Source organism: Sorex araneus, chromosome 1, assembly GCF_027595985.1.
Source record: "Sorex araneus isolate mSorAra2 chromosome 1, mSorAra2.pri, whole genome shotgun sequence".
In the NCBI taxonomy this organism is placed as follows: Eukaryota; Metazoa; Chordata; class Mammalia; order Eulipotyphla; family Soricidae; genus Sorex; species Sorex araneus.
In genome coordinates, this window is record NC_073302.1 from 51758550 (window position 1) to 51830638 (window position 72089).

The window sequence follows — 72089 nt, forward strand, 5'->3', positions numbered from 1 at the left end:
ATGCCAACGTGAGTTGCATCTCTGGCACCACATGTTGTTCCCCAAGCATCACCAGGGATCACTACTGAACACAGATTCAAAAATAGTCCTTGAGTGCCTCTGGGTGAAGCCCAGACCTACATGCATATAATTATGTTAATCAACTAATATAATAGCACCATAACACTGCCGTCCTGTTGTTCATCGATTTGCTCTAGCGGGCACCAGTAATGTCTCCATTTGTCTCCATCATGTGTTAGTGTAGCCAGTGGCATCTGCTCCAGGAACACGAAGTGAGACTTGTTGTTACTGTTTTTGTCATACCAAATACCCCACATGTAGCTTCCCAGACTGCCATGTGGGCCGGATACTCTCGGTAGCTTGCCGGGCTCTTCGAGAGGGACAGAGGAATCAAACCTGGGTCAGCCATATGCAAGGCAAATGCCCTACCTGCTATTCTCCAGCCCAACTTATATAATAAAGTTCATCAATATATAATTTATTCTATAAAGTGTATATCAATAATATAGTTATGTTATACAGGGCATCTTTCTCATTTATCTGCCTTCTGTCACCCCAGACTTATATCATGTTTCCTCCTTGCTTAAATTAGACACATCACTAAGACAATCATAATATTGACACAGACTTTCTCCCTTTTCATGGCAGATATTGTTGGGCTGACAGTGATCTCTCTGCTTGGCACAGAAGAAACCTTGGGACTTTTTTCACTCCAAATCAACTGATTTGGAATGAAACCTCTGTCATCTCCAATTTAGAGTGCAGTCTCCCTAAACATGTAGTTTACAGTCTTCACTAGTAATATTGTTTCTGGTCAAAGGTCCTTGGTATGTTTATTCTTTCAGGGGCTTGCTTAGTTCACCCATAAAATGGTCGTTTAATTACCCTATATTGAATTTGCAAGAACAAACTGTATGGAAAGCACTTGGAATGACTATTATTGACAGTTATTATTAAGTTATTATTTTAACTGTTTTTTTTTAAAAAACATTTTACATTTTTTTATGCCTTCAGAGTGTCAAAGAAGTTAAGAGGATGAAGAACCTCTGACTCTGGGCACATCTTATCGACTCCACCATTCTTCCTGCACTAATATATGCCTCAGAGACCTGGGCCCTACGAAAACAGGACAAGAAGGCTATTAGGGTCTCCCAAAGAGGAATCGAAAGAGCTATGCTTGGAGTATCACGTTTCACTCAAGTGAGAGAAGGAATTCTGAGTTTCAACCTCCATCAACGGTTAAGAATCAGGGATGCTATTTCATTTGACAAGGTGTCAAAAATCAGATGGGCCGGACACATAATGGGATTTGGAGACGACCGCTGGACTAGAGCTGTTACCCACTGGATTCCATGGGACGTCAAAAGACCATGTGGCTGCCCACCTATGAGATGGTCAGACCTCTTCGTGAAGACCCTGAACGAATGGTTTGAGGCTCTTCGTGGTCCTGGAGCAAGCAGACACTATTGAGCTACACTAGCATGCGACAGGGATGAATGGAAACGTTACTGGCACCCGCTTGAGCAAATCGATGAGCAATGGATGACAAGTGACAAGTGACAATTATACTGGTTTTAATGGCTCTTATCATTATTTGCTTTCTCCCACAGAGAATTCTGGCCTTCACTAGGGCACAGTAGTGCTTCCTCTAGTGCAGTCCCCCACAGAGGTTAATCTCTGATTCCTGACTCACTTCCTGCGATGTTCCTTTACACCCACCTCTGAAGTTTCCAGTGTTTTCACATTCTAATTTACCCCAGTTAAATAAAATCACAAAACATTGTCTCAGAGAAGGACTTTCCAACAGTGTATTGACATGTTTTGCTACTCATTGATAAACAATTCTCTACAATGTTCTTTCCCTCCTGGAAGGAAAATTATATTCCTAGGAGGGCAATCAGGTCCCCCTCCTTAAGAGGAGGAGGAGGCTGCCACCCCGGCTACTGTGGGGCACCATCATAAACGCCGACTGAACACTTCCTTTGGGCTACTCATTGATCACTTATCTTTACAATAACCATATGTGATATTCTTATCTCCATTGCAGACAATTTGCCAGGTCATGCAACTATTAACTTGGCATATTGGTCTGATATTTTCAGAGAAACAGAAGCAACTATGGTTGGTACAGGTATAGGTATAGTTATAAGTATAGGTGTAGACTGTTCACAATAGTCAGAATCTGGAAACAACCCCAGTGCCCAAGAACAGACAACTGGTTAAAGAAATTTTGGTACATCTACACAATGGAATACTATGCAGCTGTTAGGAAAGATAAAGTTATGAAATTTGCTTATAAGTGGATGGTCATAAAGAGTACCATGCTAAGTGAAATGAGTCAGAAAGAGAGGCACAGACATAGAATGACTGTACTCATTTGTGGAATATAAAATAACATAATATGAGACTGATACCTACGGACAGAAGATACAAGGCCCAGGAGGATTGCCCCATAGCTGGAAGACTGCTTCATGAGCAGAAGGGAGAAGGCAGATGGAATAGAGAAGGGATCACTAAGAAAATGATGGCTGGAGGAACCAGTTGGGATGGGAGATTCATGCTGAAAGTAGATAATGGAATAAACATGATGACTTCTCAGTGTCTGTGTTGCAAGCCATAATGCCCAAAAGTAGAGAGTATGGGGAATATTGTCTGCCATGGAGACAGGGGGAGGGTGGGAAATGGGGATATACCGGGGATATTGGTGGTGGGGAATGTGCACTGGTGTGGAGGGATGGGTGTTTGATCATTGTGTGATTGTAACCCAAACATGAAAGCTTGTAACTATCTCATGGTGATTCAAGAAAATAAAATTTTAAAAAAAGTGACTGCCATAGAAGCAGGTGGTGGCATGGGACAGAAAGGTAACTAGGGACATTGGTGGTGGGAACATACACTGTTGAAGAGACGGGTATTGCCATTGTATGTCTGAAACCCAATCATAAACAACTTTGTAACTGTGTATCTCACAGTGATTCAATAAAAAATAAATAATAAAAGTCAACAATAAAGAATAATTTTTTTAAAAAGAGAATCTTGCACCAGAGAGAGCAGAGAGATAGTACAACCCAGAGTGCAAATTCTGCTTTTGGAAGGCCTTGGATCAAACTCTGGCACTGCATGGACCCCTGAGTTTCCTGAGGGGAGAGGGGTGTGCATCTCCAGTGGTGAGCAAAAAGAGAAAATATCAGTATTGTCTATCATCATCATCATCATAATAATAATAATAAAGAAACTAACACTATCACTATCCCATTGATCGTCGATTTTCTCAAGCAGTCTCAGTAACGTCTTCATTTGTCCTAGCCCTGAGATTTTAGAAACCTCTCTTTACTCATCCTTCCCAACAGTGCCACATTGGAGGCTCTTTCAGGGTCAGGGGAATGAGACCCATCATTATTACTGATTTTGGAATATGAATATGCCACGGGGAGCTTGCCAGGCTTTCCCATGCGGACAGGAAACTCTCGGTAGCTTGCCAGGTTCTCTGAGAGGGAGAACTAGGCTATAAGAGATCGCTTGTAAGAGATCACTTCCAGAAACTTGATTTTATAGTCTCTGGATCTTGGTCGTTGATGGGATTACCGAGGGGCCTCAGTGAAGACAGCCAGGCATGGGGGCAACAGACTCAAGAAACAAAGAAAAGAAGTGGAGAGAAAAATAAAGAAGGATGGGGGTTGAGGAGATGAAAATATACAAGTTATTAGTTTAATTTACTGAAAGAATTTTAACTAACTCTTTCTAGGAAATTTGAAAGTTAACCTTAGAAATCATCAATATGAATTTTTGAACATGCTTATTTAATGCACTCAGCTATTCAACATATATTTTGATGTGCTTTCCAGAAATTTTAGTGAATATGGATATTTAAAATCAAACATAAACTAATATTTTTTGCCAACAGATCCTAACTAGAATAAACTTTAACAAAAGTGACTGGGTCTAGTACAAGGTGACTTTCAGGTAGAAGGTCTGTATTGATAAATAATGATCACAATATAAAAATAAACCCAATATAAAGCAGACAACTCAGTACCTAGACCTGTAAAAGTCACCCTCACTCAACCATTTTGTGATCACTTCCATGTTAGAAAAGGGACTAAGAACCCACCTGGTATATCAAAAAAACGTTTCTGCAATGCTGGAGGGAAGCAGACACTCTGGAGGGGAGTTTGGTGCTGGGACACTCTACATGTGAAACCTTATCATTCACAGTATTGTAAAGAACAGCACCTCAGATAAATAAAGTCTGTTTTGTTTTTTTGCTTTTTGGGTCACACCTGGAGATGCACAGAGGTTTCTTCTGGCTCTGCACTCAGGAATTACTCCTGGCGGTGCTCAGGGGGACCATATGGGATGCTGGCAATCAAACCTGGGTCAGATGCGTGCAAGGCAAACGCCCTACCCGCTGTGCTATTGCTCCAGCCCCAATAAGTATGTTTTAAAAAGGAAAAAAGTGTTTCTCTAGCTCTCTCTTATTAAACTGGAAAATATTCTAATACAGAGTCATTCTTTCGAACCTGAGGTGGTTTTCTTTCTTTTTTATTTTCTGTTGTTGTTGTTGTTGGTTTTGTTTGCCTTAAAGCAATTATTTCTGAGCTTTCAGTTAGGTGCTGAGTATCTGACTCTTTACCTGTGGACCTCTCCATGTATTCCATTGGAGACCCATTGGTAATACCTTTGCCAATGTGGCTCTCTCCATCTGGATAGTATGCCCCAGCTTATCTCTTGTGTCAGCTTGCCAAGGATGTTCAGGATTCTTTACTACCTTCCTCAGACCCAGAGGAATGATTCTCTTCTTCCAGAAGTTTCTATTTTATTGTAATATTTTCAAAGGAGGGTTCTGTTTTCTTTTATGTGTTGTTTCTGTATGGCTAGTGTTAGCAATGTTCTACAAATGGTCAATCTTCAATAAAATGAAGGAGGAATGAAGGAGCTAAATTAACTGCCTAAAGTTGTAGAGGGTACATCTGATGTAAAACAAGGCAATCTGCCTTCTGTATTGGCACATCACCCTTCTGCTTCACTGCTTAACACAACAAAACAACAGATAAGAGAGATAAGACTAACTTCACACATACCACAGTTCTGACTTGATAAGGGAAAAGTAAAAACCTTACAAAACCTCAATGTGTGTAATAACATTAGAAGGACTTTGCTACGCAAGTTTTAGATAAAACATAATGAAATAAAACAAAACCTTGAAAAATGTAGCAAATATCCAACAAGCATTTCACCCAGAGAGTCATCATTAATGAAACAAATGCAAGCAGCTGACCTCAAGGAAGAAAAGGCATTGTCTTAGAATATTGCATAAAGTAGGAACACCTTGTTTAGTTTCCCTTTAACTGATAGTTGGGCTCTCATATGAGATTATTTATATTCATCTTAATCCTAAAATTGAATGTGTAAATTACTATTCACAGATGCTGTGAAAAGTCATAAGCAAAACCCAACAAAGACCATGAGATAGTAGGGGAGTCCTGAAACCACACGCAGGAGCAACGCTCCCACAGAGGTATTAATCTGGAGACATAGAATCTGCTACCATTAGGGATGACCCATACTCTAGTGCTCTCCAAGGCAAAATTGCCAGGGTGAGGGGACTCATCGTGACTTGCTGGAGCTTGCTAGATTGGTCCTTTGTGCTCCTTCTATCCACTATTGCCTGCTCTTGGGACTGCCACTTCCAACGGAGCAAAGGCAACTGGGAGATCTTACATCACTTGGAAAGTCTGGGAAATTTTCTTCTAGGTTGTCTAAAGGGCCGGAGCAACTTCAGATTTCTTCACATTTCAAAAATTCACCAGTTTCCAAATAACAGTGCTGTTCTAGCCATTCAAGAAATGCTGCAACACATGTTCAGCACTTTTGTCCTAAATGTCTCCCAATCTCCTTGGAATGAGAGTCGTTTGGAGATACTTCTCAGTGGAATTTTTCAGCAAATGGAGAAGAATAAGGTGTGTTTGGAGCAGGAAATGAGGCTGGAGAGACAGTCATCTGCCCAAGGGGGGGATATCAGACTTGGACTGAAGAATTATTTCCAAAGGATCCATGGCTTTTTGCAAGACAAAAAATATAGTCACTATGCTTGGGAGGTCGTCTGTGTAGAAATCCTAAGGTGTTTTCTGTTCATTGAACAACTCACCAGAAGATTTCAAGATGAAAATACAGGTCACTAATCTTGCTAATTTGGAACTAAATATTAGTATTTCCATAGATGCCTCTTCAAATTACTGGGACATGTATGAGCATTATTTTATTTATTCTTTTGGTGATTTACAATGGATTTAAATAAAGTTTCTGAATTAATAAGATTTTTTTAACCATTCTAAACTATTAAAATATATTGACTGATTTATGAAAGCAGGCTTTTAGAAATATTAATATTGAAATGACAAATAAATTGCAAATGAGAAACTGTATGTAATGGGAATTATGAAACTGCAATGAGAACAAAGAAAATGTAATGGGGACTGGAAAACTAAAACTAACCCCAAGGTTAATCAGACAAGGGGAGAGTTTTTCCTATGTATGACCCTAATCAGCTGGGATAAGGGCCCACCTGGTTTATGGGAGTGCACTGGAGGCAACACATGAAGGCCACACCAAAGAGATACTGACACAGAATTTTTGGCACCTGCATGTTGGGAAAGATGTTTCCCCGCACCTTTCTCTTTTGTAGATTATAGCTCACTCTTAGAGAATAAAAGAAAACAGGGGATACAAGTCACTATCTCTTTAGACATGGGGTCCTCAGCCCTGAGCATCTAATAAACTCACCATCTTATCCTGAGCTGTCTCTCTCTCTTTTCATCCATGGCTCATACCAGCACAACAAATATTATATTTAATGATATATAAATATTTAAAAATTACATATATGTCCTCATTTTACTTTTGTAATTAATGTCTTCTAAATTTGATCTTATTGTAATTTTGTTTACAGAGCAGTCTTCTCCCTGACCATTAGGCAGAGAAAATAGTTAGCTTAAATTATCTTTACAGGGCCAGAGAAATAGTTCAATGGGTCAGAATACATCTTTGCATGTCTGTGTGTGATCCAGGTTTAATCTTTGGCACCAAGTGATCGCCTTGCACTGCCAAAAATAACCCTTGAATAAAGCTGGGAAAAACACCTAAGCATTGTTGGATGTGTTCTCCCCTGCCACCCCCCCCACAAATTCCAATGAAACAACAAAGAAATAAACATCTTGTCACAATTATCTCATTTTCAAAAGGAAAGACATTATAGCTATTAGTAAATAAAGAAGATTGTGGCAGTGATGAATTATCTGGCAATTTTGGTTCAATGTTTTGAACTCAGTGGAACAGGAATATGCTTTCCATCCTAGCCATCTTCTCAGTTATGATCATACTCATCTTTCATATTAGGGCTTCATACATGATTTCATATGAGAATAAGAGTAAAGGAGAGCACGGGGATACATTTTACAATGGCATATAATGCAAAGCAAGGGTAAGAGAGAAAGGTGGGACAGAAAGTCTGTGACGTAGTTCTACACTGAGTAACAAGGGCACTTAGTAATATAGACAACCCTAGATGATGGTCACTTCCTTCTTAGGTTTCTTGTCCCCCACATATGCCTGTCAGTGATAAATCATAAACCATCATTGTGCATTAATTCTTGAAATCTAAGTGAATCTTAGTGGGTGACACAAATTCAATATCACAAATTATTCAGGATAATATATGCACATTTATACACACATACACACACTCACACACATGAAAAATACACATGAAGAAGGAGCAAAAAATTGATCTTTGCAAGTCAAGGAATTCCAAGGACTAGTCACATCCACCAGAGATAGGAAGAAACAAGACAAAATCCTCCTCTACTGATTTCACCTAGAATATGGTTCTGCTGACACCTGGATTTAGAGTTTCTAATCCCTAGAACTGGGAGAAAATAAATCATATTGTTTGAAACCACCTTGCTCATGGTTCTCTTTCATAGCAGACCCAAAAAATAAACAAAATCAATTGAGTTCCACAGCTCAGATTTGTTACTCTATACTGTCACGGCCTCCCAAAGTCTGTATGACTCAATGACTCTGTCTCCTCAAGATTTTCTTGTTTTCTGGCCACTTGCTGCATGGTGAGAATTGCTGTCTTCCTGTAGTGAGGGGTCAAAGACATCTGCCTTCTCCCCCCCTTCCCCCCCCAACCCCCCCGTGCAAGGGTGGGGTCAAACTGGTGCCTTGCTAAGTGCTCTCTTTTATCTTTCACCATTTCCCACTCCCAGCATCCCATGATGTATTTTGACTGGCTACCTTTTTAGCAGGAGTGATTTGTTTATTTATTTTGGTTTGGGGGCCACACCCAGGGGTGGCAGGGCTCACTACTGGCTCTGAGATCAAGGACCACTCCTAGCAAGGCTTGGGGGACCATAGGGGTACCAGGAATAGAACCCAGGTTGGGTGCATACAAAGCAAACTCCTTACCCATGATACTATCTCTTTGGGCCAGCATGAGTGATTTAAAAGGACCAATTAAAATAGCTGGATTACAGCATACTGCCATTCCCCTTCACTGACACTGTAACAGGTACAATTTAGTCTTGTGCCTTAGTGGGGTCATACTCACACATCTTGAAGATGAAACAAGTACCCTTTTGAAGGCAGTTCTCAAGCCATCAAAACCAAAAATACCAAGTGTATTAAAAAAAATCAAAGCCAAAAAATAAGCCGAGTCAAAAACTCCAACACAATATATTTTTGGGAAGAACAATGTCTTTCCTGTTCGAATTTTTCTGATGCTCACATAAATTTGAACACCTTTGTTTTCTGAGACTGGAGGACTCTCCCCTCAGAAGAGCAAGTGCCAGAATGCCAGGCCACACTTCTGGAAAAGTGTGTGCTTTTTCCAGAAGTCCTCCTCTCATTCCTACTCCAGATAACTTCTACTCAACTCATTCTCTTAAGGGATTTAATCTCTTATTCTCTATAGTGTTCTCCCCAGGGCCTTCAAACATGCATAGTCTCCCATGTGTGGGAAAAAAAATCTTCCCTTAATAGTTAACATTCATGATTTTCTTGGCATAGTTATTTACCACTCTCAAAGACTTATAGTATTTAGGGTTACCTCCCAGAATCCTCAATAATAGGCAACCATTTCAAATAACATTAAGCACAATTTCATGAGTAGCTATGCATTACATGACATCATGCCAGGAGGAGAGGAGGGAGGCAGACCCAAAGCTCATTTTCCTAAAGTTCTGAGGATGATGAAGAGACAGACACAATGTTGAAGTGAGAAAGATCTTCAGAAGAAGGAAGAGGTAGTGCACAGGCAGAGGACAGCAGAGGTCTTGGGCCTGAGGAGTTTGAAGAAGCAGTCGCTAATGCTAGTGAAGAAGAAAACTCAGGGAAATGAGGTCTGAGAAGCATGCCAAGTTGGCTGTGAGCAGAAGGGGAGTGATAAGGCAACAGCTGGAACAAAAGACACAGTCAAGGGAGAAAGGTCTATTAGTCGTGTCTTAACATGCCTTGAGGGTGATAGATTCAATCGTTTTAATATGACAGCTGCCACGGAAAATGTAATGGTGATGGATGGATATCTGAACAGCTTCAGCTGTAATTAAATTAAGTTGGAGGGGAAAACATATCCTCTGGAACACAAGCTGGAATTTTGATTAGTGTGAAAACTAGCCAATGTTCTGTTTGTTTAGTAAATACCAACTTCTAGAGTTCTAAAGCAATTTTAAAAAATTCCGCGTATAAAAAGAAGATGATGTGCATAAAGGCTGCGAGTTTGAACTGTTTCTTTATTTCTTGCTAGCAGTACTAACTCTGGGAAACCTGCTTAAAAGATCTGTATTCCTCTCCATATCTGAAAAATGAAGATAATTGTACTCCCATTGTACTTTGCTGAAGGGGTAAAAGTTAATTCACATAAATTGTTTAGTTTCAAGAATAGCAATAGTTAACCCTTGATCTATTTAACAATAATTTTGACATTTGTCATTAGCAAGGCCCTTGAACTTGCTTTAGTCACAGTGGTCATGAACAGAAAGCAGTTTATTTATTTCATTTTACAGATGTAACAAAACGACTGCCTGCAATTTGCTCTGAAGCCCATACCTAGCCAGAATTAGATAAAAGTTCCCAAAGCCTTACTTGTATATAGGTTAGTGACTATGTAATATGAGCATATCTTTATAACAAGAGGACCATAGTTTCAAGATAGACAGATTATTTTATACTTAAAAAATGAGGTAACAAAGATTTAGGGTAAAGTTCTAGTTATTTCATCTGGACAGCATCACAACATTAGCAGTTTAACAAAAACTAAATCAGATGTGATTACACTACAGCCAAAAAAAAGGTGGGGGGAAGAAATTAAAAAGCAGAGATGTTAAAATGTAGTGAAACACTCAAATTTATATTATTCATAGACAATCCCATGCTTCATGACAAGAACAGCAAAACAATACCAAGATTTGACGCACGAAACAGATCAAGGAAGTCACACTCAGTTTGCCATTTTGGCTGAAGAGCAACAACACGCCTGCTAGTTCATAAAAGTCCAGCCCTTAACCCCTTGTCTGGCACAAAGCTGGTCTGTGATGTGAGCCCGTTTGTTGAATCAAATAGAAAGTTAAAGAATTGAAAATACTCTACTCCAAGTTCCCCTTTGAAAATTGAGAGGAGTATGACATCATTAGAAAACAGAAAATGAACTGGAAAGATCCAATAGCTTAATAATGTCCAACAATGGAGATCACCTTAAACTAGAGATAGGAACAAAAATCAATTAGCTAAGCATTGGAATGCACCAAAGAATTGCAATTTGGGGAGTAGATTTACTTTTGATGTTGTCTGTCTGTATACCAGACTAAAACAGAAATAACTTAGTTTTCCAAAGGTCAACTGAATTAAAAATGGGAGGAGAATTGAAAAGGGACATGAACAAAATTCACAGAGGGAAGTACTAAATGAAATATAGTGGCAGTGCATTTATTCGTTATTCATAACTATCAAGTCCTCCTTATTTTAATATTACTTAGAAGATCGTTCCTGAAAACACAAAATATGACAAGTCTTCTCTAGGTTGCTCTAGGTAAAGCGTTAGGTTTACTTAAAGCTTGGTCTTAAGAGTCAGGAGATCAGGGGTTGGGGAAATAGCCCCAAAGGGTTAGTAAACAAGCTTTGCATGACAGAGGCCCAGGTTTGATCCCCAGTAGCACATGGTTCCTCTGGATACCACTGAGATCCAGCCCTGATCCCAGAGCTGCGAGTAGCCCTAAGCATGTGGGGTGTGACCAAAAGCTGGACTAAATAAAGATCATGTACAATACAAACTTTTACCCATATACTAGGACTCTTGGGTCCTGGAGCTCTTTATTTCTGCTTCTGAAAACAGTTAAAATAAAGATGCCTATCCTTTCATGAAATTGTAAGTATTTGAAGGGGGCAACTAGGACTTTTACTATCAAGTCCACTCTCCCCCAAATAGTCAAGAAGGGTCAAGCTACCACAAGGTATTGCTTAATACTTTTGATAAACAATCCTGTGAGAATGGATATATCAAGCCAATGATGAATGAATATTTAATATCACTTATACCTGATAGCTTTTCTAGGGAATAGGTTTTTACAGAGAATGTTTGTTTCAGATAGAGACTAAATGATTGGGTTATAGAATATTCTAACCAGATCATAAATTACCATCAACAGCTACCTGAATAAGGAAACTGTGGTGTATAGACTCAATGTATTACTACTCTGCCATTAAAAAGAGAAAAGTATGCCATTTGGGACAAACGATATTATTATGCTAAGTGAAATAGTTTCAGTTGGAATTCAATAGAAGTTTTTGTGTAGAAACACTCAGAGCTGTTGAAAGGCTAGAATTGCTGTTTATTTTAAAAGCCGGGGTCTGGGCCAGAGAGTACAGGGGTTGAAATGTTTGCCTTCCATGCAGTGACCCAGGTTTGATCCTTGTCATCACATGGTTAGCACCCCAAGCACAGAGTTGGGAGTAGCTCTTGAGTATCACCCAGTGTGGTGATACTCCCCCCAAATAAAAAAGAATAAAATAAATAAAAAATTGGGGACTGAAGAGAATGTATTTAGTCATTGTCTGCAAGAAAATAAAGCTATGTGGGATGGATGTCTCTATTGAAGGATGGTAGCAAATCGAAAAAAAAGGGCCATAGACCATTGAGGAAACAGAGAGTAAGAGAAAGGGATCCACATAGAGAGAGGATGGGGCTGGGGTGAGAAAAGTAGGACAGTTCCAGAGTTTAGGGAGAAGATGTAAAGTTAGTAAATGCAGTAGACTAGTGAAGGAGATTGAGGATGTTCACAGAGAGGCTGTGTTGAGTGATAATAGTTGGTCACAGAGGCTGTGTTGCGTGATAACGGTTGGTCCACTTCCTCTGGGCAGCCTTTCTGCCTTCTTTCCACATCACTCCAGACCACCTAGGACTTTCTTTCTCTCTTCTTGCTCCGGCTGGACACAGAGCCACAGATTAGCCTCCCGTGTTTGCTAGTAAGACAGTTTCCCCTTAGGATCAAATGATCCCAAAGAAGATTCTTGCAGTATAGTGGCTGGTTGGATGGGGAGTTGGGGAAGAAGGGAACACAGGTCCCTGACAGGGTCTTGGGGAGAGTGTCAGGAAGGAAAGTACACACTGCGAGGTGCAGGTGCAAGGAAACAGGAAGACAGAAAGGAATTGAAAGAACAACCTGAAAAGAGAGAGGGAAGCCAAAGAACGATAAGAAGGAGGAGAGAGAAAATTGCACCAAGACAGGAGCAGAAAGATGAACCATGTTTTAGAGTAGCACAGGGGAGAAATGAAGATGGGAAAAGCCAAAGGTGTTGATGGTGGTACAGGGGACAGAGGGTGACAACCGATGGGGCAACAGTGAAGAGAGACTGGAGACTATGGAGAAGGGGTGAGTCTCTGAGGGAGGGGAGGGTTTGGCAGACATGGCCAAGAAATCTAGAGGTGTGAGAAGCGCTACGAGGTGAGAGGTCTGTGTGGAAAAACCTAAGACCCAATGGGGTAACATAAAAAGCTGATCTCAAAGCTTGAATACTGTCTTTTTTCACTGTCTGACTGAACTAAGGGTGACTTTAGATTTTTTAAATTTCCTTTCAGGTAAAATGGGAGTGCTACTTTCCAACTCTTTAACTTTTTGCCCATTATTATAGTTAGTATGTTTACTATAGTACTAAGGTTTAGGACTTTGATATGCCCAATTTCTGCACCTTTACCATCACCAACAAACTCGATACCCTCCAGCAATGTCCTTAGTCACTTCTATTCACCTCTTTCTCCACATTACGCACTACATACCTCCACATTATGCTGCCCAGTAATGTTTGGTAATCCAGCCCAATGGCTAATTGCTAAAATATGGAGGAGTGCTGGGGGCATGGGAGAGATGGTATGGGAATAGATCGCTTGCCTTCCACTTGGCCGACAGAGGTGGTTCCTTTCCAGTACCACAAATGGTTCCCAGAGCATCATCAGGAGTGATCCTTAGGCACAGCCAGGAGGAATCCCTGAGCACAGACCCATAGAGCCTTAAAACAAAGTTAAATCAATCCCCCTCCCCAAAGAGAATGAAACCATTTGAGCTTACAGAAGCAGCCGGGCGTTTAAAGTCCTCACATATTTGCTCCTGGAGTCTGGCTTGTTCAATTTCCATTTATCTGGGGGTTATTTCCTAGGAGAGAACAGGAAGCAGGCGGGTCACTTGCGTATTGAGACAGGGAGACTAGAGGGCCAGAGGTCAGAGAAAGAGCTTCGAAAAGTGTTCTGCAGAAGGAAGCATGAAGAACATGTAAAAGGATTTGTGAGCACCAGGGAGGTTTCAAGGAGCTCAGGGGCATCTTGGATGATTCTGGGCCCTTACTGAAAAGTCTGGAGAACGCATATGTTCGCCAGCATCCTCTTACCACCCTCAAAGGTAAATGAATAACAGCAGCGGTCCTCACTTTGGAGGTTTATATATCCCCGACTCAGGAAGAAGCCATTCATTGTCATTGTCACAAAGCTCCAGAAACTTTCCTGAATTGGCTGTGAAAGCAGTCCCCAGCCCTGCAGAGCACTCCAGCAGCTGCAGAAACTTTGGGGAAGTGGGTTTCCATGGCCCCAAGTATGACTTTGGGCTCTCTCTCTCTCTGTCTCTCTCTGTCTCTGTCTCTCTCTCTCTGTGTGTCTCTCTCTGTCTCTCTTTCTCTCTGTGTCTCTGTCTCTGTCCCAGTCTCTGTCTCTCTCCCTATCTGTCTCTCGTCTTTCTGTCTCTCTCTTTTAATTTTGGTAAATTGTTGAATGTGGGGGCTGAACGCGGGTTCGATCCTGGGCATCCCATATGGTCCCCTGAAGCCTGGCCACGAGTGATTCCTGAGCGCAGAGCCAGGAGCAAGTGCGGAGCACCGCCGAGTGTTGCCCAACTTCCCCCTCCCCAACCCCAGTCTCACCCCTTCTATCCCCCCCCCCGCCCCAGCCCCCCCAAATTGCTGACTTTGGACTGGCTCCGCCCTTCCGCGCGCGGCCGCAGCCGGGCCGCCCCGCCCGTCTCCCCCGCGGCTGCTCCTTTCCAGACGGCGCTGGAGGGCCTGGCCGCGGCTGCCCATGGGACTCGTGTCACTGTCCGCCTGGCAGCAGCCCAGGTAGGGCGCTCGGCAGAGGCGGGACGGGGAGGGGGCGTGCGGGGAGGGGCGGGAGCTGCCCGGGCACTCCCCTGCAGCCTGTCTGTTCTCTGCACAGTTTTCCCTTAACAGAGGAGCAAGTGGGAGCAGATAGGCTGCGTGGGCCCCACCCCTGCCTTTTGGGCGCCCTCTTCCCTTCCTCCCGTCCCGTCTGGTTACAGGGAGACTTTTAGGAAGCTCGGGTGCGGAAACACCCATCGCACTTGCAGTTTCTAGGATAAGTGTCAGGGAAGCCGCAGTGATACTAGGCAAAGGCCCCCGAGTGAGTGAGAGTTTGGCTAGACACCACCACGCCCAGGGACACTGACGTGGCTTTCATGCAGGAATTCCTCCTCCTGACCTCCTCGATACTGTATCTGCTTGGCAACTTCGTGCTCAGAGGTTTCACATCTCCATTGTGGAGAAAACTGTGTCTTGAAGCAAAACCATCTTGTAACCCTTAGGAGCCCCGGGGGAATGCTGCAAGGGATGCTCCTTTAAGCTCCCTCAAAATGGGTAGCCGTCAATCTTCCCTTATTTTCCCCCTAGTGATCCTTCTCCTCCTGCCCCCTTTTGGGGGGCCTCCCATCTTTTGCTCAGGAGGCCTGGGGCCGTCCCCCAACTTTCTCACTAACTTGGCTGGTGATTCAGCATCTGAGAGCCCAAGGTTACTAGGACACTCTTAGGCACAGGGAGCCTCCAGGGACACACCCCTTGCCACTGCCAGGCCTTGTATGGCTGCACGCAGCGATGCCAGGGGGATTCGGTGCCAGGGATCAAACTGGGATCATCTACATGACTTTATTTAACACTTGTGCTTTCTCTCCACCACTTTTAGTGATCCATTAAAAATGTAGCCAGTTTCTGGCATGAGCTTTCTCATGTGTTTGGTGAAGGAAATAGTTGCTATATGTATTTGCGTTTGAGGGACACACCTGAAGGTGCTCAGGGCTTACTCCTGGATCTGGGCTCAGAGATCACTTCTGGCAGGGTTCAGGGGACCATGTGGGGTGCCAAGGATTGAACCCAGGTCAGCTGCAAGGCAAATGCTCTACCCTCTGTGTTATCTCTCTCTGACCCAGGGGTAACATACTAACCCCTCACGTCATGCACTCAAAAGCCCAATTACAAGGGAAGAGAGATCATTTAAGGACTAAAGTGCATGCCTTTGCATACCTCTGAAGCAGACCCCCATTGCATATGGTCCCATGACAGTCAAGGGTCACTCCTGAGCACAGAAACAGTAATAGCCCCCTGAGCACTACTTGATGTGCCCCAACATCTCCCCTCTCCCACTCCGATTACTGAACAAATTACCCTTTGGGATGATCCCTTCACTGTTTCCCTCTGTAACTAAATCAGTTACCTCTGAAGGTCTACTCTTAGCAACCTGAGCCATTTGAGCACCTGTGACCCACATCCTCCAAATAATCAAGGCAGTTTGCAAAGATGACTTTCAGTCATGGTGAACAGGAAGGTTAGAACTTTGTCAAAATGGAAAGAAATCACTTTTAATCCAAAAAAGGTAAATTTTGAAATAGAACTATAAACATATGCTTTGCTTATTTTGCAGAGTGCATATGCAATGCACCCTTCAAAATCTGCTGGTGGCCCAGAGAGCTAGTATAGTGGGTAGGGCTTTTTCCTTGCATTACCGTAAACCCGGTTAGATCCCTGGCACCTACCCTATATGGTTCCTCAAACCCTACTAGGATCCATATGGAGAAATCCCTGAGCACTGCCAAGTGCGACCCAATGTCTGCCCCTTAAAGAAGAATAATCTGGTGGGTGTTGGGGCATAATCAAATAGAAGACTGTTGTATGGAATAATTTTTCTTACTGCCTGGATGATGCATAGGTTAAAGGGCTTATGTATAATACTGAAGGGATTATTATTTTGGAAGTATTCATGATTATTTTTCTGTATTTGTAGGTATAGGAAGAATGCCTATCTTTTCATTTACTACTTAATCCAGTTCTGTGGCCACTCATGGATATTTACGAATATGACAGTCAGATTCTTTTCATTTGGAATAGGTAAAACTTCAAAATTTTTAACTTTTAATCCTTTTTCTCACCCGGTCATGCTAAATTAACTTTTAAACTTCTGTGAACCTCATCTAATATCCTACACTCTCAAAGTTAATCATATTTTTCAGTAACAAGATTTCTTGCTTATTGCAAAAGCCAAGTGGAGGAAGGGGAAGAAGGGAAAGGAATTTGGCTTCGTCCTGAGTGGACAGTTTGCCTGGCAAACAGACCGTGGCATTGAAGCGGTGCTGTTGCCTTCCTTTTTACGGGGGTCTGGATCAAACCTTAGCAGATTTGGTGTGCTTCGAGGAAGTCTGAGAATTTCAGTGTGACATTAGATTAGCCAAATTCTTCCCATGTGTTTATTCTCCAAGTTGAAGGTAACTGGAGACTATTAATAAGTGAATATCTCACATAATATTCACTATTGCTATTTGGTTCCCTGAAGGAGTCATCTGTCTCTAAGAAAATGCCATGCTTTGTAGATGACTCATCACGTATACCAGAGTTGGCATTGATAGTTTGTCATAAGCTTCCCCCAGTTTCCTAAAAAGTAAATATTTCAAACAGCATTTCAATTTTTTAAAAAGTGAATCACTAAATGACTGTCAAAATAATATTCATGCTCCATCTCTCGTGGATCAGTGTCATCACAGTTTACAACTGTTGGGTGACTTGACAATTTGAGTAAGTGCTGGTTTCAGCTAAAAACAAACATGAAGAAGATAGCTGGGGGGAAGTCATGCTGTGATCATCAATTCAGAATTCTGTATCATAAGGAAATGAGTCTACTCATATTGAGAATGTACTATAGACAGTTGTATGCTGCCTTTTATTACTGAAAATGTACAGATGAGTTCCTGGTTTATTAAGAGTCTCCAGCGTTATGACCTAAGGCTTGAATTCCAACAGAATGTTGGGCTTCTCCTAGCAGAGAAAATAGGTTATAGAAAAATTGCCTTGGTGTTTTTAGAAAACAATCTTCACTCCTATGTCTTGAAAGTAAGCTGTAGCTTGGTGGGCATATTACAGGCCATTCACAGCACCCGTTACATGCAACAAACATGTTTTTGAGCTTTTCCAGCAGGAAAATTGTTCGTAGCAGTGCACTTATTTCTTAATTATTAGCCTGTCATATAATTATAATTGCTAATGTAAAAGGAACATAATTTGTTCATATGGATGGCAGACTGAAAACAACTAAATATGGGGTTTTGAGTTAATGTGTAAATTAAGTAGCTCAACAGTAATCTAATCTAATTACCAGAATACCTGCTATACCTTCTTTCTTCACAGAATTTTATGCTTGATAATGCTCTGTTCAAGGCTGTGGGCAAGAGCAAGACATGCCTCAGATATCACAAATTGTCTGTAAAATGGGAGTGCTGATCATAGCGTCCATCTCACAGAGCTTCAGAGAAGCCTTATGCTTTGTGCTTTTTAGATGATGTGCATGATCCCTAGTAGCCAAGACTTCCTGTAGAAAATGTTTATTTTGGTTGTTGAAGTCCAAGCAGTGTAAGGGATCAAACCTAGAGACTAAAGCCGGTAATGCATGTGCTCTGTTAACTTGCGAGCTGCCCAGAAATGTTCTTGGCATGGTATGATTTCATTAAATTTTTTTTTCTTTTTGTTATTTTTAGACCACACCCTGTAGTGGTCATGAGGTTAGTCCTGGCTCTGTGCACAGGAGTTATCCCTGACAGTGCCCAGGTACCATGTGTGGTGTGAAGGATCAAAGGGATTGGCCACATGCAAGGCAAGCACTTTACCTGCTGTACTTTCACTCTGGCTCTCATTTAACAATTTAAACTAAAAAAAAAATTATCCTAGTCGGAGAAACATTTCTTTGCTTTCCACTTCACCTCTCTGCACTGCAAACTGTAAAATAGTCTCCATCAGAGTTCCAAACTCTAGTGTTAAAAACTAACAAAAATCAAAAAGTACTAATCAAATGTACATTTGCATATAATATAACAAGGCTCATACTTGTTATTTGATCTTCTGTTATCATTAATGTCCTTTCTATACAGCCATGAGAGCTTATTGTTCCCATTTTGTTGTTTTCCTGTCAGTGGAAGAGTTGCAGGCCTAACAGCTTTTAAAATAAGCTCACCTCCAACCTAGATGCTTTTTACACTGTCTATATTCTAACTGGTGCCTTTTATATGGAAATTGCTTAAATATAATCTTTGGGGACTACTCTAACTAAAGCTAAAGCCATAACTTTGTCTAAAACTTAGGAGTCTTCAAGTTTTTAATTCTTTCTGGAGAGAAGCAATTAAAATGTACCACAGTATGAAGTGTTGTATTTGTTTTCATTGTATTTCTCATACTTTTATAAGTCTGTTAGTAAATGTCTTACATGTACAATGAAAAGGAAGACAATATCTCACTCTTTTTCCAAAGTGACGCACAGATTTAGATTGTGATCTAGTTTTTTACTAACGTTATCTATATTTTTCATTCACTGGAAACAGATTCAGTGGTTGACACTTTTTATGCTATTGGATTTGTGATGCGACTTTGCCAATCCATTTCCATGCTGGAGTTGCTGCACATATTTGTTGGCATTGAATCAAACCATCTTCTTCCTAGATTCCTACAGGTAGGCTTTAATCTTATATTATTATTATTATTATTATTATTATTATTATTTGGAGCCATAGCACAGTGGGCAGGGCATTTGCCTTGCACGTGCCGACCTGGGTTCGATTCCTTCATCCCTCTTGGAGAGCCCAGCAAGCTACGGAGAATATCCTGCCCTCACGGCAGAGCCTGGCAAGCTCCCCATGGTGTATTCAATATGCCAAAAACAGTAACAAGTCTCACAATGGAGATGGTACTGGTGCCTGCTTGAGCAAGTTGATGAACGACGGGATGGCAGTGCTACAGTGCTACAGTGCATTATTATCATTACTATAAAATCTGTTTCATATCTTTTTTTATAGCTTGAATTTGTGGGAGCTAAGCAGCCACATCAGTAATTTGTAATCCACATCAGTAAGGAGAATTCCATAAAAACAAGGCACAGAATTTCAAGGCAGTGATCTATATGGATCTGTGCAGGACATTGCAGGTAGCTTCCATGGGGACAAAATTTCATAGCCTCTGTCCACTCTCACAATGCCACCGCTGTGAAGCTGGTTAGCCATGGGTTTGTTTTTTTTGGCTGGGGTTGGACCTCATCATGCTCTTCTCAGGGCTCTGGGCTCAGGTATCACTCCTAGAAGTGTTCAGGGCATCGTATCCGGCATCAGGGATCAAAATAGGGTCAACTGAGTGCAAGGCAAGTGTCTTATCCACTGTACTATATCTATCCCAACTCCACCCCATGTGGTTTGATGTCTGGCTCCTTCTCTATCACTGGTTATTGCATCACTTGCCATCACTGGGCTGTTTCGGGGAAAGAAACCACCCATAATACTCGGCATAGACTGTCAAGGGCCTGGAGGATGGCTTATGAGTTAAAGCTTCTGCTGCTTGCCTGGCAAAGTGCAAGGCTGCAAATTGACTTCCTTATGCTGCCTGCAAGGGAGATGCTAAGAGTTCTGCTGGCTGGGATTCCAGAGATAAAGGGGCCAGCAGATGATTTACTGATTTAGGAAGCACCCAGGGCATCCGGAATAATCACCAGTGCAGCGCTGTGCATGAGCAAAGGAAATCTGACCATGGGGTCCCTGGCAAAGGGAAAGCAAAAAGTTTCCTTTGTTTCTCTCCAAACAGTAGGATGCTCCCCACCCATTTCTCATTCATTTTTCTGACGCTAAATACAGATGGAAAGGAGAGATCTGTCTGTTTATCTACTATAATGTCTCATCATAGACCTGGAAATGCATTGAAATCCAATTCTAACCTCTTACTGATTGTATGAATTTGAATTAATGATAAAATTAAAATCATGGTTTTATTGACATGATTTGGGGCTTTTTACTTTTTTTTTCTGCTTTTTGGGCCACATCCAGTGACTCACAGGGGTTACTCCTGGCGCTGTACTCGGGAATTACCCCTGGCGGTGCTCAGGGGACCATATGGGATGCTGGGAATCGAACCCGGGTCAGTAGCATGCAAGGCAAACGCCTTACCCACTGTGCTATCATCCAGCCCCTTGCCTTTTATTTTTTAAGGATAACTTGGCTAATATTAATTTTTCAAAACAGCATATTTCAAAATTAAGCCATTTACTTATTACCAAGGGAGGCGGAGCGATAGTGCAGCCGGTAAAGTGTTTGTCTTGCACACGGCCAACAGGACTTCAATCCCCGGCATCCATATGTAGTCATATGGTCCCCCAAGCACCGCCAGGAGTAATTCCTGAGTGCAGAGCCAGGAGTAACCCCTGAGCATCGCTGGGTGTGACCCAAAAAGCAATAAATAAATAAATAAATACCAAGGTAGAAAATGCATGTAAGAAACAGTCTACGTAAATTTGGAGGAGAGAAAAAAAATGGAACATTTCGAATATGTCTAAAAAATATGTACATTATTTTATACTTTCCAGAATTATGTAGACTTACCTCCTAAAAGAAATTACTGTATAATTTAGAGATCTGATTTTTGGAGTTGCAAAAATTCCAGAATGGAGACAGAAAGATAGTACATCAGGCAAGAGGCTTTTCTTGCACAGATCTGACCCTGGTTCCCAGCACAGTGTATGGTCTCCCACTGTCTAGGGCTCTCTGCTGGACACAGAGCCAGAGATAACCTCTGGGTACCATAGCGGGTGGCCAACTCCCCTCCCATCCAACAAAAGCATAACAGAAACCCCAGAAATCATTATTAATTAAAATTCTAGTATAGTCTTTTTTTTTATGCTTTTTGGGTCATACCCAGCGATGCTCAGGGATTACTCCTGGCTTTGCACTCAGGAATTACTCTTGGAGGTGCTTGGGGGACCATATGGGATGCCGGGGATCGAACCCGGGTCGGCTGCATGCAAGGCAAACACCCTACCCGCTGTGCTATCGCTCCGGCCCCTCTAGTGTAGTCTTTACCAAAGTGCTTTCTCTGTATATTTGCTTAAAGAAAGTACATTCCCAGGGGAGAGCTGAGTCTTTTTTTTTTCCTAAAAGGAGTGGTGGTAGGCCGAAAAAAAGTTTGGGAACCTCTGCTCTAGAAACATATTATGATAAACTATATATTGGTTTGGTAACTACAAACAATGACAAATATACATTGGAACTTTTAATTCAAATGGAAGGATGTAAAGTTGATAGTTAACAGGGCTCAAAGTCATTAAGGGGGGCTAGAGAGATATTAAAGGGGGTAAGGTGCTAGCCTTGCAGTGAGGCCCATTCCCCACACTGCCAGGAGGCACTCTGAGTACGAAACCAGTAATAGCCCCAGAGAACCCAGGTGTAGTCCAATTTCCCCTGCTAAGATTTTTTTGTTTTTTTCTTTTTCTTTTTGGGTCACACCCAGCGATGCACAGGGGTTACTCCTGGCTCATGCACTCAGAAATCACCCCTGGCGGTGCTCAGGGGACCATATGGGATGCTGGGAATCCAACCCAGGTCGGTAGCGTGCAAGGCAAACGCCCTACCTGCTGTACTGTTGCTCCAGCCCCTCCCCTGCTAACTTTTTTAACTGTTTATTTTCAGCTGAGAAAATAAGTCAGGGGGTGCCACGGGAAGGAACATGACACCATTCCTGTCCTGGGCTGTTTATTAATACTATATCATGCCTCATTATATCTTATGCCTTCCTCTTTATCTCGAGACATTTTTTACCTTCCAGTTCTTGGTTCTTTTCTTTTTTTTTTTTTATCCATAGTCTCTTCTGTGCTTTTCATAGAAATGAATGGTTTTGGGAAAATGTCTCCAACACAGTTTCCAAAGTTTCATTTTCATCTTCCTTCTCTTATTAGAGTTTCGCAGACAATAAGAACTCCTTATTAAGGGATGACTCTGTTTTAAAATAACCAAAAGCCCCTCTCAGGTTGTGTAACAATTCTTGGTTTCCTGTTTCCCCATTTTCAAATAAAGTAAGTGTAGTTGAGAATGTGACTGAGTGACTTGCATGATACTTACAGCAAATTGCGTCCAGTGTCTTGAAAATCAAGGTCTGAATTGTCTGCAGTGGCCTGTAAACCAGGTCTACTCTATTTGGGATGCTTTTTGCATGTTGTTTTTGCGAGATTTCTAATTCACCACCATTTTCTCTTTTAGGGAATTGGTCTTCCATGATAAGTTATTCCTAAAAGCAATTGGAACTGTTAGCTAGTTGAGTGAGTAGAATCATGTATATCAAATGGTGTTAGTGGTGTGCAGGGGAAGGGTGATTGTTTTCTGTTTTGTTCTTCCCGTGCAGCTCAGCACCCAGATCCAGAGAAGTGGGGTAGGGCGGACAGTTGGGTGTTCAGACCAGCTGTGCAGTGCTTACCTGGCGGGTGGTGCTGGCCACCAGAGCCATGGTTGGTGATGCTCGAAGGTTCAGGAGGTTCTGGAGATGGAACTCTGGGCCTCACATAATGCTAGACATAAGCTCTATACTTGGTCTGACTCCTCAGTCCCCATTCTGCATATTTAAAATGTTTTACGCATGCATCTTTGTTTTGATGGTTAGGGAAAAACTATTAGTAAGTTTTGAAATGATGTATAATAATAAAAGGGGAAAAGGGAAAATCCACTGGCAATGAATCTATCATGATTAAAGAGTACATAAATATTTTTTTATTTAAGAACTTTAAATGGTAGGGGCTGGAGCGATAGCAAGCGGGTAGGGTGTTTGCCTTGCACGTGGCCCATCCAGGTTTGATTCCCAGCATCCCATATGGTACCCTGAGCATCGCTAGGAGTAATTCTTGAGTGCATGAGCCAGGAATAACCCCTGTGCAACGCTGGGTGTGACCCAAAATTTAAAAAAAAAGAACTTTAAATGGTAGTTTAAACAAAACTGTAAGTGGTAGGGTCTCATGTATAAAACATGCCTTCCACCAGAGTGTCCACTTTTTCCACCATTATCCTAGTGTTCATCCTCATCCCACCCCTTCCCAGTTTCTCTTGACTTTGGGCATTTCTATTTCTCCTACTGTTTCTTTATATCCCGAATATGAAAGAGATCATTTTGTGTCTGTCCCTCTCCTTCTATCCTTCTAACTTCATGAGCATGATACTCTCCAGATCTATCCATACTGCATGATTTCATCTTTTCTTAAACCCGAGTAGCATTGTGTATATGTACCATAGTTTCTTTATCCAGTCATCTATTCTTGTTAATTGCAATGAAAAAGTGAACTCCTATGTTTATTGCAGCACTATTCATAGTAGAAAAAATCTGGAAACTACCCAAGAGTCCAAGAGAGAAATTTTTTACTTTTTGGATCATACCTGGTGATGCACAGGGCTTACTCCTGGCTTTGCACTCAGGAATTACTCCTGGTGGCACTCAGGGGACCATATGGGATGCTGGGAATCAAACCCGGGTTGGCTGCATGCAAGGCAAACCCCCTACTCTCTGTGCTGTCTCTCCAGCCCCTAAGAGAGAAATTTTTACGTATTAAAACCCACACATACATACACACATGTTAGGGGAAATCACAAAACTATAATAGTTGCTTATAGACATCCATTTGTTTGGTAAATACATTTCGCAAATACAAGTAGGCATACATATCAATTAAAATTTTATAAGGAATATAGTATACTTTTCATATTTTAAATTTATAAAAGTAAAAAAGAATCCCAAAGAAGCTTATAACTACTGTCTTAAAAATATAGGTTAAAAACGAAGATTTCTCCTTTCTAACCCCTTACTCCAAATGGACTTACAGGGGCCTAAGCAATATTACAGCAGGTAGGGCACTTCTTGCAGCTGACCAGGGCTGGATCGCCAGCATCCCATAAAGTCTCCAGACCCCCATCCCACTAGGAGTGATCCCTGGGCACAGAGCCAAGAGTAAGTCCTGAGCATCACTGGGTGTGACCCAAAAAACTAAAAACAGACAGAATGAAAGAAATAAAGAAAGAAAGAAAGAAAGAAAGGAAGGAAGGAAGGAAGGAAGGAAGGAAGGAAGGAAGGAAGGAAGGAAGGAAGGAAGGAAGGAAGGAAGGAAGGAAGGAAAAGCCAAACCAAATGGACCTGCATTTGATTACCTTATTTTTAAAAGAAATGTTGAATTAGAAAATTAGTTTTTTTTAAGTAAATTTCATCAAAGCACTAGTTCTCCCAAGTGGAAACCTCCAAAAGTGGTAAAATTAAAGTGGTAGATTAAAAAAGTCAAACCTTAAATATTTGATGTTGATTTAGAAAATCAAGGAGGCCTTTAAGTTTTTGTTTGTTTGGTTTTATTTTAGGGGCCACACTTGGTGTAACTTTTAAATGAAGGCTTAAAAAATATACTAGAGTCTGGTTATTATATAGTAGGGTAGCCCCCAAAATAACACAAGTGAAAAAAAATCAGAAGAGATTTGGAATCGCATTGTATAGATTATAGATCCAGACCTGAGACAAGTCACTTTCACCCTGTAAAATGCAGTGTCTTTGTAAAAAATTATATAAAAATTACAGCCCTTCTTTGGGTTACTATAGAGAGCAAATAAAATAGTGAATATTAGGTAGTTCGGTTTTTTTAGCAAGGTAAGAATCTATCAACCAAGGATGAAACTCAGGTCAGTTGCTTTGCATGCATGTATGAAGCTCTGGGTTCAATTCTCAGGAACACATACACACACAGAGAGAGAGAGAGAGAGAGAGAGAGAGAGAGAGAGAGACAGAGAGAGAGAGAGAGGAGAGGAATATATCTACTAAAGTTTTCTCATTGTGTTGCCATTGAAGATGCTTAGGTTAGAGTTAAATAGTGCATGATTTTTTTTTTAAAGAAGGAGACTGACACTGAGTGAGGATGGGAGTTCTCACATACCCACATGTGTGTATGGGTGTTGTGATGGGGTGGGGGAGAATGTTGATTGCTGATTTATATATATGCAATTAGAATTCCATGACTAATATACACAGATTATCAAGTGAAAATTTTCAATACAATAGTTTCACTGTATAGTTTTAACTTCTCTTTAAGGCGATTTTTCTCCTCTGTACTCACCAATTAAGAGGCAGTTTGATATGAATAGCTTTAACAACTCTGAGAACCAGGAGAACACACACACACACACACACACACACACACACACACACACACTGGTCTGGTTCTAATTTGGGCAAGTCGCTTAACTTTGCTGGCTTCCAAATTTCTGAAAAAGGGTGGTGTTGGGCTATATTCAGAGGGGTCCTTATTGATCGATCTTAGCAAGCAGTAGTTGTTTTTCCTTCCAGTAGTTAACAATATAATTTAAAACGTGTGTATGCATGCACTCGTATGTGTTTTATTTCCTGAGATTATTTTTTTGCATTACCATGAAACCCAGGTCTCATGAATACAAGGTATGTGCATTATTGTTGGGCTTCCTGAGATTTTTATCAAAAATTAAGACATTTCTAATTAGCAGGCACCGATCAAATGTAAGATGAGGTGATGCCTACTTACTTGGTTGCTGTTAATATCTCATATCTAAAGCCTGCCAGGTGTTATGACAACAAGCTTAGATCATTCAGTAATTATAATTTCAGATACATAAATTCTTACATAATTAAGTTAAATCAAGAAGCTAGTGCATTGTAAGGAAATGCTGAATAAAGAAAAATAGCTATATGGATTGCTTCCATAGAATGACTAAGATTTGAATCACATCTAATTCCCTTAGCCAAACAAGAACCCTGTTGACTCACTGCTCTAATCACAAACATCCTCAGATATCTTATACGTGTGGATTTCTGATCATGTGCCCCATTGTTGGCAAATCTTGTATTTCTCTGCATGTGGTGACTTTCCAGGAATAACAGCTCTGATTCTAATTCATAAATGGTCTCAGTCTTTACTCCTTGATCCACTTTTATTTAATAAGTTTTAAAAGATAAATATAAATCCTTGGTTTTCTTTATCATTAATATGCTCACTCAAAATTCTTGATTCTTGAGTGTAAAGTGCTCTATTAAATGCATGTAAAATAATGCACGTATAAGGAATATTAATAAAATATGGTTTTTATTGTATAATTAAATTTTGATTGGGGAAAGAGAAATGATTTTGGAGGCAATAATTGGAGCTAACCACAAGTGTATGGATTCTCAGTGATTTGTAATTGTTTGCTGGATCCTTTTTATTTTCCTGTAGCTTATGAGGGTTAGGATTATATTATTCCTCCACTAAGTCCTGAACTCATGACCCCCTCCCCAACGAAAGCTGTTTTGGCTTCCCTATGAATGAAATTGGAATTTATTGGTATGGCATTTAAAATCCTTTTCAACCCAGCTCCAAATATATTTTAAATTTAACTCCTATTAATCTCTTCTATGCATCCAACTCAATCCTTCACCCAGGGTTTTCTTTTCTTTGCCAGTGCAACCTGAATTTCCACATGTCTGCTTCTTTACTGAGGCTGCCCTCAGTCTTTTTTTCCAATCCAGTCTACCTGAAAAATGCCTATCCAGACTTTTTTTTTAAGTATTAGGGTCATGCTCAAGGATTTCTCTTAGCTCTGTGCTCAGGGACCACTCTTGGCAGGCTCAGGGTACTATAGGGGGCACTGGGGATTGAACTAGGGTTGGCCATGTGCCAGGCAGGCTCCCTACCTGCTGTACTTTCTCTGCCCCCTACCTATTTTTGAAAGCCTGACTGGTATGTTCTCTGTCTTCATAAATCTCTCAGAATCTTTTCCACTTAGCAGGTATCTCCCTCCTGTGCTTCCACACATATCACTTTCCTGCGAGCATTATTCACACTGTGCTACAGTTTCTGCACCATATTCTCCAATGCTACCCTTTAGAACAAGGCCCATATTTTCATTACATATAGGTAGTGGTAGCATTATAATATATAGTAGACACTCAACAAAAGCTTGCCAGAGTAAGACCATGTGTGCATATATCACAAGAAAGGAAATAATCCTGATTCAGATAAAGCATCATCTCTTTTCATTCATCATACACAGCTTGGAGAATCAGTAAAACCAAAAGGGAGGAAATGCAATTCACCTATAACTCTGCTCCCTCAGAGATAGTATAAACAGTTTAGTATGCATATATCCACTTAAAGCATAGTTTTCAGAGGAACTCTGGTTTTTAAAATTAGAAAATTACCTCAATGCTTAACAGATGATCCTAATTCTTGATTTTTATTTTTTGTTAGCTCACAGAGAGAATAATCATCCTCTTTGTGGTGATCACCAGTCAAGAGGAAGTCCAAGAGAAATATGTGGTGTGTGTATTATTCATCTTTTGGAATCTATTGGATATGGTTAGGTAAGGAAGCAAAATAATCTCTTAAAACAAAGCCAAATTGCTTTCAACAGTGAAAGCAATGGTACTACTAATAGCTGCTTACATTTGGTTACTCTGAATAAGAGAGAAAAACATAACCCCTTTTCAAATATAATCTTGATATGGAAATGTATTTTTAGTGCTTTCCATAATGGGCATATCAAAGATAATGAAAACCTATCGTGGTATTACAAGAGCAAATCAGTGCATTCAGGTTTCCAGCAGAAGACTTGGCATCACACCAATTTGGAATAAACCTCACAGCTGTTTGCTAATGAAAGGCATTCCTTGCAATCACTCATACATGTTATTTTAATAAGCAAAGCGATACTTTTAGTGTATCAGAGTCTGAATTTACAAAGTTTGTTTCTGTGAATGCTAGAATATTTTATATAGACAATTTCATCTCTTTCAGGGGAATATGTAGCTCAATATGCAGACATTTAAAAAAATAAATTCCAATTCCATTGAGCTAAAATGGTTTGTATTCTTTGGTCAACTCCCTGAAAATCATAGTGTCTCAGGTTAAGAATCCTCGCCCTATCTAGATTGTCTTCAGTTTCTTATTCAAAATCTTTGCAATCAGATGAATCTGTGCACACAACTGTGGTGTGAACTAGCCCCCTGGATTTAGTGGTTCATATGGGGGCTGTGTCATGTTATTTCTTCAGCTTTCACACATGAGAATGGGTCCTCCTAACCAAAAAAGTTGGATAGAGCTAGGTAGGCAAAGACTCTGGTATGCCAAGTGAGGTTATGTAAATTCTATGATTATTATATTGTCAATAATCTAGCTGAGTTGAATTATTGCTAAATAATAAGTTGAAAAAATAATAAGTTGAGCTGTAGGCTAAATTAGGAATATCTTGTTGAATGAAAATGCTGTAATTGGGCGAGAGATTGATTATGTAAGAAGGGGGTAAGGCATTTGCCTGGCATACTGTCAACCCTGGTGCTATTCCAAGAATTGCATATGGCACCTGGAGCACCACCAGTTGTGATCCCTGTGAACAAAACCAGGAGTAAGCTCTGAGCATTGTTGAGTGTGTTCCAACCCCGGAACTCCTCCAAAACAAAATTAAACGACATTCTTTGTATGTGTTACTTAATAAACTAATTCTCCCTTCTTTAGTAGCCCATGATTTCTGTCCATAAGACAATGGGGCCTCAGCTAGGACTGTGGATTTCTGCTGTATTGTTCTCCAGTATTCCTGACTTTTTCAGTGTTGATTCTATCTTAAATGAGCTCAGTAGACCCAATGAAAAACAAAATTGTTGCATTAAGAGTAGTGTCATGGTATCAGAAAGACTTCTGAACACAGAAGTAGATGTCAGAATGAACCCTGGCTCAGTTATTTACTTGCCTTAGCATCTTATGAAAATCAATTAATCTCTTTTTTAATTTATTGCTCTATTGGTTTTGGGAGGGGGTCATACTTGGCTGTGCTCCAGGATTACTCCTCACTCTGCACTCACAGATCACTTTTGGAAAGTGCTTGGGGGGGGGGCGCATATATCGTTCCAGGAACAGAACACAGGTTGGCTACATGCAAGGCAAGTGCCTTACCCACTGCGTTCTCTGGTCCTTAATCTCTTTTTAAAATAAAAGTATTGAGATATAATTCACACACCTAAAAACTAGCTTTTTAAAGATATAGCATTGTATTTTAGTGTGTTTAAGGCCAAAGATATGTGCAACCATCAATCTAAGACCACTTTTATCACCCTCATAAGGAACCCAAGTCATTAGCATTTATTCCTATACCCACTACATAATTATAGCCTCCAGCAAACATGAACATAATTTCTACATGGATTTTCCTATTTTGGATATTTAATATAAATGGGATCATATAATCTGTGACTTTCTGTGACTGGCATTATTTATTTATTTCTAATTATTTTTTGGGGGGACCATACCTGGCAATACTTAGGGGTTACCTTGGCTTTGCATTTGGGAATTACTCCTGGAGGTGCCTGGGAGACCATAGGGATCAAACCCAGGTTGGCTGTGTGCAAGGCAGCCACCCTACCTGCTGTACTATCATATTGCCCCTGACTTCTTTCATTTAGCATATTTTTAAGTTCATTCATATTGTCACATGTACCAGTATTTCATCCCTTTTTATGTCTAAGTAATAGTCCATATGCCTGACAATAGGTTAATTCTGCTTTGGGGTCCTGAGAAGAACACCATAAGCATCTATATAGAACTTTTGTATGCTCATATGTTTTCATTTCTTCTAACTGAGTAATTAAACTTTTTTTTTAAAGAAATATTTTATTGAACCACCGTGAAAACAAGAAAAAAATACAAAGCTTTCAGGTTTAAGTCACAGTCAAATACTGATTAAACCACCATCCCTTCACCAGTGCACCCGTTCCACCACCAAGAACCCCAATACACCCCCCCTCCCACCCCACCCCCCATCTAAGTACCTAATGATATTCCCATTATTCTCTATATATATTGAGTACATTTCATATTTCCATACAGAACTCACTATTATTGATTGGAAATTTTCCCCAACAATCAGGCCTGCCGAATAGGCATCATCTAATAATTTCTCTTCATTGGTAAGAGTGAAGACTTTGAGTCCGCGCGGCCGCGCGGTTTTGGGTTTCTAATATTTTAGCTCAGTTCACAGTCAAAATGGATGGCTGCAAGAATCCGCTCTGGTGCCAAAATGGGTTAGGAGACCTCAGGATCACAGTCAATAGGCGCGGAGGCTCTGCTTCTCATGCGGCGGCTCTCGGTTCATCTCTGGGTGGAAGGCGCGCCGGGAACGCCCCCCCTCCCAGGACCACCTACAGGCTACGTCACTAAAGAAAGTCCTACCTCCTGGTGGAGGGGTCTTAGAGGGTGGCTCTCACCGTGTGGCTGCTGCCGCTGCCGCCATTTTCGCTCAGAAAAATGGGGTGGAGAGGGAAAAAAATCCCTCCCCGGGCTGCACAAGGTTGTAGCACAGTTCACAGTCAGAATGCATGGCTCAAGCATCCGCTCTGGTGCCAAAATGGGTTAGGAGACCTCAGGATCACAGTCAATAGGCGCGGAGGCTCTGCTTCTCGTGCCGCGGCTCTCGGTTCATCCTAATTAAACTTTTTAAAAGTCATTTGTTTCCCGCTGTAAAGTGCAAAATACATTTTTCTTTCCAACATACTGTAGAATTAACTTTTAAAAAATCAAGGACTGGGAATTTTTCTTCACCTGATAAAAACATCTATTTTAAAAAATCCTTAGATAACAGGACAAATGTGCCCATTCTTGCTGCTTCTGTTAAATTTAATGTTGAATTGGGAGTTCTAGTCATGGCAGATAGGTAAGAATATTATATAAAAGGTATAAATGTCAGCAAGAGAGCTGTAAAATTATGTTGGCACATAACATCATCTTATGTATAAAAATATACAGAATCTTGGGGGCTGGAGCAATAGCACAGCATGTAGGGCATTTGCCTTGCATATTGCCGACCCAGATTCAATTCCCAGCATCCCATATGGTCCCCTGAGCACCGCCAGGAGTGAATCCTGAACGCAGAGCTAGGAGTAACCCCTGTGTATTGCGGGTGTGACCCAAAAAGCAAAAAAATAAGATAAAATAAAAAAAGAAAGAATCTACTAAAAATATAACCAATAAACAAGTTTGACAGGTTATGAAATATAAGCTTAGCATACAAAATCAACTTATATGTTTATATACTTGAATGATTCATTCAAAAATTAATAAGAAAATTACATATACAGTATCATCCCCCCAAAATATGGGACCTGAGAGATAATACAACTTGTAAGGAAGGACTTGCTTTGACATAGTTAGTCCAAATTCTAGCCCTTCAACACATAATGGTCCCCGCCAGGAGTGATCCTTGATCACAGAACCAGAATTAAGACCTGAGTACCACCAGGTATAGACCAGAAATAAAAATAGAACAATTTTCTTTAACTTTTTTATTTTATAAAGTAGTTCACAATATTTGATCACATTTAATATTCAATCATCAATCCCACCACCATTACACCTTCCCACCACCATATTTCGGGTGTTTCCATCCCCAACCCCAATCCCTGCCCCAAAGCAGAACTGAAATAATGTATTTTGTATTGTTTGTTATGAAAAACCATTGAAAATGCTATAAGAAGTATCCTTAAAGGAAAGAGTGTGAAGATTGTTGTATTTCACCCAGGGACCATTAAGCCCTTTTATAAGAGTTACTAACATGTTGTTAAAGGTTGAGCCTTGTGTATTTTTTATATATGTAGCTGTAAAAAAATTGCATATTTTCCTTCTAACATTGGTTGCCTCCTATTTTGAACAGTATCAAATTCGGTGCTGTAATCTTGGAGTACGAGTACGGTGTGTGGTTTGAAGTATCATGTGGCTGCAAATGCACGGTCCAGGAATAGATTCACTTGTAGGTGATGCCCGGCTGGAGTGTGTGGAGAGCAGCCATGAGCTTAGTGGCAGTTAGGTTCTGGAGATTGCAGGCTACTGGGGCTGGGTCCCTTGGGATGGAGAGGGGTTTTACCTGCCCCTGCTCTGGGGCACCCTGAGTAAAACAACGTGCTGTGGGTCCAGCGGCATAGTTATGGGGGAGTGTTAAGTTTTGCTCCCTTTCGGGAGAGAAGGACATGCAAAATTTTTTAAAATGAAGAAATAAACTTAACAAAAGTTTTCCAGACTATAAACATGGTTTAAGGAAAGAATCTAAAGAAAAGATATCAGATGTTCATAAGTTGAAGACTTAATATTGTTAAGAAGGCAACACTCCCTAAAATGATCTACAGACACAATGCAACTTCTATCAGAATCCCTGCTCACTTCTTTGAATAAATCAAGCTGACCCTAAGACTTGTGGAAACTCAAGAAAGTCAAAGTAACCAAAAAAATTTTGGGGGAAGAAGAAGAAAAAAAGGACGTGGCTGGGAGATTCACACTTCCCAATTTCAAAACTTACTACAAAGCAAAACTAATCAGAGAATAATATTGGCATAAGGATTTTTTTTTTTGCTTTTTGCTTTTTGGGTCACACCCAGTGATGCATAGGGGTTACTCCTAGCTCATGCACTCAGGAATTTCTCCTGGCAATGCTCGTGGGATCGTATGGGATGCTGGGAATCAAACCCTGATCGGCCGCGTGCAAGGCAAACTCCCTACCCGTGTGCTATTGCTCTAGCCCTATTTATTTATTTATTTATTTATTTATTTATTTATTTATTGCTTGGCATAGGATTTTATGGTAAAGTAGAATTGACAGTTCAGACAAACTTATACATATATGTATAAAAATATATGTACTTTTTTGTATTTTATTTTGTATTTTTTGTATTTTAATACATATAAAAATATATGTATTTTTTAGGGGTGGGGATAGGTGGTGGTGGGGCTCAACTAGAGGTGCTCAGAGCTTACTCATAGCTCTGTACTCAGGAATCACTTGTGGCAGTGCTCAGGGGACCATATGGGGTGTCAGGTTTGAACCTGAATCATCTGCATGTAAGGCAAACACCCTATCAACTGTACATTCTCTCTGGCCCCGTATGGTTGATTTTTGATAAAGATCCCAAGATTATTTATTGGGAGAAAATAACCTTTTCATCAAATGATACTGGAATAACTTGCTCTTCATGTGCAGAAGCTGGACCTCTATTTCAAACCAATGAAACATGCCTCAAACTGTCAGAAACCTAAATTAAGAGCTAAAAACTATAAAACTTTTAGAAGAATGCATAGGGGTAAATCTTTGTGATCCTGAATTTGGTGATGGATTCTTAGACATGACAGCAAAATGCTGATACATAGACTTCATGATATATAGACTTCATCTGAAGTTCTTTTAATGAGGCACATGAAAAAGTGCTCTACACCACTAATCATCAGGGAGATGCAGATCAAAACTACCATGAGATACCACCTCACACCACAGAGAATGGCACACATCCAAAAGAACAAAAACAATCGCCATTGGAGAGGATGTGGGGAGAAAGGGACCCTTCTACACTGCTGATGGGAATGCCGACTGGTTAAGCCCTTTCGAAAAACAATATGGACACTTCTCAAAAATTTGGAAATTGAGCTTCCATTTGACCCAGCAATACCACTACTGGGAATATATCCCAGAGAAGCAAAAAAGTATAGTCGAAATAATATCTGCACTTATATGTTCATCACAGCACTGTTTACAATAGCCAGAATCTGGAAAAAAACCCGAGTGCCCGAGAACAGATGACTGGTTAAAGAAACTTTGGTACATCTACACAATGGAATACTATGCAGCTGTTAGAAAAAATGAAGTAATGAACTTTGCATATAAGTGGATCAACATGGAAAGTATCATGCTATCATGCTAAGTGAAATGAGTCAGAAAGAGAGAGACAGACATTGAAAGATTGCACTCATCTGTGGAATATAAAATAACAGTAGGAGACTAACACCCAAGAATAGTAGAAATAAGGACCAGGTGGTTGACTCCATGGCTTGGAAGCTGGCCTCACATTCTGGGGAAAAGGCAGTTCAGATAGAGAAGGGAACACCAAGTAAAATGTGTGCTGAAAGTAGACTAGAGACTTAACACGATGGCCACTCAACACCCCTATTGCAAACCACAATACCGAGTTGGAGAGAGAGAACAAAAGGGAATACCCTGTCACAGAGGCAGGGTGGGGTGGGGGGAGATGGGATTGGGGGGTGGGAGGGATGCTGGGTTTATTGGTGGTGGAGAATGGGCACTGTGAAGGGATGGGTTCTCGAACATTGTATGAGGGAAACACGAGCACGAAAATGTATAAATCTGTAACTGTACCCTCACAGTGATTAACTAATTAAAAAATAAATTAATTAAAAAAATTAAGTTCTTTTAATGCTACAAGAAGATACTTATAATAATAAGAGAAAAAAACACAAGATAGACCAATTTTCATTTAGATTTGTAAAGGTAAAACTGTCATGTTCATTAAGGGCTTTCACTGCTGGTAAATTGACATATAGTATTATACACAGAAAAGCAAATGCAAAACCTGATAGAATATATGGAAAATTGGAGTTCATCATTGGCTTTAAGGAGTCTAATTGGCTGTGGAATGTAAGAAAGGTTTTTTTTTCATCTGTATCATCTGGGATGGTATTCTGTTTTTGTAGCATGTATTTATTGCCTATTCCATTAGTTCTCAAGTTCCCTGGACTAGTGGGACTAACATCAGCTGAAACTTGTTTGTACTCAGGCTCTCCTTCAGAACCACTGAAGCAGACAGTTGGGGCTATCACTTCACAGCTAGTGCTTTTGCAAGCCCTCTGGATGACTCTGGTGCATCCTTACAAGAGAGAAGCAATGCTCATTCAGAGAAATAGAGATGCAGACTATTTCATCTATAACATCTCGAAGGCAGATTTGAAACTGCCTGCTGTAGTCAAGACAAGATTCAAGACAAGACAAGACAAGACAAGATCCAAGATTGTGTTCAGTTTCCTGAGCCATCTTGAGGGCCCCAGATATTAGTCTTTGAAGTGATCGCATATGGTGTAACTACATAAGCAGAGGGATGCAAAATAAGGGTGTGGAAGTCATTCTTTTATTTAAAAAATTAGTTTACATCTGTATTTCCTGTATTAAAATAATCAAGTGGTCATTGCAATAAAAAATTAAGTATTCATTGCTTAACTTCTAAGTGGAATTGAAGTCCTAATAAGGGAACTTGTACCCTAATTTTTTGGTGCTGAGTTAATATTTTTTCTCTTTTAACTTCCACAGCTAGCCATAATATACTCCACATGAGAAGCCAGACTTGTAAGCCCAGTCCAACAAAAAAAAACCCCTTTTCTTTCTCCAACTTGGGAAGCAAAGTGTGGTATTTGCACACTTTTGAGTTTAAAGTATCTTTCTTTTCCCTTTTTTTGTGGTGCCAGGGATTGAACCCAGGTCCTCACACATGCAAGGCAAGTGCTCTACCATTGAATTATGTTCCTACCCCTATGGTTGCTAGTTTTCTCTGTGTATTTAATTACATAATAAGGCATTTTCTTGTGTTATTTCCCAGATAGCAGCAGCAGCAGCAAAGGATGTTTATGAACTTCTTGTCTCTTTCCAGGTACACGCACAGCATGTTAGCAATCCTAGGTATTTCCTATGCTGTCTTAACGTGGCTCAGTCAAACACTTTGGATGCCAATTTATCCTTTGTGTGTTCTTGCTGAAGGTAAGAAAAGAGTGACTTGCAGTATTATTGCTTACTGACAAGCAATCTAGTCATAGTGATTCACTAAATTTTTGATGATTAAGTTACTATTTTTGCAACTGCTTAGTTGGCTTAATGTATGTTTCCCGGCATATTTTCCCTTAATGCACAGAAGTAATGCATCAGAAATGAGGACATCTGAGTATAGGCCCTTAATTTGATCATGTGTTTTTGGGTAAATCATTTAGCCTCTCCAAGTTTGATTACTCACTCACAATGTGAGCGAGACAGTGATTATTTATAATGCATGTAAATTCTGTTCCCTTTGCTGGATATGAACCTTGCTTCTCACTTACCATCACCACCAACCCTGCCCCCCTCCCCTGAACACACATTGGAGTTAAGTACCTTTAGATTAATCATTGGGTTCTCAGGGAAGCAGCCCCTGACCTTCATTCGAGTTATTTTCCGCTAACAGCATTATCATGGATTTCTTTTACAATACCTGTCTCAATTGTTATATGAGTTTATGATTTTTTTGGGGGGGTGAGGGGTCGTTTTAATTTTGTATCTTGACTAGTCTATAAATTTTGTGAGGATGCAAGGTTATTTTTATAATAAAAAGTTTTTTGTTTGTTTTTTGGGCCACACCTGGTGAGGTGTGAAGGGCCATGTGATGCTGGCAATAGAACCCAGACTTCAGCCCTTTGAGCTACTATTTCAGTCCAGAAAATGCTTGTTTCATTGCTTCCTTCCTTCCCCTTGAGAGCCCAATATATATGCTCAATAAACAATGGGTGAATTATTGAGCACAATATGAAAAAGGATAATTGGTCTAAATGTAAGCCTAAAAGTTGAAATTATCATGAGAATAACAAAAAGTTTGAAGATATTTGACAAATATGTGGTATTTTCTATAATGGATTTAACAGCCAGGCAGGGAAATTTTCTGAAACAGACATGATGTAAGTTTTTAAAAGGTACAAATAAATTAAGAAAGCATGTTAATATATCTAAAGTAAAACGTATAGAAACAAATTTAATATAAAACAATGGTATCACTGTATCACTGTCATCCCATTGCTCATCGATTTGCTCGTGTGGGCACCAGTAACATCTCCATTGTGAGACTTGTTGCTGTTTTAGGCATATCGAATACTCCACGGGTAGCTTGCCAGACTCTGCCGTGCAGGTGAGATACTCTCGGTAGCTTGCAGGGCTCTCCGAGAGGGGCGGAGAAATCGAACCTGGGTCGGCCACGTGCAAGGCAAACGCCTTACCTGTTGTGCTATCACTGCAGCCCAAAATGATGGTAATGTTGGAAATAATTATATAGTTGATAGTAAATAGTCACATCTTCTATTTACTGATGACCAGAGAACAGAAGCTTATATTAGAATAAACCATACCTCATAGAACTTTAAAATTGGTTCTATTTTTCAAAAGGAAGAATTCTTAATTAATTTTTTGTAGCCACAATTGGAAGTGCTCAGGGCTTACTCCTGATTCTGTGCTCAGAGATCACTCCTGGCGGGGCTAAGGGGACCATATGTGGTGCCAAGGACTGAACCCAGGTCAGCTGCAAGGAAGGCAAGTGCCCTTCCTGCTGTACTATCCCTATGTCCCCTAGGAATGATTAATATTTGAAGTATGTTATGACAAGAATCTAAAAAAATAATATTGTGGTTAGGGGTGTGGTTCAGGGATAGAGCCATGTCTTCCATGCCTTGCATGCTTGAGGCCCTGTGTTGTTTTTAGGTTAACTCCTCAACTCTGAAAACAACAAAAAATTAATAATTATCTTGTAACTATTTTGTTTTATTTTTTGTTTTTTTGGTTCTTGGGACTTACTCTTGATTCTGCACTCAGAAATCAAGGACTTGGGGGACCACATATGGTATCAGGGATCAAACCCAGGTCAACTGCATGCAAGGGATGTGTCCTACACTTAATTTTTTTTTTTTTTTTTACTTTTTAGGTCACACCTGGTGATGCACAGGGGTTACTCCTAGTTTTGCACTCAGGAATTACTCCTGGCAGTGCTCGGGGACCATATGGGATGCTGGGAATCGAACCCGGGTTGGCTGTGTGCAAGGCAAACACCCTACCCGCTGTGCTATCACTCCAGCCCCCTACACTTAAAATTTTTTAAAATCGAGACTCCCCCATACTTTAAGAATGAAATCCTTTATTCATTTAAACATTTATTGAGTACATTCTTTTACTATGACATATGAAAAATACTATAAAATGCATAAAGGATAAGACACAAATGATTTTTAATAAAAATAAGGAGTAAATGATCACTGTATCACTGTCATCCCATTGTTCATCGATTTGCTCGAGCAGGCACCAGTAACGTCTCCATTGTGAGACTTGTTGTTACTGTTTTTAGCATATAGAATACACTATGGGTAGCTTGCCAGGCTCTACCGTGTGGATGGGATACTCTCAGTAGCTTGCCGGGCTCTCTGAAAGGGACAGAGGAATCAAACCCGGGTGGGCCGCGTGCAAGGCAAACCACCTACCCGCTGTGCTATAGCTCCAGGAGTAAATGAATGCACAGAAAAATTTCCCATTGTAAATATTCCATAATTAAAAAATATATTTGAGTCATAATCAGCAGTATCCAGGTTTTACTCCTGGCTCTGTGCTCGAGTCACTTTTTTTTTTCTTTTTGGGTCACACCCGGCGATGCACAGGGGTAATTCCTGGCTCTGCACTCAGGAATTACCCCTGGTGGTGCTCAGGGGACCATATGGGATGCTAAGAATCGAACCTGGATCAGCCGTGTGCAAGGCAAACACTTTACCCGCTGTGCTCCAGCCCCTCAAGAGTCACTCTTAGTGGAGCTTTAGGGACTATTTTGAATGCTAGGGATAAACCCGGGTCAGCCATGTGCAAGGCAAGTGTTCTACCTATTGTACTATCACTCTGACCCCAAATATTACATAATTCCAAAACATCTCCTGTTTAGCCAAGTCATGTTTCTTTTATTTTCTTTTAAAAAATATTTTTGGGGTTATTCCTGGCTCTGTACTCAGGAATTACTCCTGGTGGTGCCCAGGGAAACATATGGGATTCTGGGGATCGAACCTGGGTCAGTCACATGCAAGGAAAGCGTCCTATTTGTACTTGGTCCCTAGCCAAGTCATGTTTCTATCTGGCACACATACACTCTTTTATTAAAATCAGATTTACAAACTTATTCTTGTAATTAAAAATTAAGTTAAGGGGCTGGAGAGATAGCACAGCGGCTAGGGCATTTGCCTTGCACGTGGCTGACCCGGCTTCGATTTCCAGCATCCCATATGGTCCCCTGAGCACCAACAGGATAAAATTCCTGAGTGCATGAGCCAGGAGTTACCCTTGTGCATCGCTGGGTGTGACCCAAAAAGAAAAAAAAAGTATATGCAGTAAAAAAGTGCTGGAAGCATAAATGACAAAATGTCACTAATAAACACATTCTGGGAAATGAACTTATTATAGATGACTATAATTTTACCTTTATATGTTTCTATAAATTTCAGATGTCCCAAAGTATAAAATATATGTAGTTCTTTTTGTAAGTATCTTTTTATAATTATAGTTTCTCTACTTTTAAGTGGGAGAAAAAAACAATTTTATAAAAATAACCAACTCAACTATTGATATTGACTGAATTTGAGACTTTGGAGCAGCTTGTGAAAATCTTAGAGGGAATATTCTGATGTCTTTTGTGGAACCTATGTCGACACTCTGGCTAGCTCAAACAACTTGTGGGCGCCTGATATTTTTCTTTGCTTTAAAAAATATCCAATTTTATTTTGAAGTAATTTTAGATTCATAAGAAGATTTTTTAAAAATACATTGTTCATATGTACCCTTCACTCAGCTTCCCCTAAAGATAGTATCTTACATAACTACAACACATTATCCTTTCATTCTGCAAAACGATATTAAAAATCTGTAGATGGGGTATAATTTCATGGAAAATTCATCTCTTTTTGTCTGACACCAAACACTTCCCTTGACAATAATTTAGGTCTGCACTTGTCACAGAGTTTCTCAGAATTGTTAAATACTGCTTGGGTTTGGGACAGAAGGTTGTGGCAGTGACTCCTAGACTGGTGAGGCTGAGGAAATATTGGGTAAAACTAGTTTCTTTTCTGCAAAACATTTCAGAATCTCCACTTTGATAACGTGTGTTGTGAGATGCAAGAGGCAAAGAGATGCAGTGCTTTCTAAATTCAATTGTCACTCCTAGTTGTGGCTATGGAGACAGATGTATTTCATTGCGAGAAACACTGTACACACTTGCTCTGTGGTATTTATCTTATAATAAGATATACAATGAACAGAAACCCAACATGTCACAATGCTGTAACGATTCTGCCAATTTAATTATTCAGAAGGTTTCTATATTGACCGATTGCTTTAGCTAAAGGATTCAACAACTGTCACAGAATTGTTATTATCATATTAAAAATATCCTTCAACTCTGCAGACATACATACACATCCCTGTAACATGTACAGGAGGAAAGCCTTCATAAGTCTTTTTTTTCTTTAAACAGCATTTGCCATCTATCAGTCGCTGCCTTATTTTGAATCATTTGGCACTTACTCCACTAAGCTGCCCTTTGATGTATCCATTTATTTTCCTTACGTGCTGAAAATATATCTCATGATGCTCTTTATAGGTGAGTGGCTTTTCTGTTCTGTTTTGATTTTGCCAGCGTCTGTACTTTTCCGTCTCTGCTGCTATCCGTTTTGACAGAACAGGATAGAGGGAAGCGAAAGCAAAACACAATGAACTAGCTCCTGTTAGTATTAGACCTAATCTGTCTGTCCATCCTCCCTCCCTCCCTCCCTCCCTCCCTCCCTCCCTCCCTCCCTCCCTCCCTCCCTCCCTCCCTCCCTCCCCCTCCCTCCCTCCCTCCCTCCCTCCCTCCCTCCCTCCCTCCCTCCCTCCCTCCCTCCCTCCTTCCTTCCTTCCTTCCTTCCTTCCTTCCTTCCTTCCTTCCTTCCTTCCTTCCTTCCTTCCTTCCTTCCTTCCTTCCTTCCTTCCTTCCTTATATCACTTTTATTGAATCACTGTGAGACAGACCCTTACAAAGTTGTTCATGACTAGATTTCAGTCATACAGTATTCCAACACCAGTGTACATCTCCCAGCACTAGTGTCCCCAAGTTCCCTCCCATCACCCCCATCCCTGCCTGCCTCTTATAGAAGGTGCTTCTCTTCTCTCTCTCTCTCTCTCTCTCTCTCTCTCCTTTTGGACATTGTGGTTTGCAATATTGAAAATGTACTTGCTTTATGTAAGAAACAGACTTTTTTTGGGTGGGGGTTGGGGGATGAGAGTGGGGAAGGAGGACTCATGTATCAGTGTTGGGAGACCATGTGCTACCAGGGATTAAACCTGGGACTCCTATGGTAAAGCATCTATCCAGCCCTCTGAGCCATGTCTGCTCCCTGAAATACAGAAGCTGGGTTTTGTGCATTGGTTATTTCATTTTGGGTTGTGGGTACAAAACCACAACCCAAAGTGAGTCCCTGGTGGAGCTCAGAGACTACTTCTGGTTTGGTACTCTGGAGACCATCTGGATTGGGGCACAAACCTTGCGCCTCCTGCTCACAAAATATGCCCTCCAAGTTACCAATTCTCCAGCCCCCCAAAAGTGTAGAGGTTATAATAACAGATTTAGGTATCCACAAACAATATTCATCTGAAAATAAATAGGTTGGGGCCCCAAGAGATAGTACTGCAAAGTGCTTGTCTTGCATGTGGTTGACCCAATCTCTGCCACCACATATGATCCCTCAAGTCTAGCTAGGAATGATCCCTGAGCACAAAGCCAGGAGTAAGCCCTGAGAGCAGACAAATGTGGCCCCCAAAGTAATTAAATAATAAAAGAAAAGTAAACAGGCTTAGGTTTCTCTGTTTTTCTCACTTACATTTTTTCCCCCATTTTGTCTGATGGACAGGAATTTTCTGAGGTGGACAACGGTGCTAAAGATCTATAAAAAATATATATGAAACAAAAGCAGCGTAAGAAGATTTGATCAATTAACATTATTCTGTGTCACCGGTCCCTCCTAGTCAGGGAGTTATGGGGTAGAGGCTTCCATTATTAAACTTTAGTTTCTGCAGCTCTAACCTTCACAAATTCCCAAGATATTGATGACCTCTATAAAATGACCCCGATAGACATACAAGAACTGTTGATATAAAGAGGTGAAGAAAGTGAAATATGAGAAGGAATAGAGAGGGTTAGCTAAAGAATGGGAAAACATAATTTCTTGCAAATTAATGATATGATAGCAAAGTTAAGTTTCACTTCTTTGGGCTCCCTTGTCTTGTCCCAGGAATCCAGGAAGCACTGACTGAAATTTGAAACTTAAATTTGAAATGGTTCTTTCTAGAGAAATGGTTAACTAACCTCAGTTATTTTTGCCATTTCTTCCTCCATGTTAGGTATGTATTTTACCTACAGTCATCTTTACTCAGAAAGAAGAGACATCCTCAGAATTTTTCCCATTAAAAAGAAGAAAATGTGAATGGTTCCAATATGACATAAGAAGACAGGCTTGTGAATTCAGCTGCAGTAATGAAAGCAGGAAGCTCTGATGGAAAAATACCAGGCATTCAACACAAACGCAACATGAAATAATTGCACTTCTTTCCCAAACTCTTGACATACCACAGCAGACTGTTTCTCACACATTGTATTTGTAAAACATATGCCCGGTACCTTCTGCTTCATCAAAGCTGTAGATTTTATACAAGTGAAATGAATAAGGTATGAAGCCTGATTATTTTCCTGTTAGGTTACTAAGAAGTAGGAGGTTAACTTGAGTAGATGCAATTAAAATGAGAAGCCCAAAGTTAACTTATATTACATTTATTTTTTTTCACTCCTGAGTTCCCAAATAGCAGCAGATCTCTAAGAGCAGAAATAAGTGCCACAGTTGTCTAGAATGACATTTTTTCAAATAGATGTTGTCACTTTCCTTAGAGCTAACACCCATCATAAACATTAGACATTTAGAACATGAAACATTTTCCCCAAACTCTAAAAGAGCTGTGGTCAGTATTACACCAGTCTCTTTAATATCTTGGAGAAGAACCTGATGATTACAGAAAAGATCTTTGGTAAAAAGACAATTGAGCTCCATATTACACAAGAAATCAGACCATATCATAACTTACAGAAGACAAAAAAGAGTAAAAATGTAGCAAATCACTTTAATAAGGCAAGAAAATTAAATTGAGAACCAGGAATGTTCAGATTATTTATTACTAAATTATTATAGCTAATTAGTCTGTCATATATGTCATCATTTATAGAATTGAAAATTGCTTCTATCTTTGAAGATCTTAAATATATGTGAATAATTGACTAACAGGATTATTTCTGTATCATTAGAATGCCACTCACCTTTCTAGAAAAAATTGTAGAATCTTGTCCAGTAACTGAATATAAATATTTTGTATCATAAAAACCAGGTATTAGAAATACAATATTAAAAATGGGTAATCATATTTTCATTAAGATATTAGAATAAATCTTTCCAAATTTATTATTATATTTGGCATTTTATGAATATAAAATTATCTTTGCTAAAACTACATTTTATTTTGCTGTTACATATTTTGTGAAGCTTTGGCGTGCAGAGAGAACATAATCCCCATCAGATGGCTAGGTAGACTGCTACAATACACATCTAGAATCATGAAAATCAAGAGAGAATGAGAGAAATGATACTTTATCAGGCCATTATTGGAAATAAAAACTTCATTATTAAATGACTTTCATTTTAAAATCAGAATTTTTATCTTAAGTGCCTTCCTACTTCATAAAATAGAGGACCATAAAAGAATACAAATAAATTTGTAATCATGGTAATTCTAAAGTAGAGACAAGGCTTGATGATAATTTGAGGTATCTACAACAATTGTAAAATAAAAAGATCTGTGATTACCTTTGACGATAGCTAAAATAGTTAATACAACTGTAGTTCATCTCCTGTACTTAGAATAGAAAAAACACTAAATTTCATTAGATGTTAGTGAAATAAGGATATTATTTCTTTTCCTATCCAAGTTACTATTTCCCATAATGAAGATGAGATAGTAAAAGTACAGTTAATTAGATGTTGCCCAGATAGCAGTGTTGTTTTCTTCTTTATTTTAACTGTATGTCTACCTAATCTCCATTTCATTCTGTTCAGTGTTGTCAAAGCCTTATTTTCTTTTCAAATTTAATTAAAACAATGAGATAGGAAGCATAAGATATTATGAAAACATAATACATAACTTTGCAAATGTTTTTCTTTGGGGTTTTAAATGTCAAGTTGCATGGCCTGATGTTTCAAGTAACCCAAACTAGGGCATAGTAATCAACATTGGCAGTGCCTCCAGTGCTGATAAAAAAGAGTAAAATGTCAATAAATCAAAACTACTTTGGAGGGGATCCGCAGATCACCCATGGCCCCAAAATATATGGAGAAGGACAGAGAAAAAAAGAGTTGAGGAAGAGAAGAAGTGATAATCAGGAAGCAATGCAACAGAGAGCAGGGGTCAAAGGGCTCCAGTCCATGGGTGGTATAAAGGAGTGGGATAGCTAACTATCCAAACCAGACTCAACAACACTGAAAACAAGCGATCCAAACTTTGACAACCAAACTTACTAATGTGCCTGTCAAAATGGCAGACTGGGGATGGGCGTTTGGGGGTGGGGGTGGGAGGGAATCCTGGTGGGGGAAAGAAGAAACTGATGGTGGGATTGGTGCTGCAACATAGTAGGTCTAAATCTCAACTATGAATAATTGTAAATCACGGTGCTTTAATGAAATAATAATAATAAAAAACTACGTCGAAGAAATTATTTCATCACTCACCAAAAGTCTACCTTAAAGTCACAAATCAAACATGTGGACAAAGCATATCCTTATTTGGTAATGTCAGAGTCCCAGGACTTTACCTTCATGGAAGTAGTTAAAAGAAAAGCAGTAAGTAAACTTTTCCCCTAAACCTATCCATTCAGGAAAGATGCATGTTAATTTAATGTTAACTTAGTCCTGCATGCTTTTCAAAATACACTTTATTCTGGCCTTAAGGGTTTTATTTCTCCTTAAGTGAACCTTAGGAGGAATAAGTTGATCCCAAGTTGGCTGCACACATGTCTGCACTCCTTCAAGAAACACTTGGGGCTGGAGAGATGATATCTCATTGTTTTGATTTGCATCTCTCTGATGATTAGTGATGTAGAGCATTTTTTCATGTGCCTTTTGGACATTTGTATTTCTTCTTTGAGAGAATTTCTGTTCATTTCTTCTCATTTTTTGATGGGGCTGGATGCTTTTTTTCTTGCTAAAGTTCTACAGTGCTTCATATATCTTGGATATTAACCCCTTATCAGATGCGTATTGGGTAAATATTTTTTCCCAATCCGTGGGCTCTCTTTGTATCTTGGTCACCATTCCCAAGATCAATGTAGTCCCACTTGTTTATCTTTGTTTCAACTTACTTCATCAGTGGTGTTTCATCTTTAAAGATATCTTTAGCTTCAATGTCATGGAGGGTTCTCCCACATTTTCCTCTGTGTATCTTATGGATTCAGGTCTGATGTTGAAGTCTTTAATCCATTTTGATCTGACTTTTGTGCCTGGCATTAGAAAGAGGTCTAATAGAGAAGAGATGACTAGTTAAAGAAACTATGGTACATCTACACAATGGAATACTATGTAACTGTTAGGAAAAATGAAGTTACAAAATTTGCTTATATATGGATAGACATGGAGAATATCATGCTGAGTGAAATGAGTGAGAAGGAAAGGAGCATAGAATGATCGAACTCATTTGTGAAATATGAAAAAAAAATCATATGAGACCAATACTCAAGGACAGTAGAGACAAGGGCCAGGTGGGTTGGTCATGTCTCAAGTTCTGGGTGAGAAGGCAGTTGGGATCGAGAAGGGACCACCATGACTAAACTAGTTGGAAATGATCGCTCTGGATCTGTATAGGAACTGCATGTTGAAAACAGGTAAAGGAACAAACATGATAACCTCTTAGTACCTGTATTGCAAACCATAATGCCCCAGAGGGGTGGGGGGAGGGAAGGAGAGAGAGAGAGAGAGAGAGAGAGAGAGAGAGAGAGAGGGGGGGGGAGCCCAGGAGGGAAACTGGGGACATTGGCATGGGAAATGTACACTGGTGAAGGAATGGGTGATAGAACATTGTATGACTGGAACCCAATAACAAACAGCTTTGTAACTATGTATCTCATGGTGATTCAATTAAAAAAAATTTCTTTAGAAATTGAAGTAGGGATCATATCAACATTCAAATGTTTCTCTTGATAATCATGTTTATGTGCATTTATGTTCAGAGAATATATTTTATTAATCATTCAGATGTCTCATAAGTCCAGATGAAAACCTTTAAATGGTGGTGGTGGTGGCGGGCTGTCATCCTTGATAAGGTTCCTGAGGCTCTGCTAGGAGATTTTTTCTTGGGGAGTAAGTTCCATGCTGCAACCCAGATCTTGATAGGAAAAGAAAGTTTCTTTTTCGTCAAAATGTGCCCATTTGTAGGTCATTAGAGCACTCTGTTCTCAGGGTGGCCTTGAAAATGCTCCGTGTTCCCGGGCTGCACTGAGAGCATGCCTTCAGCGGTTAGCCCGCAAGCCCGGACCTGCACTCACAGGCGCCAGGCCCTGACCGGCACGTGGCTGGGCCCTCCTTGGCCCTTGCATCGCCGTGGGCCTAGAGGCCGCTCTCCGCGTGCTCCGTTTTCCCCAGGAACACTATCTACGTTGGGTTTTGTGCTCGGAATTCAGGCTTCAAAATCAGGGGTGTTTGTTTTCCTGAAATGCCCCCCAGAGCACTTTGCTCTGACTGATTATGTGTCTGGGAAATAGCCGGTGTCGTTCCGGAACCCTGGGGAAGGTGGTCTCGGGTCCCACGTGCACCCTCTAGAGCACACGCGCCACCAGCCTCCTGCCCCTGCGGGTGGTGGACTCAGCCCCTCTGCAGCCCCCACGCTGCACCCGCCTCCCGATTCTGCGCAGACACGCTTGGGTCGCGTGCTGGAGGCCGGAGTAAGCTGTGGGTTGCCATGGGGATCGTGGCATTTCTCTCCCGCCTTTGGGCCTTGGCGACACTATGTGGATGGTCAGTTGATGCCCAGGGAGGGGCTGGCGTGCTGGAGATGTTGGGGCAGAGGAGTTGGGGGGGCTCCGCGGGAATGTACCGCGGGTCCCGAGGGTGCTGGAGCTCCACCCATTTACTCGTCACTTAGCAGAAGTTGTACCGGATTTCGGAAAGTATTTGAAAAGTAGAACTTGCAGTTCATCCCTGCACGCGGCCCACCAGGGTTCTATTCCTCCGTCCCTCTCAGAGAGCCCGGCAAGCTACTGAGAGTATTCCGCCCGCTGGGCAGAGTCTGGCAAGCTCCCTCTGGCATATTCGATATGCCAGAAATAGTAACAACAAGTCTCACAATGGAGATGTTACTGGTGCCCGCTCCAGCAAATTGATGAGCAATGGGATGACAGTGATACAGTGACTGTGCTAAAATATTAAAGTGATTTAAAATCGAAGTGAAAGATTATCTCCTTTAACCCCAACATCTTCCTTTCATTTGTTTATTTTTGCCTTGTACACCTGATCCTGTTTCCCTTTGTTCAGATTTATTTGCTTTATTCAGCTGGCTCCAAGTGATATGCTCATTTTGACAGGGCATTTTTCTCCAGGGCAGTTTTACAAAGTAATTTCAGGGATCAAGGGTCACAGGATTACCAAGTGTTCCAATTTGAATTGAAGATTCCTGGGCACTGCTAATGAGATGCTGAAAAGAAGTTCTGATAATGAACTCAGGAACCTGCATTTTGGGCAAGTTCCTTAAATAAGCCTTATAAACACTGCGTTTTATAAACCACTGCTTCTGAATCTAAAGTACTTCAGCTTCAATGCTGGGCAAAGAGCTCAAAGGGCTGGTGTTCAGGCCTGTTGGGATGCCTGGCACTGTATGATTCCCCATCATTGCAGGATGTGGCTCTGGTGGCTTCAGTACCGTGGGGCCTAGAGGCCAGAGCCAGACCCAAGGATGGAACCATCCAGCCCACATAGGTGGGCTGAGTATCACCAGGAGTGGTTCCATTGTCCCCTGAGCACTGCAGCTTTGGAAAGACACGTGCCAGTAAACTAAAGTTACTCTTTTTAAGTAGTTCTTTGTTTCTATAATTGAGATGATGGCCTCTGAATTTTAATGGTTAAGTCCTTTAAAAACATGTGTTACCAAAAAAAAAATAAAAAAAAATAAAAACATGTGTTACACATGCCAGATAGGAATTCTTAGCTATTTTTATGGAGGACAACTAGGGTTTTGAGTTTTGAAAGAAATTGTAGTCAATTTCCTATGAAAATTGATTAGTATAAATAGGACTTAATGAATCTGATCTGGCTGTTTACTATGTTTTTATTTTGTGATATATGGTTGAGCCATGTGGTTTTTGTAGGGGATAATGTGGCCTGAGTTGAGAGCACAGGATTTGAGGAGCTGAGGCTGTGTTCTCGTATTTACTGAATACTAGAGTCCAGTTTCTTCAAGTGACCAGGCCAGACTCATTGTGAAGAATGAGCGAAATATGTGAAATTTAAGGATGGTCTACTGATTTAGCTTTTCTGAGTGCAAGTTCCCTAAGGCATGACTGTCATGCCTTGTTCACTTTATATCCCAGAAGCTTGGATGGTGATAGACATTTGTAATTGACAATCTACCAATTTATGAATTACTAGAAGCGATCTACTTTAAGGAATATATCAGATTATTTCGCTTTCATTTGGGAAATATTAAGGGTTATCTCATATTCAAAAGATACATACAGAAGTTTTCAAAAACTTACTTTTCCTGCTAGTTTTTGGGCAGTGCTCAAGGGCTTCTTCCAAATCTGTGGTTGGGAGTATTATCAGGGTTTGCTCAGGGGACTATGCAATGCAAGGGATCAAATTTAGACCTCTTTCTCATAGGCAAAGAATGTGCTCAATCTTTTAAGCTTTTTGTCCGATTTTAAGTTTTTTCCTTATTTGCTTCTCCAATGGGTTTACTGTTAAGGAGGATAATTTCTTAGATAAGAAATTTCCATTCATTTTTTTTTTCTTTTTGGGTCACACCCAGCAATGCACAGGGGTTACTCCTGGCTCTGCACTCAGGAATTATTCCTGGCGGTGCTCAGGGGACCATATGGAATGCTAGGAATCGAACCTGGGTCAGCCGTGTGCAAGGCAGACGCCCTACCTGCTGTGCTATAGCTCCAGCCCCTAGAAATTTCCATTCTTGACATGGAGAATACTATGCTGAGTGAAATGAGTCAGAAGGAGGACAGATATAGAATGACTGCATTCATTTGTGGGATATAAAAAATAGTATGAGACTAATACCCAAGGCCAGGGAAAACATGGGCCAGAGGACTGGTCAATGGCTGGAAGTTTGCCATAAATGTGTGAGGGATGAAGGGCAGTTAGGATAAAAAAGGGACCAGTATGACAATAATAGTTAGGAATGATCACTCTGGACAAGAACTGAGTGTTGAAAGTAGGTAAAGGGAAATATGTGAGAGCCTTTTAGTATCTGTAAACCATAATGCCAAAAGGAAAGAGAGAGAGAAGAAAAGTGCCTGCCATAGAGTCAGGCGGTGGAGAAAGGCAGGAGGGAAATGGTGATGGGAAATCTACACTGGAAAAAGAAAAGCATTGGAACATTATATGACTGAAACCCAATCATGAACAACTTTGTAACTGTGTATCTCACTGTGATTCAATTAAAAAAAATTTCCATTCTCTTTCCCGAGTCTCAACATACATGTTGTCAGACATGTATCCAGGCACTACAACCATTTATTTTCACTGACACATACACACAATAGTGCTTCTATTACATGTTAGAATTTATAAAGCGTATTTTGTAATTTTTTAGTTCCTACATCTACTCTGTAAGGAAGATGTCCTTGATCTTAAAAATAAAACCAAAAGTGGGAATCAACAGTGTCATTTTTATTCAGCTTTATGTTCAATAATTTAGTCAAATATTATTTCACAAGTTCCTTATGGTTGACAAGAATGTTTCCAAATTGCAATTTTAAAGAGTTTTTTACTGTTTATGACGAGGAACAGACCACATGTATACTCACCACTTCATACTTCTTTTTTTTTTTGACTGGGGGGAAAATCACACCTGATGACGCTCAGGGGTTACTCTTGGCTCTGTGCTCAGAAATTACTCCTGGCAGACTTGAGGAACCAGATGGGATGCCCAGGATAGAAGCTAGGTTTGACTATACTCAAGGCAAGCGCCTTCCTTGCTGTACTGTTGCTTCAGCCCCCACTTTTTGATTGTTTATTTTGAGCCACACTCAGTGGTGCTCAGGGCTTATTCCTAGTTCTGCGCCCAAGGATCACTTCTGGTGGGACTTGGGGGACCATATGTGATGTTGAGGATCCCTAGGTCAGCTACATGCAAGCAAGTGTCCAACCTGCTGTACTACCTCTCAGGCCCAACTCTTTCACACTTTTTAAAATGCTTAGAGCCTTGAGTTGAGACTGCAGTTTACAGGATCTGAAAATAAAGTTTTCCTCCTAGGAAATATAAAAGCATATTTACTCACCTGGGACTAGGACAGTATATAGATAATAAGGGTGATGCTGTGAGATGTCTTTCCAGGGAGTGATGTAGCACATGAGCTGCTCTGCTATGCTCTCTCCTCTGGTTCTATCTGAAATGCCTACAGCTATGAATTGACTGGTTGGGCTCAAACCAACCAGAGACCTCAACTGTAACTTTGGTTCTAATGAAAGTCCAATCCTTATAACCCAATGATTGGTCCTCTCTTCTCCAATAGCAAATTACTAAGATGTCTACTAAAAATCTAAAACAGCTGCTTACTTTCAAGGTGACTAAGTTATTTCAAGAGTTGAGTCCTTGGGGCTGGAGCGATAGCACAGCAGGTAGGGCATTTGCCCTGCACTCGGCCAACCCAAGTTCGATTTTCAGCATCCCATATGGTCCCCCAAGCACCATCAATAGTAATTCCTGAGTGCATGAGCCAGGAGTAACCCCTGTGCATCGCCGAGTGTGACCCAAAAAGCGGGAAAAAAAGAGTTGAGTCCTTATTCTTTATATAATTATAGTACCATTATCTTTGGTTAAAGTTATCTTTTGGTTCTAAGTAAAATCAAACTTCTGCAGAAGTTAACTTGTGGCAATGAATTTAAAAGATTATGAACAAGATATTAGTTACTATGGATCCAACAGCATTACAAATAAAACACAAAGATTTTCTTCTCTTGCTTGGATCCCCACATCTGTTCCAAATGTGCGCGTTTCAAATCAAAAGTCAGTGTTTGGATACCTTTGAGACATATAACATAGTTTTCACCCCACACATTAATTTGTTAGTATATCCCAGCATGCTATTTGTCTTGACAAGTTGTGATTTCAAAAACTAACAGAAGATAACTTGTAAGGAAACTTTTTCTTTTGTATACAGTTTGGAACATCTGGTCAGAAAATGCAAACTTTCGGTTTCTAGAGAACAAACTGAAGGAAATATGATTTAGTTCTTACCTGAGCACATACAGGTAACTAAGACAAGGGATCTTATTTCAGTGACCTGTATATCTTAGAATACTTAGTTTAAAAAACTTTTTAGAGCTTCAAGTTTAGAGTTTTGCAGTTTGGGCTCTTTAGATGCTTCCAGGAATAGAAAAATCCTATGAATCTTAAACAAAAAGAGGGAGCTATGAAGAGATGATGAAGACAAATCTTATTTCTTCCCCCTTTCACTCTCCTGGTTTTTTTCTTTGTTTGTTTTTGTTGTTTTTTTCTGGTCGAGGAAAGAAATAGGGACAAAAATTTTCAATGAATTGAAAAAAGGCAACTGGGTTTATTTTCTTTTTGCTTTTCTTGAGCACTCAGCAAGCTGCTGATTCAAGGGCAAAAGATGCAGAGTTGCTTCTCAGTGCTCACTTCCTCTTCACTATTCTTTATTGGTATCCATGTCTGCAAGCCGTCCCTGGGACCTAAAGTCACTGAATGCCTGAAGACGGTTTCTTCACACCTACAGAAACTCCTAAATCTCCCGAGATATGGCGTATCTTTTATCTGCTCACAGTAATCTATATAAGGCCTGACCTATAATAAAGTAGTATGAAAAGCAAGTCAACTCTATCCAAGTGTTGATTTCCCCACTCCCTTTTTCTGTAAGTACCTTGGCACTGTAGAGTTGAGCAAAAGAAAAAAACCTATGACTAGGGAAGGCATTAATCTAGACACTTGGAAGTGTTTATGTACGTGTGTGTGTGTGTGTGTGTGTCTAGAGATCAAACTAGGGGTTTCACATATGGAAAGCACTTGCTCTGCCTCGGACCCTTATCTCCAGCCTAACAGAGCTATTGGGTAAAGGGGAAAATCAGTGGTACTTGGGCGTCCTTCTCGGGGCAGTGTTCAGGAGCTGCCTGTGGTGCTGGGGATAGAACACAGGGCTCCTGCATGCAAGGATTCACTTTAGTCTTCTGATTCATCTTCCTTGCCCAAGTAGGACTATTTTTAACCTAAGTGATAGCAACAGGAAGGCACAGGGGAACATTGTAAGTTTCATAAACTTGTAAAGTGTCCGGCACTGCTAAGGCATAATAGACTCAAAGGCACTTCAGTCCAGTGGCACTAATTTTTTTTTTTTCTTTTTGGGTCACACCCGGCGATGCGCACGGGTTACTCCTGGCTCTGCACTCAGGAATTACTCCTGGCGGTGCTCAGGGGACCATATGGGATGCTGGGGATCGAACCCGGGTCGGCCGCGTGCAAGGCAAATGCCCTACCCGCTGTGCTGTCGTTCCAGCCCCTGGCACTAATTTTTTTCTCTGGTGATTCCACATTTATCTATCTCTATCAGTTTATATAACTGGTTAAAGCCACCTCTAATTACTGACTACCAAAGGAAAGATAATTAGCTCACAGATCAAAATGAAGATGGTTGCTGATTCTCAAGCCCAGAGTAAAACAGTCTTTGAGGGGTTGTTGTATACCTTTATTTGCCTATCATTAGGTCACTAGTCACTCTGAGTCAGAAATTTGGACTTATGAAAAGGATTGGCCTTTTGTATTTCCCGAGAAGCTACTCCTGGGGTGCTCAAAGTGACTCCTGGAGTCACCCCTGGCAGTATTTGGACCACTGTGTGGACTGGGGGTGAACTCTGGGCCTCCAGAATGCAAAGAATGTGTTTAGTATTCTGTACTATCTCTCAAGCACCTAAAAGGTTGGTCTTTTAAACACAGATTTGGCTTTTTTTATGGGGAGGAAACCCAGGAGTGCATAGGGCTTGCTGCTGGTTCTGTACTCAGGAGTCACTTCTAAGGGTTCTTGAGGGAATATATGTGGTGCTGGGAATTGAACTGGAGTTGGCTGCCTTCACTACTATACTATCTCTGGACCCATATTTGCCATTTTTTGCTGGCCCAGTATCTCATTATCTTTTTTCTTGGGTTGGGAGACCCCAATTTAGGTAGGCATATAACCCAGATCCAGAGTACTTTATCTCTTAGGAAGTACTCAAGTACTCAAATGTGACCCAAGCTGAACCAGCATCCCTTCACAACCACCCCAGACTCCTGCCATGTCATATGTTCCTTCCACCGTATGTGTGAGCAGACGCATAACTTTCCTTTGCAGGGAAGATTTTGTCCGATTGCTGGCAGCCAATTTTGTGAAGTGGTTCCTAGAGGTAATGCCTAATTGCGTTATTTGACTCATGGCTGTATATGCTTCAATTCTGTCTTAAACTGTACTGTTCATGGACTAGTATTATTATTTTGGCTGAAGCTATTCTGAATTAGGTAACATTCACTTGCATTTGAGATCCAAACAATACCGAGGTGCCACTAGTGAATCTGATTTAGCTAATGTTCAATAATATGCTTATTATCTGTGTACTGCAGTTCAAAGAGGTGTTTTTTTTATCAGCAAGAATAAGAAAACATGACTGGCACATTGAGTTGATGATTATCCTGTAGAGATTTCATGGGAAGAGGTGACCATTCACTGTCTCCTCTATAGTTCAGTTCTGCTAGCAAAACCTTCCTTGTATCTTATAACAAAATGAAAGCCACATGCACAAAATCCACAAGATTATTTTACTAGAATTTAGGAGGGAAGGAGATGATCTAGTCAAATTTTCACAAAGAAAATGTTCAGATTGAACTCTAGCCAAATAAAAGAAAATTTAAGTTCTTATATCATCTCAACTGGCCTGAGTATCAAAGCAATGCCCCCCTCTCGTGGAAGCCATCAGCTATGTGGCCATCCTTTTGTGACCCTTAAGTCTGCATCGTGTCTCAGTGATCCCAAACTAAATTTCACAAAACGTCTTCTCTTTCTGTAGTTTTCTTCTTCCAGCTGAGAATGCTACTGGCCATCATGAAAATGTTCACCAGCCATACGCTCTGGTCCATATAGCTTTCTTCTTAAATTCTGGAAGAACTCTCAAGGACAGCAACGTGGCTGTAAGGACAAAACATAAAACGCACTGTTGCATTTGGTGGAATTGTGCTTTAAAAGGTCATGTAGATCAAAAAAATGTCAGAATAGTACTTGGCTTTTTCTCACTTGGCTAAACTTCAGAACTAAGAATTTCCATCAAGCTTCAGGCAGGATTTAAATGGCAAAAGTTCATTAATAAAAGCTAATAAAAATGGTTTGTTATTGTTTTAAATGTTATCCTACAGCCAATTAACAGGACATTATGTAGAAATTTTTTTAAAAAAATGAACTTTTGAGGTGATGGTGAATGCATTTGTACCTTATCTGGGAGCTAATTATATACGTATATGTTTTTAAACTCATGATTTGTGTGAATCATATTATACGAATACGATTTTCTATTAAATGTTTAATTAGAAGATAAAACAAAACAAAGTGAGGTTTATTTTATTCTACAGGTGAGGTTCACTTCAGAACGTATAATGAAGGTAGCTTCATAAACCCAGTAGAACCAACATAACAAGAACCAACATAACAAGACTATACGTGTCTCCACAGCCTGCAGTTCCTCTTATCTGTCAGGGGCCCATGGTGTTCTTTGTACTTCCTTTAGGTAACTTCTCATTTATCTTATTTTGGAATGCTAGTATAAGGACACAGAGGTAGTATTTAAAATATAATAGTGTGAGGGAATGTAGGTATCTGAGTTACACAATTATTATATATTCTTTTAATAAGCACTTGATGATAGAATCAAGTGAACATGACTTATGTGAACATTCCTTGACTTTGAGAAACTAGTTTCATCATCCGTTCAGTTGAAATTACTATATATTTGGAACCACCTATGGGATTATGAACTTCTGGCTATTAAAAATGTGCCCAAATAAATGGAGATAATTCAAGCTGTAAGTTACTAGGGATGGGTTAAACGAAAATATGCCAGACCACTTGATTCTCAGTCAAGTTCTGTGGCAGATCAGCATCACCTTCATACACATGTCCTCCACCCACTAAGGGTGTAGGGAAAAGGAGCAGATTTGATTCTTGCTTGCCTGGCAGCCAATAAATTATTTAAAACATGGCTATAAAATGACTCCAAGCAAGCTCCATTAAATGATCACTCAAGCATGATTAATAAGTAACTTTCTTCTAATTTAATTTGAAGGGTGGCACATGTGACTGTGTTCAGGGCCTACTCCTCGCTCTGTGTTCAGGGATCACTTCTGGTGATGCTTGGGGGACCCTATGTGGTGCTGATGAGAGAATCAGGATTGATCACATGCAAGACAAGAGCCTTAATTCCTGTAATATCTCCAGTCCAATTTTCTTTTTTTTTTTTTTCACTTTTTGGGTTATACCTGGCGATGCTCAGAGGTTACTCCGGTCTCTGCACTCAGGAATTACTCCTGGCGATGGGGACGCCAAGGATCGTCCAGCCCAGTTTTCTTAAATGAGGCTTTTTTCTTTCTTGTCTTTGGGTTTTGGAGTCATCTCTGGCAGTATTCAGGGGCTGCTCATGCTCAAGGGTCACTTCAAGCCATGCTTGGGCGGCCATGAGCTGCTGAGGACTGGGCGCTGTCCGCAGGCAGAGCGTGTGAACCAAGCTATATTGTTTCTCTGGCCCCTCAGGTTGAAACTTTTTTGGAGAGCAATGAACTCACTGGTAAACTCCATACCTCGATAGTACAAGCTATCTGGGGCCACAAAACTAGTGCCCTAAAGACTTCTCAGTTTTGAGTAAAAAGGAAAAGAATTCCCTAATTTTCACAGAAAGTTGTTCTTTGTGAATCCTATAGTCACAGTTTATCAAAGTCAAAAGAAAAGAATAAAGCCACAAACAAAAATGCCAAAAAGCACAGGAATATCAAGCTCCCTTGGCAAAACAGTATGCAGCCATTGAAAAATATGATGCAGAAAGCCAGTGTAAGAACAGGCTAAATTCCTTTAAAATGAAAACAGATCTATCTATCTATCTATCTATCTATCTATCTATCTATCTATCTATCTATCTATCTATCTATCTATCTATATCTTTTTGGGTCACACCCAGCGACGCTCAGGGGTTACTCCTGGCTCTGCACTCAGGAATTACTCCTGGTGGTCCTTGGGGGACCATATGGAATGCTTCAGATTGAACTTGGGTCAGCTGTGTACAAGGCAAATGCCCTCCTTACTGTACTATGGCTCCGGCCCCCGAAAATGGATACTTAAAATAATATACACAGAAGAGGCAAAAACTTATGATAAGTATAAAAACTCATTAGGCAATGAAAAACTGAATTCCTCTTTACTTTTTCTTTATACTTTCATGAATTTTCTAAATTTCAATTGAAGTTGTATTTTTTTCTACTAGACTAAAATACTGAAACATCATTTACAGAAACATTAAATGTGAAGATACTGGGACTTTTAAACTCTATTTTCTGATTCAAAATGCTATTTTCTGATTTAAAATGCCACATTGGTGACAGCTATAAATTATTTCTCTAAAACAAACGAAGACAAACCCTTTCAGGGACCAATATACTCCAGATTGCTATTCTGTACTGCAGCTGCCACCAGATGGTTTGCACCCACATTGGGCACTGAGTATGGAAGTAAATACCTTTTAAAAGATCCTTGGATTTTGACGAGAGGGCTTCTTTGGGGCATTCTGTGATGCTGAAGAGCCAGTCGATGAACTAGGGTAAAAATAAAGAACAGTTCTGGTGAAGACATCGCACCTTCAGGAAGAGACAGACAGACTCTTGGGCCTGCTTGGGCTCAGGGAGTAGAGATTGGATAGGGACAAGGCACAAGAGAGGGCAAAGCTGGGCATGGCACCCATTGAGTTGAATGTCTCCAAAAAAGGAAAGCCCTCTCTCTCCCTGCTGCTACTTGCTACAGGTTTTCAGAGTGAGATAGACAAGGGCCCAGAGGTGCTCCTGTGTGCTAGAAACATACTCATCACCCTGAGAGGCCCAGAGAAGGTTAGAACCCAGTACAAGTTCATTCCCAAGAAGGATCCCCCTCAAGATTTGGATCCATAAGTGGCTTCAAAGCCGTATTCATTTTCTTCCTATTAGGCTACCTCTCTCTCTCTCTCTCTGTCTCTCTCTCTATCTCTCTCTCTCTGTCTCTCTCTCTCTCCTGGTTCTGTGTGAATCCAGGCCGAGGCGCCTATGCAATCCAACAGAGGAGACCCAACAGAGGCAAGCCTGTTCCTCGAATAAAGCATGTCTCTGTGCATGAGAACAATTTGTGTCCAAATAGACATGAAATAGGAAGTTGAAATGTAAGGCAAAAGGGACAAAATAACATATTATGTAAAGATAAATAAGCCAAGTGTGTTAGCTCCAAATAAATCCTGCAAATGAGGCAGAAATGCATTTGTTTTTGAATTCGGTGCTGGGTAATTTCATTGATGACTGAATGCTGTCAATCTTGATATATTTAAAATCACATGTATTACTCACAGGTATTAGGCATTCACTTTGGACATTTAAGCTAGGTTGAAGGAACAGTAAAATAGAAAAATAAAGCATATATTCTTCTTTGCTCCAATTACATTTTTAAAATTTCTTTTCTTTTTCTCAGTTTTGTTTTAAAATATCTTACCTACGATAAACAGAGCCATATAAAAACAGACTAGATGCAGAATGTCTACACTGTAATCCAAAGAGAACATGGTAGCCTGGGCCAGAAATAACATGAGGCATACCACATTTTAGTTTATTTGGATTTAATAAAAAACTGAAAACATGAAATTTGGGGTAATACTAATGCATACTGGTTTAAGAAAACAAATGTGTTTGAATGACATTCACAGCAGAATTGTGCCCGGTGGGTCACAATTTGGGAATATTTTTAAAGATTAGAGGTTGGATTTTGAGAATAAGCCCTATAGTTAGTTTTAAGCTTCCAACTTCCAAAAGACCTATTTGGATTAATCAGGATTCAAAAATCATTCCTGTTAACTAACTCTATTATCGGCAAGTGAGAGCCTTTGAGTGAGAAGCCGAGGAAGACCCATACTCAGCAGCAGCTGGGGTGACCCAACATTAAGAACCCAAAATAACCCTTACAGCTGGGATTTTTCCCTGGGGGCCACGGTGATGACATGAAAACTTGTTTGTTTTTGTTTTGGGTCCACACCTGAGTGTGCTCAGGGGTTACTCCTGGCAGTGTTGGGGGCCGGACCAGGGCCCGTTGCATGCAAGGCAAGAGTCTTGCTCCAATACTCTCTGTCCAGATCAAAGACCTGAGATCTTTACAGCTCTCCCCTTGGTGTTCAGCACAGGCCAGGAGCACAGCGGGGCCCATGAGCTGTGGGAAACCTGGCACGTGAGAAAAGCTGGATGCTTCCTCTGCCTTCCTAACATTGGTATCATTACCACTCTTCCCTCCTAACATACTGCTCTCCAGCTTGCCTTTTTTTTCTATCTTTACTCTGAGATTCCGAGACGGACTCATTCATTTTTCCACCCCAGGACCAAGAACACATGTGCCTTCGTTCAACGAGTGCAAGTAAAAACGTTTCTTTCCATCGCAGCCCAACTCTAAGCAAGTTGTTGCTGTTGTCATCATTGTTGTTTTGTGGTCAGCCATTCCCCTGGGCCAGGGCTAACCTCAATCTCTGAGCTTTTGCAGCTGGTTGAAATTTGGGGCTCGGTACGGAAATCCACATGATTCAAATTTCCTCCACTCTCCCCCAATTCTACAGTGGAAGCCACTGAAGAGAAAAGGGCTCTCTGCCCTGAAAAGCAGGAAGCTGCCAGCCTCACCTTCTGGGTTTGTTCCTTCCATGGCTCTTTCTGTAGCAGAAGCGGCATGCTACTGGGAAGGAGAGTGAGAGCCTCCTGCAGAGTGACCCTGTGCACTGGACTCCTGCCAAAGAAGCTTGATGCTGGCCCAGCTGGGCCATTCTCTTGATGCCATGGCAACCAACTGGCACTGAGGCCCAGGAGGAGAGGGGCAGCATGGTCTGCCCATGCAACCACTGCAATTGCAAAGATCAGCAACAAGAAGTCCAAAGCCTACAGGGAAATTGAAACAAGGTCAGGTCACATGTTTTAAGAGTTCAAAGAGGCACGGCATGATGCAATGCTATCTTCTCTTTCACTCAGCCCTTCTCCTGCCCCATCCCTTGGCCCAGAGAAGGAAGTAGCCTGAATGACAAATTCAACTGCAGGCTTACTAAAGAAGCAGTTTAGGGCTTTTGGTACATTTTTGAGATTCTCTTTCGTGAAGATTGAAGGCCCCATTAGTGTCCTTATTGTTTTAGAATTAAAAATAAATAACAAATTTATTTAACATCTAATCAGGATAATATCTAAACACTCCTTGGGTTCTGGTATTTGTTTTCAGAGGTTAAAATATCATGTGATAGTGAAAGAGATTTTTAAATTTATTGCTATGATTTTAAAAATATGTATTCCCCTATCTTCTTTTAGAAAGCAATAAACATATTGGAAAAAATCTGTCTTAAATCCATTTATTTTAGATTTTAGATTTATCTAGAGACTGATAAAAATGGTGGTTATGAGCTGTTCTGAGTTGTTAGAGCATTTTGATTTAAATTATCCCTCTCTGTGCTTATTTGTATTTTTTGAGTTTTAAAAGATGTTTGTAAGGAAACAGAAGGTTAATGAAAACAGAAGGTTAATAAAGTCAGCAGTACACCTCAGTTTTTCACAATTCCTAATCTAATTAATTAAAACTTCAAAGACACCTAAGTACCAAAAAGCTGGGGAGGATTTCAAATAATACTCCAGGTGAGACACGCATACTCAGACAGCAACCACGGAAACCATGAAACACACCTAGAGATAAGAATTCTACCATAAAGAAAAAGCTCAGTGGGCCACTAGGCCAAGAAAGCGAGGAGAATGGGGAAGCACTGTCTGGGTTTTATGAATTAGCTCACGCAGAACCAGTGTCTTTCAACTTTTGCAGTTGCAAGTCATATTGCAGGTGTGAGAAACTCCAGTTCGTGCACACACTTCAGGAACCTCTTCAAATCTTTGAAGCCACAATCTGGGCTGGAGTGGAAGTCAGAGGCCTGTGGTCCCTATCCACTGTGGGATATTGCCCAACTACATAGGACCACAGGGTTCCTTCTCCTTTGTAAGCTGCCTGATCTAGAACAGATTCTGTTGAAAGTATTTTTCCAAAAGACAACCCAGGGTGTCTCCAAAAGCCTGGCAAGAACATCCATTTCCCTTGTGACATCAGAATTGTCACCACTGCTTCCCCCAAATTAAGGGCAAGAATGAGGGAACTGCTGTAGGCAGCAATATAGTCCTCTTTGGGGAGAACAAATGTAAGTCCTATGTTTTAAGGATGCCCCAAGTGAATCCCCCAGCGTGTACCTCATCCAGAGGGACATTCTGAATGGAAGTTGTCTGGTAAGCCACATTTCTGATGTAACCCATCACTTCCAAGAGCCATTCCATTCTCTTCAGCACACCTGAAATGATAAGGACCTTTTTCTTAGCAGACTGAGGTTTTCCTTTGAAATGCAAAACAGATAAGCACAAATGACCATAATTTCGGCAGAGCACCTAGGATTCCATGAAATAGTTTCAAGTTCTCTGGTGATTCCTAAACTTGCCAGTGCCTGGCAGAGGTTTCCTGGACATAATGCACATTGAGGATTTCACCTTGGTCTTTATTTTGAAACTTGTGAATCCTATAGACTTATGCCCAACCAGTGATAAAGTGTCTTTGGCACAGTTTCTCTCTCGGTTTTCAATACAGCAGAAGAAAACTTGCTGGTACTGTTGGGTCTTGGATAATTGGTTGTTTCTATAGTTTTCTTTTGCTTAAATGTTCCTACTTTATGTTGAAAACCCATCTCAAGAACGTACAAGAAGTTAAAACTGGCAATCAAAGGCTAATTGGAAAATGAACAGCATAAATGTAGGTTCTTTTCCTTTTAATTTTCTTTTTTAGATGAGGATTTTCAGTGGAATAAATATACTTGGGAAGATTTTCAAAAGTTAGTGAACAAGAGGGAAAATGACAACAAAATATGAAGAACAGCCAGTTAGAATCAAAGGCAACATCAAACTTATTTCCGTTTACGCCATGGATCTTTAAGTGGGATAACCCATTAGACTTATTTCTGGTAAACACAATTCTGCTTTACACTGAAAAAAAAAAATCTAGTTGCCCATCACAGGTGTATTTTTTCATCGAGCAATCACTGATACAGCTACTTCTCTCGATTGCCAAAGAGGAAGAAAACATTCCTTGTCTTTTGCTCTTTTTGCTTTATTCAAAACCAACCTGAATTTTGAGAAAACCATTTAGATTCTTGAGGTCATGGTGGACCAAAGACAATAGACATGTCCTTGAAAGAAGTCATTCCCGTCTATGAAGAGCCAAGATGGTAAGTCACAGTTGCCTGTTCTTATCCATGGCGCTCTTGTCCCCATCAAAGCCAATCTGTTTTAAGGGGCATTAAAATCACCCACATGGAGCTCAGAGGGACCCAGGGTACCCAGCCCGGTGATGCAGGGCTAGAATGAGGGTTGCTTACGGCTATCAGTGTCTGCGGATCTGGGGGAAGGGACCTGTGGTGACACTATTAAACTCAGGGCTTTGGGCATGCCAGGCATGCGCTCTCCTATATCAAACTCTTTCCCTGACCCCTTAGTTTTTTTTTTAAGTTTTGTTTTGTTTTGGGGGTTTTGGATCCAGATTAAGCAGTGCTCAGGGCTTACTCCTAATTCTGTGTTGAGGGACCACTCCTGGTGGTGCTCAGGGGGGGTAATGGAGATCAAACCAGGTTGGGTCACATGACCTTGTAAAGTGTCTTAACCTTTGTACTAGTTTTTTGGCTCCTAAATAATTTTTGAAGTTGAGGAAACAATTGCAATATAAGAGGGGCGGTAGGCAAAGCCTGCTCTGTTTGTGAAGTCCACCCCAGGGCTGGCCTCACCTGTGTTGACGTGGCTCACAATTCGTGCCTGGTATAAACTGTGCAGGATCATCCAGGCCAGGGCGTCTTTTTCTTGGTGCTGAACAGCCACACACAACATGTCGGTCAAGCTCATCAAGGGAAGTCGTCCTTGAGAAACCAGGTACAGCCTGACAAAGGCGGCCTTTTCTATGCTGCTCTACAATACAAGCAAGTTGTTCAGTTACTATTGAATTAACCAACGTCATTATAAAATCTCAGGGCAAGGGCACAACAGAAAGGGTGAGCTGGAAGTTGATTATTATTCCAGTTGCTTAAAATGCTCATTTCCTGCAGCATATTGCCTGCGTGGCTATATTAAAATGTACATACAGATAGAGGGCTTGTAATGTCACCTTTGGTTTTCTCATTAAAAACCATAAATGATTTCAGGGGTTCATTGGTGTTTCATCAGGATGCACAAATAATAATAATGACAATGATAAACAAATATAGCACTTACCAAGTGTCAGGCATCATTTTAAGTACTTCACATGTATTAATTTAGTACTTCACAAAGTGTGGTACATAGGCCTCTGAGGGACCCCAAGAGGCTTTTAATGGCTCTGTGAGGTCAAACATTGGTGCTATATTTATAAGAGCAGTAAGAGTCATTATCTTTTTCTCTACCACTTGTGATTTTTTAAAAAGGTTAATTTCATTTAAATATTTTTGTAAAAAATAAATTACTGCTTTCATTAGACCTTTGCCCTCTTTTAAATATTCTGTGACAAAATGGGATATAGAAGGAACTGCTGAATTCGTTCTGTATTCTGCTGCATATCCAGGTATGTTAGTTACTTCAAAAAACTCTCAAAGAGACTTCACCGCGCCCGCAGCCCCAGTATGACTGAGGAAGACGAGGGAGCTGCTTTGGACACCAGCAGCCCGCCAGCAACCTGCAGTATGTGACTTGAGCGTTTCCACCAGGCCCCCCGTGCGGGGGCCCGGCGTTTCTCTCTCTCTCTCTCTTTTTTTTTAAATCTCTCTCTCTCTCCTTCAACCTCTCCTGGGCACAGCACAGCCTCCACCCCACTTCTCTGAGCACAAAATGGAGAGACGCACCCAAATGTGCGGTGCCGCTGGCGGGAGATCGAGGGCGGGGAAGTACCGGTCTCCGCCCACATCGGACACTTAAAGAGAGTGCAGCCACGTGGGCTTCCCCACTTCGCCGCGCCCGCAGCCCCAGTATGACGGAGGAGGACAAGGGAGCTTTCCCACTTCCGCCCGTGCAGGGGGCCCGGTATTTCTCTAGGTTTTCCCATCTTATGAGCACCATAAAAGGGTAAAAGATTGTAGTGATAGAATTTCAGGCAGAATTTTCCCTGGATTTATACAGAAACCCAAAACCGCGCGGCCGCGGCAGCGGCCACGCAACCTAATGTCATCTTAGTATCAGCAATATGTAATGGTTCCTTCTTAATGGGTCGGATTTTTGTGGGAGATCCTAACAAGAATAGTAAGTCTTTTGTTGAAATATTGAAGGCAATCAAAGTGGTAGCCATCTCTCTAGACTGAACTAAGCTATATCCCCAAGCCGGCTGAGAAGAAATATCCTTCTTTCTTGGGAAGAAACGCGGCGTGGTGTCAAACATAGTGTGATGTCCATTAAGCAAACAGACCTGGTGGCGTGGGAATGGGATATAAGGGGAAAAATTATGTACATGGAACAGCGGGACGCTGGTGGAATCTCGAGCCGGAGCCGATACCAGCGCAAGACCTTTGGTTCCAGAAACTGCTTGCAGACACTCTACTAGACTATCAACTAAGCCAGAGCCCCACGCCGGCTGATGACGGGAAATAACCATCCTCTTTGGTTTTTTTTCCCTTTGTCAGATTACTAAACAGGCGATTACTAAACAGGCATGAACTCGGTGGCACGGGGCAAGGGGGAAAAAGAAAAGTTATGTAACAAACAGCGGGACTTAATATCTCTATATTCTTAGCAATGGAGAACTATCAAATGCCTCCTTGGCAATAGGACTGTCTTTTTCTTTTTGGAGGGAAACCCCAGCAACGGTAGTGAGTTGTGTGTTGAAACATGGAATGTAATCGAGATAAAGTGTAAACGAAGTGAAACTTATCACGTACAAGGGTGGGGACTGGGGAGGTGGGAGGGGGCGGCAGATATACTGGGGGGGGGTTGGTGATGGAAGATGGGCACTGGTGAAGGGAAAGGTGTTTGAGTATTGTATAACTGACATAATCCTGAGAACTATGTAACCCTCCACTTGGTGATTCAATAAAAAAAATTAAAAAAAAAAACAACTCTCAAAGATTGGAATCAGCATATACTTGGAAGAATTACAGCTAAAATATGGCTACTTAAAATGAATATTTAATAGATTCTTTTATGAAAATTAAAGATGTGAAACATTACTTCAAATAAAATACATGACAGCATTTTTCTGGCCAATGATAAAACTGCAAATTTTAAGCAAAAACTAGATTTTTAGAAAATTTATACTTCTATTGTAACTTGGTCACTTCTTAATGCACACACACCTCTTTGATGATATTATCCTTAACCAATATAATGTTTAAAAACTGTGATCTAGTTTTCCTTTCCTAATGACTAATTTAAAATTAGTTAATCATGCTTTGGCAAAATACCCACAGAGCAGGATAAACAAATTTTGACAAAACGGACTATATGAAGTTCTCTGATATGTTTATAAATTGTACATTGTACCCAACCTGTAACAAACTACCATTTTCTGATTGTGGGTATAACAGAAAAGAGAAATCCAATCTACTAATGCACTCTTCCCCTTTCTACCTTCATAGCTGTATGAGCTTGAATTTTCTTCACCAAAATAACATCACAACAGATTGAATAAAGAAGTAGCCATGAAAATGCAGTTGTTTTCTATTAAGCTAGAACTAAAGAGATTTGAAAAAAAAAACATAAAATGCTATGTCTAGTTTTTTGTCTATTGTATCTGAAAATGTTTTTTTCTATTTGTTTTTAAGTAAATGTAAATTTCCAAGTTTTCATTTCTTATATGGTAAATAAAACACATTTAAATTAAAAGCTTGGTGTTCTTAGTAATTTTTAAGAAACCAAAGTGGTCCAAACACCAAACGGTTGAGACCTATGTACTTTCATTCGCACTTCAACCCTCTACAACTCCGACCCTCTAGGAGAGCCCGGCAAGCTACTGAGAGTATTGAGCCTGCACGGCAGAGCCTGGCATGCTACCCGTGGTGTATTGGATATGCCAAAAACAGTAACAATAAGTCTCACAATGAGAGATGTTACTGGTGCCTGCTAGAATAAATCAATGAGCAACGGGATGACAATGACAGTGACAGTGACCCTCCTTCACACTCGAAAGAGCTGAAGTCCAAAGGGTACTTTGCTCATGGTCATATAATTACTGGTGGTGGGTAATAAATGGAACTCAATTCCCCTAGTCTTGCTTCAATTCTTTTCAGAAATGAATAGAAGACACTGACCTCAGTGGATGACACTGACATTCCCAAGCAATAGAATGTTCTAGTGATAATACTCTGGTACTTTAGGAACCCTAGTGAATACAGCAATCTTCAGTTCTAGGTACTATTTTCTTTATTATTTCAACTCCTATTAGAAGAATATAATAAGAGGATATAACAAATTATATAAATGTATGATGATAATTACTGAGTACTTGCCTTGGGCTGGGCACGGTTCAAGAAATGAACATGATTTAGTCACTTACTAACAAAACAAACTGAGGAGAGAAGTGTTATTAGCTCTCTTTTAGAGATGAAGAGACAGAGGCAGAGAGGGCGGTTATGAAACTTCATGGAGGACACGGCTGGAAAAGTAGAGCTGATTTCAAATCTCAGCAGTGAGGCTCCCAAGGAAAATCTCTCTTGCTGCCCTTCCTTAAAACAAATTCTGTCACTGTCACTGTCATCCCATTGCTCATCAATGTTGTCATTTGTTCAAGCGGGCACCAGTAACGTCTCTCTTATTGTTACTGTGTTTGGCATACCGAATACGCCATAGGGAGCTTGCCAGGCTCTGCTGTGCAGGCAGGATACTCTCGGTAGCTTGCCAGGCTCTCCGAGAGGGGTGGAGGAATCAGACACAGATCTGCCACGTGAAAGGCAAACGCCCTACCGCTATGCTATTGCTCCATCTCCAGAAATTCTACTCTTCCTTCCATATACTCCAAGAGCGGTTTCCAAACCTTAGGAAGGACATAATTGCTTGGAGGTACTGTTAAAACATAGCTTCCTAGGTTGCAGCTGCAGCTGCCGACTGAGTAGGTTTGAAGTAAGAGTTCAGAATTTGCATTTCTAATCAGTTCCCAAACTGATGATGGTTCATGGGGCCATATTTGGAGAATTAGAACTATGTAATGCAGAAATCCAGAGATTCAACTCAAGAGGCAAATCTGCTATCAGGTGAAATAAATGCTAAGCCACTCAGCAATGTGAAGGCTCATAATTCCCTAGGCCTTTGATAATACCTGGTATGCTGAGATGACATTTGAATAAGTATGTCCACTAGGATGTACTTATACTAAACAAAAGTTATTCGCTGCTTATTTACCATTCAAATAGAATATGATGCCATGTATTATTTTTGATAAATCTCAAAACTTTAATAGTATGCAAATTTTTATTCAGTAATCTGACCAATTATAGGAGTGGTTACTTGTTAATTATTTTGTGGATAATGCCACTTAAAGATTAATGGTGCTTACTTTCCAATCAGCTACCTTTTGTCAATCTGAAAGAATAAGTACCAGATGAAGGAAAATAATGTGATAAGAGAACTATTTCTACTTTCCATGCAGCAGAAAGTTATTAGGTAAGAATATTTTCATCCACAAGGGTTGTGAATTAAAGTCATTGTCCTTTACTTTTGTTTGCCTATAGGTGATCCAGAAATGTTTTTCAGAAGATGGAACTAATTAGTATATGACTTGTGTATTATGCTAATGGATAATGGATAAATAAGATTTATCTATATATGCATCCCTATAACTACCTGCCCAACCATATTTCTAAGACTGAACATGGAATTTCACAGAGAAACAGTTCATGATATTATAGAAAAGAAGCAAAACTTAGCTATAGCTAAAATCATACCATAGCCACCTTTTCAACTGTAATTTTTACCTCAATAATGATAAAAATAATACATAGATATAGTATTACCTCTGTAATCTGGGCAACCCGAATGACTTCATCATCTGTCATTTCTGAAAGGCATTTTGCTACACTGATATACAGCTCGAGATCAGTTCTCTGTTGGAGAAAGATTGGAAGTATGTCAACATATAATGTAAGATGACAAGTATCTTCTTACTGTTCTGAAAAATTCTGCTTATCTACACAAATAGCGGTGGCTAAAATTTTGAAATTAATCAAACCAAAATATGTAGCCACCTTTTATCATTCAAAAAACCTCTTTCCTATTATTTTGTATATTTGTTTGGCTGTATACTTCTTTTTCCTTGCCAGAATTTATCATTCCAAGTGAACTTTGAACTTCTTCATGAAATTATAATTCAAAGTTCCATTGGGGGAGGTAAAAAAAAACTGGTATGAAGTCATATGATATAAACAGTACAACGGATAGTATGCCTAAGTATGTCTCCATGTGCAAACTATAGGGCTTTCTGAGCTTTCTCATTTGTTCTTGTATTTTATTTTGTCTTGTTTTTGTGTTTTGACCACATCCGGTGATGTTCAGGGCTAATTCCTCACTCAGGGGTCCCTCCTGGCAGACTCTGGGGACCAAATGAGGTGCCAGGTCTTAAATCTGGGTTGGCCACATGCAATGCAGGCACCTTACCCACTGAACTTCCCACTTGCGCATGTTCTATAGGCATTTGGTAAAGGGGTGAAGAGCGAAAATATCCTAGTTTAACACTGGGTAAGCTGCTTCTGAATTTGCTCAAAATTTTGGTTCTAAATATTCAACCTCAATTTAGATCCTGAAAGGAATCACATTCTTGGTGGAGAATGTGGTCACTTCTTGCTAGCCTTCCCACCACATTCTTAAAATACACACTTCCCCACTTTGCCAAAAAGGCTTTAAAAAATCCCAAACATAAATTGTCAGGAATGTAAATATTTTTGTTCCTCACCCGAATCTGATTTGGCAGAAGGTCAAAAATGTTCCCAGTAGCTTTGCAGAGCAGACTCCAGAGGTGGAAGGAAGGACTGGGGAGTTTCATGGTCTGGCTGAGACCCTGTAAGGCACTTGTGCATAACTCAGGATCAGAAGCTGTTTTAAAAACTGCCACTAGGACATTTTCGACGAAACCCAGGATCTGTTCATCAGAGACATGCTTAACCCACAGAGGTGCAGAAACCAAGAGATATTTGTTGATATTCAGCTGGAAGCAAAATGGAAGAAGAGGTTAGATGTAAACAGGCAAATCTGGGTTTGTAAGGCTCAAAATGTCTAGGCCATCTTTGTGTCTGAGGGTAGATTGGGAGATAAAAGCTATAGGCTATGACTTGGCCCCTTATTTTCCCATAGCTTCGTGGTTCAATGAGTGATAAATGCATGAGATTCTGGCTGCAGCAGTGACTTCTGATCCAGGGTGATGAGAGTCTATGGTAATTCATCTGTGAACGACTCAATTTAAACCTTAGATCTTTTCAGTGAGAAGAAAATGCTACAGCTAAAAAAAAGTACATGACAGTTGCTGTTCATTCTTAAAGGTTATATATTCCAGCAAAAAATTCTCCTGAAGATGAAAGACTCATTTGAGGAAAATCAACTGAATGATCTCTATTATTAATTTCTTCTGAGCACAAGGAAATACAAAGGGCAACTGATATGCTGGGACCATTACTGACCAAAAAGGAACCCGCTGGGCATGGGGAACTGATGCCATGTTAGCACTCGTAGTTAATGAAGAGGCACAATTAATGAGCGCTGTCCTGAGCCAGAGACTTTAAAAGAGTGGGCTTCAGAAGTTCTTAGAGTGCCAGAGAGATAGTACAGGTGATTGCCTGGCATACAGTCAAACCTGGTTCAACTCCTAGCATTGCATATGTCTTTTGAGCACTACCAGGAGTGATCCCAGAGCACAGATGCAAGAGTTAGCCTTGAACTTCTCTGTGTATAGCCCAAAATATTGATAACAAAAACAAACTTAGAAATGAAAATATGTGCTACAAGAGTGCACATATTTCTTTTTGACCTAAAACAAAGTGGCATTAAAAATTTGACAAAGCCAGTGAATTTAAAAAATTTTTTAATGCAGTTGCTTGATCTGAAGAGCTCACTTCAAAGAATGTCACTCCCTATAATTTTTTGTAGATTGAAGGTATATTATTAGAAAAATGAATCCACAACCACAATTTGCTAGTTAGAAAGGTTAATAAGAAAGCTCATAATCAAGTAAGTAGAAAGAATATTATAGATCTAAAAGAGAAGTGGAAGGATAACTGAAGTGAAAAGATAATTAAAATCCAGGAAAATTTCCCCCACTTCGCCGCGCCCGCCGCTCCAGTATGACTGAGGAGGACAAGGGAGCTGCTTTGGACACCAGCAGCCCACTAAACAACCTGCAGTATGTGATTTGAGCATTCCGCCAGGCCCCCCGTGCGGGGGCCCGGCGTTTCTCTTTTTTTTTAATCTCTCTCTCTCTCCCTCAACCTCTCCTGGGCACAGCACAGCCTCCACCCCACTTCTCTGAGCACAAAATGGAGACACGCACCCAAATGCACGGTGCGGCTGGCGGGAGATCGAGGGCGGGGAAGTACCGGTCTCCGCCCACCTCGGACACTTAAAGAGAGTGCAGCCACGTGGGCTTTCCCACTTTGCCGCGCCCGCCACTCCAGTATGACTGAGGAGGACAAGGGAGCTTTCCCACTTCCGCCCGTGCGGGGGCCTGGTATTTCTCTAGGTTTTCCCATCTTATGAGCACCATAAAAGGGTAAAAGATTGTAGCGATAGAATTTCAGGCAGAATTTTCCCTGGACTTTATATAGAAACCCAAATCATCAGCAATATGAAATGGTTCCCTTTTAACGGGTCGGACTTTGGTGGGAAACCCTAACAAGAATAGTAAGTTTTTTGTTGAAATATTGAAGGCAACCAAAATGGTAGCCATCTCTCTAGATTGAACTAAGCCATATCCCCACGCCAGCTGAGAAGAAATATCCTTCTTTCTCGGGAAGAAACGCAGCATGACGTTAACCATAGTATGATGTCCATTAAGTTGACATGGACTTGGTGGCATGGGAATGGGATACAAGGGAATAAAGTATTATGTACATGGAACAGCGGGACGCTGGTGGAATCTCGAGTCGCGGCCGATACCAGCACACTACTTTTGGTTCCAGAAACTGCAGACTTTCTACCAGACTATCAACTAAGCCAGAGCCCCACGCCGGCTGATGACAGGAAATAACCATCTTTTCCGGTTTTTTTTCCTTTGTCAGGCAGAGTGGTGAATACTAAACAGGCATGAACTCGGTGGCGCGGGACGAGGGAGGAAAAAAAATAGAAAAGTTATGTAACAAACAATGGGACTTGTTTGAAACCCCAGCAACAATAGCGAGTTATGTGTTGAAACATAGAATGTAACCAAGATAAAGCGTAAACGAAATGAAACTTATCAATTACAAGGGCGGGGACGGGGGGGGGCGCGAGGTATACTGGGGTGGTTGGTGATGGAATAGGGGCACTGGTGAAGGGAAGGGTGTTTGAGTATTGTATAATTGACATAATCCTGAGAACTATGTAACCCTCCACATGGTGATTCAATAAAATTAAAAAAAAAATCCAGGAAAATTTCAGACACTGTTAGAATTGTGAATTATCTGAATTTAAATGAAAAATGTTTATAGAATAGTGTTTAAGATATTGGCTTTGGACTCAGCTAGGCTCTTCCGATTTGTTAGTCATGGTGAATATTGCTTAGCTTGCATTTTCCTCAGTTTATCAATATGTAAATGGAAAAGTAAAATCTATCAAAATTGAAATAAAACTAGATATAAAAGACTTCATGTGGTTCTATTTTATAGAATGCTTAGATTCATATATTCTTTTTAAAAGGTAAAATTATGGAGATGCAAAGCAGATGAGTGGTATCTGGGTTCGAGATTAGGAGTGGGGTTGACAACAATTATGCACAGTGGAACTCTTTGTGATGATGAAAGTACTCTTGGTGGCATATGTAAATGTGAAAACACACCTAAACTCATCAAATTATATATGAAAGGAGCCATGTTTATAATATAAAAATTATGATTCAATGTAACTGCAAAAATCAACTTCTCTGGGCTGAAGATTGATTAAATGTGATGTCTGTAAACATGTTTTGTGCACTTACAGGATGCAAGTACAGAGTTACACAGCAAATGTTTATTAAATGGTAGTAAGATGGGAGCTTCTTGGAGGAGGCAGGTAGGAAACGATAGAAGCTGAAAGAAAGGTGGCAGACCTCATCTACTTTCAACCTAAGAGATTTAGGAG

General features: G+C 40.5%; 2 protein-coding genes across 3 annotated transcripts in view; one reads left to right on the forward strand and one right to left on the reverse strand.

Moving 5' to 3' along the window:
- The first annotated feature begins 14590 nt into the window (after positions 1 to 14590).
- HACD4 (3-hydroxyacyl-CoA dehydratase 4) lies at positions 14591 to 46249 on the forward strand. The gene is made up of 7 exons (XM_004600178.3): positions 14591 to 14652; positions 16604 to 16707; positions 19182 to 19309; positions 27884 to 27996; positions 36097 to 36203; positions 40738 to 40863; positions 42639 to 46249. Exons 1-7 carry the CDS (start codon positions 14615 to 14617, stop codon positions 42719 to 42721), a joined length of 699 nt encoding a protein of 232 aa, XP_004600235.1. The 5' UTR covers positions 14591 to 14614; the 3' UTR covers positions 42722 to 46249.
- Positions 46250 to 54342: 8093 nt separating this feature from the next.
- Positions 54343 to 72089, reverse strand: part of FOCAD (focadhesin) — a 323158-nt gene continuing 305411 nt past the window's right edge. The window contains exons 38-44 of one of the 2 annotated variants that reach the window (XM_055131110.1): positions 68740 to 68991; positions 67805 to 67894; positions 62630 to 62807; positions 61056 to 61153; positions 59469 to 59720; positions 57311 to 57386; positions 54343 to 54723 (exon numbers count right to left, since the gene is read on the reverse strand). In XM_055131110.1, the coding sequence (XP_054987085.1) occupies positions 54650 to 54723; positions 57311 to 57386; positions 59469 to 59720; positions 61056 to 61153; positions 62630 to 62807; positions 67805 to 67894; positions 68740 to 68991 (1020 nt within the window). In that variant the 3' untranslated portion in view covers positions 54343 to 54649. Of the gene's footprint in view, positions 54724 to 57310; positions 57387 to 59468; positions 59721 to 61055; positions 61154 to 62629; positions 62808 to 67804; positions 67895 to 68739; positions 68992 to 72089 lie in introns of those variants that run through there. The other variant, XM_055131118.1, reaches the window with a different exon arrangement.

Coding starts and splice junctions, on each gene's coding strand:
- HACD4 (XM_004600178.3), top strand. CDS start 14,615: ATGGGACTCGTGTCACTGTCCGCCTGGCAGCAGCCCAG. Junction 19,310..27,883: donor TTCTTCCTAGATTCCTACAG/GTAGGCTTTAAT, acceptor ATTTTTTGTTAG/CTCACAGAGAGAATAATCAT. Junction 27,997..36,096: donor AATCTATTGGATATGGTTAG/GTAAGGAAGCAA, acceptor GTCTCTTTCCAG/GTACACGCACAGCATGTTAG.